Source organism: Capsicum annuum, chromosome 5 (genome assembly GCF_002878395.1).
Source record: "Capsicum annuum cultivar UCD-10X-F1 chromosome 5, UCD10Xv1.1, whole genome shotgun sequence".
In the NCBI taxonomy this organism is placed as follows: Eukaryota; Viridiplantae; Streptophyta; class Magnoliopsida; order Solanales; family Solanaceae; genus Capsicum; species Capsicum annuum.
In genome coordinates this window covers 203,717,723-203,781,660 of record NC_061115.1, presented here as the reverse complement: position 1 = coordinate 203,781,660, position 63,938 = coordinate 203,717,723, and the positions used below count along the sequence as shown (strand labels likewise).

The following is a 63,938-nucleotide window of genomic DNA, read 5'->3' as shown; positions in this document are numbered from 1 at the left end:
TGGCTTCAGGATAGTGCTTTATCCAAGAGCTATTAGCAACACACCTATCTAGTCTTTCCAAAATGAGATAATTCCTATTTCTATGACGTTTGTTAGTCCAAGTGAACTTATTGCCTCTGTAACCTAAATCTATCATGTTGCAAGTATTGAGGCAATTTCTAAAGAGCCCCATTCTATTAGGGCTACCATTGTTGCCCCCAGGTTTCTCACTAGCCATTAGAATTTCATTAAAATCTCCACCCATTAACCATTCGCCATTACGGGTTTGTGCCAGATGGAATAGCTCCCCCCAGAGAAAAAGTCTATTAGTGGGATCAGGGTTAGCATAAATAGCAGATAAAAGTTAGGGTTTAGGATTATCTCTTACCTTAACCATGACATGGACCCCTTGGGGAGAGACAAAGATGTTATCAAGTTTACAGCATTCTTCCTTCCACATAACCACAATTTCACCACTACACCCCACAACAACAGATTGGACATGGGCATTAAATTTAAGAGCATTGGTGAGAGCTTGATGGTCAGCCATTTTTATTTCTAGCAGGACTAGCATGGAGGGGTGGTGATTTTGAAAAATAGCATCGCAATGTCTGCGAAAATTGGCGTTGTTTGTGCCTCTAGTGTTCCAAATTACAATCTTTATCAATTCATTTGGTATGGATGAAGAGAGTAGTGGTTCTTTCCCTTGTCCCTTGGGAGGACTTGGGGTTAACCTCTGTATGGACTCACAGTGACTGCAGGAGCAGTTGAGTCCTCCTGGTTCCTCAGAATCAGTGAGATGACTCTCATTTCCATCGGACAATGTACTATAATAGCTGCACTGAAGGGCCCTTTGAACTCTTTGAGAAGAGGCTTTTCGAGAAGAAAGAAGTCTATGTTTGGTTCCCAAAGGTCCTCTAATAGTTGTTCCATCTCTGCATTGCTCGACTTTAAGGCTTCTAGAGTTGAAAACTCTTCTAGATTTTGGTTTCCTTACTCTTGGACAAGGGCTATCCAGGGGATGAAGCTTAGAGTCTGAGTACTGGGAGGTAAGGGATGATGGGGTAGAGTGGCAAGCTTCTGAACGTGTGATCCATGAGGCAGTTGATTTCCCCCATGTCCGTGAAGTTCAGTGTCCTCATTGCCTTTACGTAGTGCAGTGTCTATGCCCAAACTTGAGTTCCCAGGCCTGATATTATACCGTTCACTCCCTCCCTGATTATCTAAGCCATCCAAGCTGGATCTTGGATCCTCAGAATGATTGGTTAGTCTTCCACCACCACACAGTGTGTGATTGACTTGCCATGAAGAGCTAGTTCTGCCCAGGATGTTGGTATCCAAGTCGGTGGGTGCAGAGCTGTGGTGAACCACAGGGGTTCCCTAAGGGGTATGTTCGATTAGGATGGATTTGCCATTGGTTTTAGTTATAGCAGCAGTAAGAGTTAGTTGAGAGACAGAGTTCTCCGGCCATGGTATATAGCTAGAGGGGTTAGTGTAGTTAATTGATGCAATGGCATCGATCACCTCAAGCGTCTAAGGGGAATGCTTGCCTTTTTCAGGCTTCGAAGAATTAATAGGAGAAAATACAGAGACGGGGGGAGTTACTTCTGGATTCTTCGAGAAAATGGTGTACTACGTGTGGGGTGGGCCCCTGGGCCTCTCTTAGCATTAATGGGAATGGTAGCGGTATTAGAGAAACTAATGTCAAAATTGTTATTAATGCCAAAGTTGACTTTAGTAGTGGTACTGTTAGAGGGGAAGGGGGTATGTAAGGATTTCCTTTCTTTTTTAAAGTAGGAACTGTTTTTATTAGTGGGTCGGCTGGATCGATTGCTGGTCGGGTAAATTTATTTACCTGGAACCGGATTATTCAAGGAAGATGAGTTGGGTTGAGGAAACGTACCTGTTGGTGGGCTACTCCTATTTACCTGGTTGGGATTTGGGCCCAAAACTTCGTGGCCTTCTTTTTTGTCTTTCTTTGGGCTTTTCGATTGGCTTCATCTTCACGGGAAGGACACGATTTGCCATCCTTCGTCGGAGCTGTGCTGAATGGCCGGTGCTGGGGCTGAAGTGGATGGATCAGGATTTGATGTAGTGTGTTGTCTTAGAGCACATGCTATAAGGGTATGTCCAATTCTTCCGCAATCAGTACATAGGATTCTTTCACCTTCATAGACAACTCTTTGAATATGGTTGCCAATGGTAATTATGGTTGACACCGGTGTTTCAATTAGGCTTGAATGCAGAGTCTAGCGTATCTGCCATAGAGGGTCGCTGAAGTGCATGTGTCTATTTTGAGTAGAGTTCATAATTCTGACCCTATCTTTTCAAGAATCAGACGGTCGTAGAACTCGGTGGGTAAGCTTGTAAGTCTTACCCAGATAGCAGTGTGGGTGAGAGTGGAATCTCCGGGACGAAGTTTGGTTCCCATTTCTTGATGGTTAGAAAGCTACCCGTGATGAACCATGGTCCCTCATGTAGCACTCTGTGTAGACTTGTGGGTTGGGAAAATTTTGGGATAAAGAAATCCATACCCAGTTCTATTAACGTTAGTGGTTCCGAGAGTCTCCATAAGTCCATCAACTTATTTTTGAGGTAGTTATGGGCTAGTTTCTTCCCATAGAGTTTTATAATGACTGAGTGTTGCCACGGTTGGTAGATCCGCAGTTTTTCTTCAGCAGTTAGGGGGATCGCTTTGGCGTTTCTGCATTCTATCAAAGTGGAGTCATTTGCAGGATGTAGGTAATCTCCGTTCAGATTTGAGTCCTTGTTTAGGAGGACGGCTTTGAAGGATTGCGAATCCGTCATCCCCGTCTTGATTAGAACGTCCTCATGCATGTTGGTTGAGGAGTCTGGAGGTTCCGGTGGATCCGATATTGTTGAAGGTGGAGGTTCCGTGTATGGAGGGGAAGAAATGTCCATAGACTTGTTTTTCACTGCCAGTTACTTTTTTGCTAAAGTGCTATATGTTGTGCAATAGTTGTACACTGTTATATGATGTTTTTAGACTTACAACTTCAAAATTATTATCGAACATTGCAGGCTGAATTTATTCGATAATTCATGACTCTTTCGATTAATTAGAGATCCTATTCTGAAAGGCCATCAGGCTGACTATTAGATTCAAAATTGTATACCCTTGTATGATGTCTATAGATTCACTATTTTAGCACTGTTATCAAACATTGTAGACTGGATATGTGCAATAATTCATGATTCTTTTGATGAACTAAAGATTTTGAGATTGATTTTTAAAATAAAATTTTATAATTCATAGCTCTTTCATTAATTAGAGATCTTGAGGCTGAAATTTTGAGATAAAATTCTTTTTATCAAGAGTATAGCTCACTCTTAGAAACGAGTTTCTAACACGTGAGCTCAAAGCCTCAAACTGTTAAATCAATGAATTATTGAATTGAATTTTAACATATCAATAAAGTGACTTGAAAGTGTTGGGTGAATTGAATTTTAGCGCATTGGTAAAGTGTCATATAGGATTGAGCAGAATTGAGCAAGTTAAAATTCATTGAATTAACAATAATATCGTTCAAAAATTATTTTGGACTTAAATAAGTTAAAATACGGATTAACTCAGTGTACAATTTTTATTAAATTTATTTTTTTTTTAAATAACTTCTAGTACCCAAGTTAAAATTCATTGAATTAATAATAATATCGTTCAAAAATTATTTTGGACTGTAATAAGTTAAAATATGGATTAATTCAATGTACAATTTTTATTAAATTTACTTATTTTTAATAATTTTTGATACTTTATAAAATTTTTAATTATTTTTATTATGACTATATGTATTTTGACAAGATTTCTTATTTGTGAATTTAAATTACGGATCAGCTTAATTTCTAATGGACTGATGAATCATCCAATAATCATTCTAAACTTAAATTAGATTTTTAATTGTATGATTCAACAAAGTTTCACCAGTGCATCTAAAACATATTGTCACCTTGTTGCCACGTCTCATTCCATTGCTGAGTTGTTGTGATAATGGACATACGTAATAATTAAGGGTCGTTTGGTTGGGAAAAAAGTTATCTCGAGATAATTAATTTCGAAATTAGTTATTCCGAAATAATTCGAAATTAGTTATTTCATCATATGTATGGGATAACTTATCCCATACTATGGTGTAAATGGTGGGATAAGTAATCCCGGTACTAACTAATCCTTTAAATCAAACATGAGATAAAATAATACTTCATTTTATCTTGAGATTATTTATCCTTATACCTCACACCAAACGACCCATACCCCTCTGTAAATTAGCAACTACAGCCAAATATCATATGGAAAACATATATTTGTCAACTGAAATTTTTATTTTTACTAAAAGAAAATTAAAGAAGAATAAAAAAAAATTATGTCAAGAGAAGAGCAAGAAAGAGGAGCTGGATCGCAAGGCAAGGGAAGGAGTTGCGGTGGTTCCTGGAGGAACAGGTGGCAAAAGTCTTGAAGCCCAGGAACACCTTGCTGAAGGTAACTTCACATTTTATATTGTTTGAAATTTTTAACAATATAAGAAAAAAAAAATATAAATATAGATCTTAATTTATTATATTTATATAAATTTTCATTCTTAAAAAGTAATTATAAATTTTTTAATTAATTATATATCTTCGTTGGATATTGAAAGTTAATTAGTATCTCGGTAGATTTAAAATTATTGAGAGTTAAATTACGTATCGATAGATTCAAAATTTTAAAAAGTTATATCAAAAGCTGATTATTTTTATAAAAAACTTAAACTTATTTTTATTTTATGTATTATCTATCTCGACAGATTCAAAATTGAAAAAAATATATTGAGAGTTGATTATGTATCTTTACAAAAGAAACACATGTATTTTTATTGAATGTATCAGAAACTAATTATGTATTTTGACAGATTTAAAATTAAAATTTTAGTAATTATGCGAAATGTCGAGGTTTTCTGTAATCAAGTTTCAAACTATTTGAGATTTATGTTGTTTGTCCATATAATTAATTGAGTCGAACTTTCAGAAATAGTATACTTTTAAAGGATTAGATGTTGGATAAGGTACGAGCATATTTTGGAGGATTTAACGTGAATATGTTAGCATTTTTTGAGACTTTGACCAACATAGCCTGAATCAGAGTCTTGAGCCAAAAGGGCTTTTTTTTAGCAAAAAATTTAAAGGGACATTTGATTTGGAAAAAAATCTAAGGAGACAAAATGTTGTGGGTCCAACGACTTGCAAGTCGCTTAGGGCTTGCAACTTGTAAGTCGCCTGACACCAGCAACTTGCACGGCGTGATTTTTGTCTGCATATGAAACTTTGTTGCAATATGCGAAGGCATGTATAAATCCTAATTCTCAAGTGTAGAAACATCTTTATTCTTAAATACAGAAACATTATAAATAAAAAGAAAATCTTATAGAAATATTCTATCACAATACAAGTTAAGGTATTCTCATTAGTAAGGTATGTTAATGTATATTTTTTATGTTATCTTGTATTTTGAAGTACATACTATAAAAAAGGGGTCAAATTGCGCAAATTTTTATTTCGGGGGGTTTCCAAAATCCCCCACAATACGAGCCGTCACAATTAATTTACGGCATTTTTTTCTGACCGTCATAATTAATTTGCGGCAGTTATTTTGCGGCGATCGACCCCAAGTACTCTAAATTTAATTCTTTTTGTAATAAATTTTTATTTAAAAATTGCGGGGGTTTAAAATCTCCGCAATTTTTTTTTAAAATTTAATGGAGCTCATCAATTTTCAATAACTAATTATAAATTCTAATTTAGCTCAAATTTAATTGCTTCAATATTTGTTCAATTCATATATCATTAACACAATATGCCTAATTAAACATTGTAATTGACAAGTATATCAAAAATACATTGAACATTACACTTTAAAATTAAATTTTCAACAATAGCATCTTCAAACTCTAAATTTTCAACATTAACTAGTATCTTCAATCTCTATAATCAAATTGAAACACAACCTTCAATATTTTAAGATTCACTCCAACCACACAATTAAATCATTATAATCTAATATTTAAGACAATTTGCAATGAAATCAACGACTGTCATTAGGATCACTATCATCACGTGATCTCCTTGCATTCATGGGTGAAATGGGTCCACTAGCCGCATCACTTGGCTACATAAAAATGCAAAGTATAAAAATCAATTAGATAAACTTTCAGTCTTTATTATAAACAACAAGTTAAACTAATTATCTACCTTATGAATGATAAAAACCAAAGATAAAAAGAACACATTATAGAAGTACAAAATTTAGAACTGAATTTGTAACGTTACAACAATTATTATATATTTTTAATTTAAATTATAAGATTTCAAAGATCTTTTTATTTTTCTTCAATTCAATGCACAGGAAAAATAATTAAACTAGGACATGTGATCATAAACCTAATTATATATTCAAGAACATTATTACAGACACACAAAGCCAAGACACAGAAAAAGTCAATTCAACAAACAAAACTAGAGAACAAACAAAATTCAAGCTTCTTAATTTACATATCAGCTTTGGTATCCTTAATATCTTCACCACCAGTAGATTTGTTTTCCTCTGCAATATTAATCACCCTATTGTGTTTCTTCTTCTCGTCAACCAACTTTGGCACAGTAATTCTACTTCACTTGTAAAACCACCCCATGTAGAAGCCAATTAAACCAGATTGAGAATAATGAAACCCAAGAAACAGTTTCAGGGTCTGAGATTAGTGAAACATCTCATACTGAGAAACCATTGCTGAATATGAAGAGCTCCAGCTCTAACCTTGATGATGATGATGCATCAGTAGTGACAAGCAAGAAAAACTCTGCTTTCTCTTCATTCAAATCAGCAGTCTACTCCAAAATATAGTAACTACTAACAGAAGTACATTGATTTCTCCTCAGAAAAGAACCAACCATCTTCAGCTTTATAAGCAGCTTTCGATCGATCTCAATTACAGGGAGGCCTAGTGTCTAGTAAGAAGAGCCATTGTCTAGGAACTTACTTGTCCAGTTAACTCTATATCTCATCTCACATGAAAAGTTACTTCTTTCTAAAAAATATCATACAAAATTCAAATAATTATTTCCTCAATCCAATCTGATTACTAGTTGCTGCATCTCTCATTAGACGAAAAATTTCAACTGCTATAACCACTGATCCTAGGTTAAACAAACACATCTCTATAATCTATTAATCCTTTTATCCGAGCTGCATAATGGTCCTTATATCATTCAAAGGAAAAAAAGGCACAACCAAAGTAGTAAAGCTTAGCTAACGTCTTATATAACACATCAAAAAGAGATATGTGTGTGTACACAATTATACCAGTAAAATTATAATGATGATGCATCAGTTGTGATAAGTAAGAACAAGTATGCTTTCTCTTCATTCAAATCAGCATTCTACCCCAAAATGCAGTAACTACACTTGGTTGGAACTTTATAAGCAAATATGTTAGTAGGTAAGTATTCACCACCACCTGCCAAGATTTACACATCCCATCCGAGCCCTAACTATGTCACAGAAACTCAAACCACCATTGCAGAGAATACTTAAAATTCAAAATCAATTAAGTAAAATGAGATTCAATTGTAAAAAAAAAGTAAAGAGAACTTTACTTACTGCTGTGGGAGAAATCATTGAAGAATAATGAAAGAGACTCACAAATTTTGGTATCGTTCCTTCTTTCATTATCATATATTCCTTCAAAACACTTATTATCTGATTGTGAGAATTCATCATTTGATTGTAGTTTTCTCGACATTGGAACGAACAAGAACCTCCACTACTTGAAGCACTTGTACCACCAAAATGAGGTCTATCTTGTTTAAAAACTCTACTAGGAACATCTCCTATACCCTTCCAGAGTGCTTTTACCCTAGCACCTTACCAACGGCACCATTTGGCGAAACTTGAGACTCATCTATGGTGCTTTGGTTCAAAGCTGACTCAATTTTTTCTTACATATAGAAAATTTGTTGTCACAGTAAATTAATAATAGAAATTCATTTGTATATCGTGGTTGATTGCTCGATAAGAGTTTATGGCACATAAGTATAACTCACACATATTTCTTTTGCCGCTTCATTAACATATATTGCATCTTGATTCTTATGAGTAGCAATGTACATTTGTGCTCATCCAGGCCATCATCCAGTCTCAAGCATCTATAAATTAAAAAAACACAGTCAAAATAATTTACTACTTTGAAATAATTACACTCGCGGTTAATTCACTCACTATTTCAGCCCTTCTTGTTGCATTTGCTTTAGAGCCACCAATGTGGAAATTGTCTATTTCTTTCGATTTTCATAGTTTCTTTGGCGCATTTTCTTATAAGAATATATTTAAACGTCAATTAGAAAAAGATAATTATACAACTATAAAGACATTCATTTACATAAATACCTTTGTTGATTCTTTAAAATTGTATTCAATAAAAGAAATTCATTGATCCGGTGGGATCCCATCCGACACCTTATCCATAATCTGAGCTTTACTTTTAGGTGGTCATCAACTTCGTTCCGCATGTTAAGCTTATTTGAAGCCTACTTTTTTCAATAAATAAAGAAACATGTCATCGACCAACTGATTCGACTGTGTCAAAGAAGAATTTGGGCTTCAAAATGAAAATATTTGTTAGCTTTTCCATTACATGTAAATATAAAATTCAAAGACAATTAACCAGTGGTATATTCGTCAAAATTTAGAGCTTATATCTTTATAATATGATCGAAGACGCGGTTGAAGTATGTCATAGGTAAACTCGACCATTTCTCAAAGTTGATTGAAAATAAAGAGCAATCACAAGCTAAAATTCCACAAAAATACGAAAGTAGGTTGCATACTTCCCCAAATGGTTCATCATAAACATCAAAATCAAGCACGATGAGTTCTTCACCTGTTAAATTTAGTACTTCCTTAGCTTTCGCTTTGATTTTCTTGTAATTATTTCTTGAAGAGATTGGGTGAAGCTATGAGAGACATTACACTGGCTTAGAAATGTATGTTGAATATGTGTTGATAGTCTAAAGTATTTTCCTATTGCGTCTATGACCCAATTCGTATTTGATTCACGTCTAGAATGGTTTTTGGGTGCAACCTGATCCGTTGGAGTTGGTTGTGATTAGTCCTGATTTGTCGGAGTCGAATGTGATGTAAATAAATTGATCGATATGACTGTGATAAATCTTGATTAGTTAGACCCAGTCGTGATGAAGAGTGAACTGATCAATATAGCTGGGATGAGTCCCGACCAATCGAATATATATGTGATGAGTCCCAACCAACAGGCGATGGCTGTGATGAGTCTCTACCAATAGGAGATGTCTTGGATGAGTCTCGCCCAATCGGAGATGTATGTGATGTCAAGTGAATTTAAAGAGATGGTTGTGATTCAGGGAAAACTATCGGACCCGGATGTGGAGTGTCCTGATCTATAGAAAATGGACGGGATACTGAATAAGCTGGTTGAGATGGTTGTGGTGCATGCTAAATTGTCGGGAGCCAGATTTATTTTGTCCAACAAAGAAGGTGCTAATTCAGTACCTTGTGATGTAGATACGAACATATCTATTTTTTGCTTTTTCTGCAAGCGCTTGAACCTTGGCATATCTGCAGTAAACAATGTAGCATTTAGTAAGATGACATCTAGGAAGTTACACCTCACAGTAGTAACACTATAACATAATTATAGTAGACTTTACTAAAGTACATTAATCAAATAATTATAAGTAACAGTCATGTAACTGCAGAATAAAATTTAGATTTTGACTAGAATTATATCTGGTCTGTGAGAAGCTATCACATATTTTTTGTGACATTATTCCTGATGGGGCTGATAATCAATTGGAATTCTACCTTTTCAAATGGTCTCATGTTTGCAGAAGTGGTACCTTCAAAACATAGAACCATGATTTATGCATTTGATTGCGCCTTTGAGGTTTCATTTTCTTCCTTTGCAGCGACCAGTTGTAGGAATTCTCATGGAGAAACTATATGGTTATGATACCAAGTCTGTTGATCCAGTGTTAGGATCAACAAAAGAGGCCCTAACATTATCAAAAGGCCTTTTTTCAATGATGGCCCTGCCTTTTGGTTTATGTTGCTAATTTTATACCCCCTTGTATTGGACATTCAAGAAGGACAGAGAGAATGCAAGATTAGCCAGCATAAAAAAATAGAGATGACCAGTAATACATGAACAAAATCTTTCTGAAAACAAATCGCTAGATTTTTTAACTCAAATATTATAGTAGGTATCACATAACCAAAAAAACTACACTCGGACGGAAAAACTATCCAGATACCACATAACCAGAAAAACTACCAACGTCATAAAAACAAACATATTGTAGAAGGTAACAATTCAAAATAGACACCATCACTTGGACTTAAATTAGAAGACACAAAACAGTGGAAAACTACACTCATAATAAAGAGAACCCTCATTCAAGTTATGAATGAAAACTTTTCCAGAAATAATACTATCACCAGTTTCAAGTACCATCCTGCAGCATATATTTCAAGCACCAGAAAATTTCATAAAATATTTGACTGTAAAAGTTGGAACTAAAAGATAACAATACAAAGTGGTTAATAGGATGAATATGGTACTTTAAATGCAATAGTAATATTAAATGTTAACAATCTATCTTGTAAAAGCAAGATATCTAGACAAGAGAGCTAGATCACAATCAATATACCAGAGAAATGAACATTTGAATAAAAATTCTTCCAGTGCACTCGTGAAGTAAAAAAAAAAACCCAAGATATTAAACTTGTTATTTCATTCCTGTAAAAAATAAGAGAATCAAAAAAGGAAAACTAACTCTTGGAGCATGGCACAATAGAGCACATTTTCCTGGTCACAACAGCATAGAATGAATCTATCCTAATGTGCAGAACTAAGTGTTTACACCATCTAACTGGTAGTCATGGGTTGAACAAAGGTGCTAAGCAATCCCTACTCAAGATTTGTAGTGATTATATCCTTTGTATCTTTCCCAAATACAAGGTCAACATACACCAAAAGCACCAAACAACAAAGATATGAATGCCATTGCCAAAAGATGAAATTTAATGTCAAATGAGAAATTTTCTTGAAACTTACTGTTCTCTAGTTATGCCGGAAAAGCAATAATCAACATCAGGTATCACTGTACACTCTTTTTCACTAAGAACTGCAAAGAGCAAAAATCTGAAATTTTATGAAAGACGATAGATTGACCAGAAACACAACACATCTGATGATTCACCAAAAACATTAAAGGACAACTTTGTCAATCTGTGAAGAAGCAACTTACCTATCTACAAGAGGACATGGGATATTCTACATCTACAAGGACATTATATACATGTTGAAAACTAAATGGCCATATGGTTAAGATCCATAATTATCCTCTAGTTCTAAATGAGAAATATCAAGAATTATATAAATAACAAAGATAACTTTCTCAGCCAAAAGATAGAAAGTCTTGGAAAAAAACACTAATCAAGTAAGAAAAACAAAGTGCCAAAGGAAACTAAAAACTAATGATATATCTATTCACTCGTATGCTCCTCTATTACAATTTGGACATTCTCGTAATCAATATAAAAAAATTGTCCAAATTCTTGTTGTTGGTATGGCTCATTCTCATATATTTTCTCTTCATCAACCTCTCCCATGCCAAACAAATCTCTTGATTTTAGATGTACAGCCACACTCCATTCTTTGTCATTTTCATCATCAACATAGTAGACCATATTTTCTTGTGATGCTTCAATATATGGGTTATCATCCGCATGATCACTGGTATGAATCAATTTGAAAAAATTGACACAATTATTCTTTCAAGTATCTATTTTGAACCCTCTGTTCCGAGTAGTGTCACCCCACTAGTATTTAAAAAGAACAATCCTAAATTGACCATAATAATTAAGCTCAATAATATCTTTCAACTTTCCATAATATGAAAGGTCTGCTTGCGTTGCATGCCTATCTTCACTAGATGCGACACAAAAAGTGTTAGAGACAAGAAAAACTCCACTATTTTGAGTTTTTAATCCTTGTTCTCTAGACAAAGTTCAGAATTTGAATCCATTGATGTTATAAGCGCTGAATATTCTTGCATCTCGGGCTGGACCTTGTGCTAAGAACTTATCTTATCAGAGATAGTATCAGTATCTGCTATATCTGGATTCATAATATAAATATACAAGACACTTATATCAAAAATTATAAATATGAAAGTTATATGAAAAAAAAAATTCTAATATCATTCACTCACTCGTTTAGGAAACCAATCAGGGAACTCTTTACTAACTCTTCTCTCTACCTCTGTTACTGAAACTCTTCGGCCTCTTGTATTTCTTTTGATGAAATCTCTAAATTCACTATAAAGGCACTCTAATTAGCAATTTTCATCCAATTACTCAAAACATATCTTACAAATCAAATCAATGTAGATTTCTTACTTAATAAATGGCTTCACGGTCGCACAATTAAGTAACACATATCTATGAACTTGTTTTTTCTCTATATGAGTCAGTGATTTTGTTATGAAGCCTCTAACATGCTTACTTTGTTGAGGGGACATAGTTGACAGTTCAGAAGCGTCATTTTAACTTGGTTCATCCTTTACACATTTAGGTCAATTTAACCTTGACTCAATTTCCTCAAAATAACGAGAATAAAGAGTAAAAGCTTCTTCAACTATGTAACCTTCAGCTATGGAACCTTCTGCTTGTGATTTGTTCCTACAAGGAACTAGAAATGGCCTAACAATCTATACCCAATAATATTAATATGTAAGATGAAGCATCTATGTTGAAATACAACTGCAAAATCAACTAAAATGATTTTGAATAACGAATATTTTACCTTTCAACAGAATACATCCAACGATAATGTACCGGGCTACTTTTTTTTTACCTTATCAACTAAATGAATAGTTAGATGAATCATTACAGTAAAAAATGATGGAGGAAACAAAATCTCTAAATGGAAAAGTGTTTCCACAATTCAATTTTGTAGCTTGTCTAAGTCTGTAAGACTTAAACTTTTCAAACAAAGCTGCCTAAAAAAGGAAGACAACTCAACCAAAGTTGCAACAACCTGTCTTGGAAGCACATTGCAAATTGCTATGGGTAACAACTACTGTAACACCTCGAGTTTGCACCCTGGACACCACATGGTGCCCATAATCCCGAAGGACCACAAGCTAAACCATGACTGGTACCTTCTGCAATCACTAAATGATAATACTAAAAAAACACAAAAATTAGGCTAAATCTACCATAAGGTTCATAACTAAAATCCAGTACTAATAAATAAATAAATAAAATTGAATATCTGTTTGAAATAATCTAGTTTGAAAGGCCTCTATCTGAACTGTCTGAAGGTAGAGTTGATAGGACAAGCCCCCAACTAACTCCGACTACTTGAATACCGATAAACTAAAAATACTGAAATGTAAGCATATCCTCGATAGATGAGGAATCACTACTGTAATCTGATACTGCTGAATGGATTTGGCTAAGCGCGGTCAGGAACCTGAGAGTCCGAACCTATGATATGAGACACCATAAGGTAAAGAGAAAGTATGCATTAGTACGTGGAATGTACTGGTATACTAGATGAGGTAAGGTTAAATGCAGGGGTTCATATGCATGAATAGTAACTAACAGAATGATAAAGAATAACTGAATATGATAGTACATGGATAACTGAAACTACTATAAATACTAAGTATGCAATACTGTGCATATGCGTGTATAGTATACTGTATCTAAGCTTTTACTGAAACTGAGTACTGAGTTCTAAAACTGATTAACTAATATCTGAGATTACTGATAACTGAGTTATTAATACTGATTGACTGTGTCTGACAGTCCTAATTCTGTAGAAATGAACTGAGTTCTATACTGAGACTGAAACTAAAATCATGGAAGGTAATCATCTAATTGACATGCCTCTCTCTGAACTGATTGGGGTCCAACCTGTAACCCTAGTTGGAAGGGTGTTAGTACCATGTCATGAGTAAAGACAAGCTGAAGAGTCATCCTCAATCTGGCAGGTGCTCTAGATGAGAACGGTGGTACCATCAATCTGGCAGGTAAGACATCTCATCAACCCTCAATCTGGCAAGTTTATGTCTCAACCTGGGCTGGCTACGTAGTTTTGGAACACAAGAACTGCTTCTAAAGAGAACACCCTCTGCTGACAGGTAAGTTTCCATCCTTGGGTTCACTCGGTGCTGAATCCTACTCCTAACTGAAACAGACACTGAACTGATTTCTAAACCGTACTAGGATGGACTGAACTGTTACTGATCGTGTTAACTGACTGAAATGGATTGAGTTGACTGAGTTCTTATTTCTGACTGAATACGCTGAGTTCTGTACTAACTGGATATTATGAATCATGATATTTCTAAGACTATTCTGTAACTACTAGCTTTAGGTCAACAACTAGATTTTTGGGTATTGAATACCCCCAGGACTCGATAGCATGAAAAGTGAAGCGTAGCATGACCTTAAAAGCATAATAGTACTTGCTTACTAACAATTGCATTTATGTAGACGTTTTATCAAAATACTTGATATACATGAACTTGTGCATGAATGGAATCACATAATAGCATGTCATGCTTTCACTAGTTAATTCTCCTAAGTATTTTAATAAACACTTTGGGAACATGGTTGTTTCATATAACAATAAACATGTAATTATATCATGACTACTACACTCAACCTGTAGTTCAAGAGTTTAACATTAAGATCACATAATTCAATCCACAATCATCTAGTTTTCATGAAACTCGTAATAAATCATGGAATTAAACCCCAAACATCAAATTTATATAAGAACACAATTCAATTCTAACATGTAAATCATGAAATCATGAACTTGTAGTTTTAAAAAAAGATTCTTGGACTCTATGAGTGAGAGGAACCCATAGATGAACACCTAACATACCTTGGTAATTAAATTCGTCAAGATCGATGGTGCGTTCTTGAAGCTTGAATTTGAAATTGAATCCCTTAGGATTTGATCTTGAGAAATTTTGAGAAAGAATGATGGATTTTGCCTTTAGAGAGGCTTAATCTCGTATTTTGGAGGCTAATATAAGGTGGAAACAAGACCCATTTACCCCTCTGAATGCGAAATTAAAAGAGCAGAAATTATGCCCAGTAATGCCAGACCGACGCCGCATTGAGTTTGCATTGGTTAACTGGAATCTGCACTCTGAGGCTGGGAAAAATATTTGTCAACGCGATGGTCAATACGACACATCCAGATCATGTCGACCCACTATTTTGGTCCTCCAAACTTGATTCAAATGAGGTCCGAAAAATTCAAAAACCACCCAAAATGACCTATTGACATACCTGATCATGATTCCATCTAAGGATCGATATTTTAAGGTCATAAGGGTCGTGAAATAAGATCGCCAACTTATGAAGGCTAAAAATAATTCTAAGTGTGAACACGTAGCTTAAATTTCTAAGTCCGGGAACTCTCTTCATGCTCCAAAGGATTGAGTTAAGTTTAGAATTTTACGGGGTCTTACAATTGTTGCATAAGAATATGACAATCGTGGCTTTATAATCCAATTTTTTTTTATCCAAATCAATATGAAGGAGAAGGAGGATAACATTTTAGTCCAGTAACTATGGCAAACCCCTTCCAACCAAAACAAACAGGCATGCCACAGTAATTTATCCATACCTCATCCATCATATCTTTATTTTCATACATAAACCTACGCTTGAGAAGCTCATATGCCAGGGACATTTGGAAATGAGTACCGTTGTCCTCCGACAAATCAAGATATTGCCCAAAGCAGCTGTCCTTGAAATAAGTATTCAATTTTTGGTGTCGAAGTATTTTTCTAAAGGCATCAAAAGATTTTCGATAGCTGACTTAACCACCAAATCACCAGTTAAATCTGTGGTACCATCGCACTACATTCTTGTATGATAACTATCAATGCTGAAGGTTTTGACCAAATCTTCAGTGGAAGAGCTATTAGCATTTGGATCATCTCTTTTGAAACATTTCTCATCCCATGTTCATTATTTTTTGCTTCTGCTTGAGATAACGCGTGTAAAGCAAGCTCATAGAGTGATAAATGTAGCCTAGCTTCTTTACTTGCTCCTTTACTTGGACTAAATTCGGTTTCTTTTCTTTTGGGAGCTATATTATCTAAAAATAACAGGAAAAAAAAATTATAATTGATTAATGCATTGTTAAAAAAAGGATAACAGTAAATCTAACATGTACAACACAATAAAATAACAATTCCAACAGATCACACATCTGTTGTAATAAGTGGATTATCTGTTGCAACATATAACTAACCGATTGCAATGGATGAGTAATATGTTAGAAATAATAAAAATAGATCACTCATTTGTTGAAACAGATGACTGGTCTGTGCAATAGATCATTCATCTGTTGCAACATATGAGTGATCTGATGGAACTGTTGTCAACCGTTAATATTGTTTAGATTTCTTCCAACAGAAGGGTCATATGTCGCAACAGATAAACGGTCTGTTAGAAGAAATCAAAGTCTTGGACTTGTCGTCTTGTTGGAATAGTTGATAGAATTTCATCCAACAGATTGTTCATCTGTTGTATCAGATGGTTTATCTGTTGCATCAGATTGTTAATCTGTTGTAGAAAAAACTGGTAGCAAGATGTTGTAGAAAAAAGTCAGTAGCAAGATTTTTTTCAATAGAACAACAACAATATCACCATTTAATATCAAATATACCATTTTGACCAAGAACAACAACAATAAATCAACCCACCAACACCAACACAACACAACACACACACACCAAGAACATCAGTAGTGACCAAAAACACCAACACTATTGTTTTGTTTATACAAACACAAACAACAAAAATCAAACTTCAAAAAATTCAACATACACCAATAAACTGAATCAACAGTTCGACAACAAGAACTACAATAACAACAAAAACTTATATTTCACTCTGAAAAGAAAAGAGAAGAAATACCAAAAATTAAATTTTCTTTAGTCCCCATTTTGAATTTAAGCAAATATTGAAATTGTTAACCAATACTAGAAAATAAGTTGACTCATGTTCCTCTTTTTCTTCATAATAAAAAATCATAATTCAGAAAAGGGATGATGAAGAACTCAAAGTTGTTGTCGCTGGAGAGCAATGCTATCACGTCGATTGACGGTTGAAAGTCGAAAAGGAACTGAAACCCAATTATTTATCACTGGAGGTTGAAGTCGCCAGGAATTGAAGGGAGAAATTTGCAGAACTATTGGTTGGGAGAAGTTAAGAGAAATTGTCTCGAGAGAGAGGAGTGTGGAGAGAGACGATTGATTTGGAGAGGAGATGGGTGTGAATTGATTTGTATTTTTGAAAAAATTAAAAAGTTTTAAAAATATTAATCAAGTCCATAATTAACTTAATTAAGTTTCCTAATTATGTTTGACCATTTAAGTTGGTCAATGTCACCAAATTCACAATGAAGACTTAAAAGAATCTTTTCCTTCAATTTTCTCTAGTTACTTCGAATTAAAAAGGACTAATAATAATAATAATAATATATGCCTCATAAATAGAGCTTTATCTTGAATATTAACTCACCATATATATAAATATATGTACCTGTCATAAAAGATCCTCAAAATTTTATATTAACTCACCATATATATAAATATATTAACTCACCTAAAATTTTCTCTTTATTACAAAGTTTATATAATCATGTCTTCAAGAAATCATTTTATGTTTGCCTTTTACCTTCTGATTTTATTTGCAAATGCAGCTTCAATTGATTATGAAATAGCACTTAAAAAATCTTTATTATATTATGAAGCTCAAAGATCTGGAAAATTGCCTTATGATCAACGTGTGCAATGGAGGGGAGATTCAGCCCTTAAAGATGGCAAACATGAAGGGGTAAATAAATATCATACATGGATTTTAGAATTTAAACTTTATTGATTTGATTTTAAAATTCTAGAATCGAGCATCTATTTGTACTGTGTAATTTTTTTTAACCATATATTGACTATTTGATAACACAACATTATTAAATTTAGATAAACTCGTAAGTTATAGTTCTAAGCAAGGTCATGCAAGAATGTTCTTTTCAAAGTGGAATCTAAAATCTATACCTAGTAGATTCAACATAGATACGCATAAACCACACAAGAAAGTTTTTATGTTTTTTTTGCATAAGTACACATAATTGGAATTTATTATTTTTTGACTCGATTCATCGGTACATTATCAAAGAAAAAATAATTATGCTTGTATGTGTTTCTTTTTACGGACTAATCCATAAGTACAAACAACAATAACTATTATATGTTGCATTTCCTAACAAATTAGAGTTTGTTATGCTAGACAAATCTAAAATTTTAATTTTATGAGTTCAATAGTTATTACTCTTATTTATTAGTATACTTTTGATTTTTAATGTATTTCTAGATTGTGTGGAGGAGTCTAGATTCATATGAATTCATAAATTATTGTCCTTTTAATTTTACTTATCTCTATACTAAAAATAGTTATTTTAATTTAATTGTCTAACTTATAAAATAGAAAGATTTTTGTTATATTTTTTCTTTTCTATCTTTAGTATTAATAATTATATAAAGTAATAATAATCAAATTTAAAGTTTCAAAAAATCATTAATAAGATTAATTTGGTAAATACATTTCTAATTAAAGTTTTCTTTAATGATATGTCAAGTCAACAATGACCAAATAAAATAAAACAGAGTGTATGATACTAATTTTTTAGATATTCCTAGATTGTATCGAATTGTCTAGATTCATATGAACTCATAAATATATAGTTGTCCATCTTTCACAATAGATTATATGAATTTTCACTACTCACGCAATCTTATGCTTTAACCTCTTTTTTCAAATAGATCGACTTAACAGGGGGATACTATGATGCTGGAGACAACGTGAAATTCGGATTTCCAATGGCATTCACGATAACAATGCTAGCATGGAGTGTAACTGAATTTAGACACTATCTAAATTCACAAAATGAATTGAAAAATGTCCTGAATACAATCAAATGGGGCACTGATTATTTTATAAAAGCGCATAAAGAGCCTTACGTTTTATATGGCGAAATCGGAGAGGGAAATTCAGATCATCAGTGCTGGCAGAGGCCAGAAGATATGACAACACCGAGAACTGCTTATAAAATTGATGAGCGACAGCCAGGTGCTGACCTGGCCGGAGAAACAGCTGCAGCTCTGGCTGCTGCAGCCATTGCTTTTAAGGGATTGAATTCGCATTACTCGAATCAACTTCTTACACATGCCAAAAAGGTGACAACTAAGTTCTTACTAGTTTTCATATTTAAGTTATATACATTGATTATTTAATAAAATAATAACTTTATGTTTTATGCATTGACAATAAGAAAAAAAAGATATTTTTATAATTAAATCATGTACAATAATCTTTGATAGAAAGTGTTCTACTTTTAAAAATAAAATTTTTCAAAATGAATTTAAATTGGCCAGTTTTAAATGAGTACTTAGAGTAACCTAATAAAATTAATAATTAATCCTCTATAAATGTGAAGATATATTCATCTTAGCTTTTTGCAAGGGTAAAATAATAACTCATGAACATTTTTCTGAAAAAAAAAATGGAAGAATTAATCTGAACAACGATCTATATAATTAATTAAATAAAAGATAGTCAGCAGATATTTAATATATATATAGTTTATATATAATTATGTATAATCTAATAATATAATTAAAAAAATTAACCGTAAATATGTGTGGCTATTTTTGTGAGGATCCCTTTTTCTATTTCTAAGAAAACAATTGTAAATATTAATTAATTATATAATTTATATGCATTATTTTGCAGTTATTTGATTTTGCTATAAAGTTCCCAGGCGTGTACCAAACTAGCATGCCAGTGGCCGGTAAATTCTATGGTAGCTCAGGCTACGAGGTAAATTAATGCATTTTACTTTCTTAATCCTAATTTATATGACAATATTTGACTTGATATAAAATTTAATGTGTAAAATTTTTTTTTTAAAGATATATAATTTAAAATAAATTATAATATTTATGTGATCATAAATTATTTTTATTAAAGGTCAAATAAAAATTCTAATTTTTTTCTTTTAAAAAAGCATTACTCTTATTGGAGAAAGATTTAAAATAAAAATCATGTCACACATAAACTTTTTTTGGAGAAAGATTTAAAATAAAAATCATATCACATAAATTGAGATGACGAGTTGTGTTTTCTCATTGATGATATTAAACAATTACTTTCTCCGTTTCAAAATAGTTGGCCTTTTATGACTTGACACTCCTCTTAAGAAAATATTTATTAAGGGTTTATTTTACCAAATTAGCCTTATTAATTATGCTTTGAACATATAAATTTGAGTAAATATATTTTGTTTAGTCATTTAATGTTGAAGGTAATATTGGAAGAACGTAACAAAATATTTTTGATTTTACCAACAGAGACAACTAAATTGAAACAAATATTTTTAGAAAGAGGGTCAACTAAAACAAAACAGAAGGAGTAAATTGTAAAGCTGATACTCCCTCCATTCCAAAATAATTGAATTGTTGGGTATGACACATTCCTTAAGAAAAATCTTTTAGGATATAAATTATAGGTTACTTTTCACTATTATCCTTTTTAATTGTTTTTAAATTACTTTTCTAGAAAATATTAAGTACTTAAAAAACTCATTAAATGAAAGGGTAAAATTGAAAGAAATTTCTAACATGTCTCTTAATGAGTGAACAATTCATTTATTTTGAACATTAATAAATAACTCAACAATTCATTTATTTTGAAATAGAGGGAGTAATAACTAATGCTTTCATCTAGATTAATGTAGCACATTTGGTAAAGATAATCTAAGTGTCTTTGAAGCATAAATTAGATTAAATCAACTTAATATTTGACTTCCTAGATAGCGAAACTTTCAAATAAAATGTGACGCAGTAAATACTATTTGAAGTGATCTACTTTTAAAAAGTTTATGAGATATCTAAGGTCACAACTCTTCATAACATACAACATGTCAATATAGCAGTCGAGTTTTTCTTTAGAAATTGATTTTCACAATATGTTATATTATACGTTTTTATAACAATATCTCACCATAGTATTCTTAAAATATCTAATAAATGATGTCAAAGTAGAGATGTGACTATCGGTTTATATAAGAAAAATTACGTGGAGTGGTATCAAGTCATAATAATCAGATGTAGCTAATGTTTAAAATATAATTATTGCTTACAGTTAAAATTTAGATTAAATAGCTAAATATATATTTCTGTGGTATTCGTATATTTATATATTTTAGGATTCATATACAAATATCTAATATCAAGATGGGGGAGGGGAGGTGCTCTAATTTCAGGACTCATGTATATTTTGTATTTATATACAAGAGAATTTCAAGGCTCATAATGTCGAAAGACTTGTAGTTATCTATAAAGAGAATTTTTATGTATATAAAATCTCATATTTAGATATTTAGCAATATCCTCTAATTAGTTTAACTACGTCTACTTATTTATTGTTTGCCCTTCTTATTTGGGATTCAAACAGGATGAACTATTGTGGGCTGCTGTTTGGTTGCTCAAAGCCACCAAAAACCAAAAATACCGCAATTACATCAATGCTAAAGCCACTAGTTCTGGAGGCACCGGAGGCACCAGACCCACTTTATCATGGGATGACAAATATGTTGGTGCTCAACTACTCATTGCAAAGGTAACCAATTCATTGAATAGGGTCATGGTGTCGTTGTTACGTAAATTAAATTATTTCAAAATGATAGTTCTGGAACTATAATTTTTAAACTAATTTATACCCCATAAAAGTAATATAAAATAATTTCACATTGGGTGAAATAAGATGGAATATCTCAAGACTAAGTTTGATATCAAATCTATACTATGTTTGATTGATGGTAGAAATTAGTTTCGGAATAAATTTATACCATCAATTAATATGGTATAAATTTAGTACGAAACTTAACCATGAGATATTTCACCTTATCTTGCGCACCAAACACTTGAGACACAAGAATTTATCTTTTTGGCTCAAAGCCTGAATCCAAGTCTTATTGACTATATATACATTTTTCGATGAAGAAAATTCAATTGAACTATCTTCAAAATCATTGGTAATTAATACACATTATTAATCGTTTGCAGATGTTGCTGAAGAAGAAATTTGCAGGGAATGGAAGTATTTCTCTGAATGAATACAAGAAAAATGCAGAGGCATTTATATGCAATTGTATCCAAAAGGGAAATAACAACATAAAGAAGACAAACGGAGGACTTTTATGGTGGCAACCATGGAATAATCTCCAATATGTCACAACTGCAACATTTGTCATTGCAAGTTATGCTGATACATTATCTGCCACTAAAAATTATCTGCAATGTACTAGTGGAAATGTAAAACCCTGGGAACTAATCACCTTCGTCAAATCTCAGGTATCCTATTTTTTAGATTACAAATTCAATTTCTTAAAAAGATTTATCCGTAGATATCCTTCTGATAACCTGAAAATATGAAAAGAAAATCTTACATTGATTATGTATGTACTTTTAACTTGATAAGATTACAACCATGAGAAAATCTTACATTGATAATGTTTGTACTATCCGAGCGAATGTCATTTTCTATGGAAAAGATTCCGGAATATGATTACCATGACGTATAATTTGCTAGAATATATTTTTCTATATTTGACTGGTGAGCACAAAATATTGTTATATGCTCCATATTAAAGATTAATAGTAATATTAGGAAATTGAGTATTTTAATATAAATTGAATAGTTATAATGTGAGTGTTGATTATGAAATAAAGCTAAAAATATCTATATTGTCAGTGCTTTCTTTCTTCATATCTTTTATCATAATTTTTACTTGCATTTCTTCAAAGCATTTTTCCTGAAAGTTAATTTTCTTGAATTGAAGATTTATTTAAAACAACCTCTGTTCGTACTCTTCAATGGTAGAACCAAAGTCTACGTAGATTCATTCTTCTCACATCTCATTTGTGAAAATATACTAAACATGTTATTGTTGTTGTTATTGTTTTACTAACTCATTTCCCATTTCTTTTTTAATTATTATCAGGTGGATTATATACTTGGTAAAAACCCAAAAAAAATGAGTTACATGGTTGGATTTGGGACAAATTACCCACAAAAGGTTCATCACAGAGGAGCATCAATTGTGTCAATAAAAAAAGACAAAACTCCAGTGAGGTGCCAAGAAGGTTTTACCCTATGGTTCAATAAAAATGCACCAAATCCAAATGTTATAGATGGTGCAATTGTTGGAGGACCTGATATTAATGATTATTATAATGATACAAGAGGTAATTTCCAGCAAGGTGAGGCAGCCACTGCTAATACAGCACCATTAGTTGGAGTTTTAGCAAGATTAGCAGCTATCAGCTAGCTGAACAAATTAAATCCTCTTAGATAGTTTTATTAATATGGGAGTAGAAGGTTAGTAAAGAATTGAACATTATCTATCTTCTCTTTATCATTATAATCATTTGTGCTTTCCCTTTATCTAGAATTGAACATTATCTATCTTCTCTTTATCAGTATTATCATTATTATCATTTCTGCTTTCCCTTTATCTTGTTCTTTTATTTTCTCTATTACCTGTTAATCTTTTACTTCGACTATCATCTTATTTATTGTTGTTATTTTTTCTTTTCTTGGCAATTAAAATTTTCTTATTAATCACTAGGGACGTTACAAAGTCAAGGGGGCAAGCCTATACCTCACTTCTCAGATTATCAGACTTTAAAAACAAAGAAACTCCTATGAAAAATAAGATTTCTCCATTCCAATTTTGTGACCTTAACAATGTATAAGCCTTAGATATCTCCAAAGCACCATCATGCAGTAGTTGAGCAGTAGGATCATCTTGAGTAAACCATTGTTTCCTCATATCTCAGAATTTTCAAAACCTTGAAATCCACAACTTCCCACTTTTAAGACTCAATGCCCACAATAACTTGCATATAGCAGTAGTATTCCAATTTTGCAGATCAAGAAGATTAAGATCACCAGTCCCTCTTGGCAAATAGACAGTATTCCAAGAAGCCATTGCCCTCTTGGTGATATTAGTCAATAAATAGCTTCTACACGACACATGCAGTTTCTATCACCTTGACAATCTTCTTTGCTATAGTAAAAATAGCTGAGCCCAATAGGCTTATACACCAAACAAGACTGCCTTTATATATATGAGTTAGATTCTTCCTGCATATATGAGAGGCTTTTGGCCATCCAACAAGTAATTTTATCAATAATCTTGTTAACTTATGGTCGGCATTGCAGAACAATCAATTTCTTTGTCGAGAAAGGCACGCCTAGGTACTTGAATTCTTGAAAGGTTCCCCCGGCTCATCATACTTTAGTAGGCTCAATATTTTTCGTTGTATAAACCTTCACTCCTCCAAAATATATCTAACTCTTACTTTAAGTCTGCTTTTAAGCCTGAGGCAGCAGAAAATAAGCAGAAGTTTTGTTTTAACTGTTGTAAAGATCTCTCATCCCCTCTGCCAAGCTGCATGAGAAGATCATCTTCAAAGCATAAATGTGTAATCCCAATTATATTTAAGTATCTTGCGTGAGAGTTAAAGTTGGGATTTAAGGATTTTAATGTAGTGTCCCTAAGCATCTGTCAAGGTACTACTCTATAAATATGACAAAAATGTAAGGGAACGTGAGGTCTCCTTGTGGCTCAATTCCCTCTTTGCTTTGATAGCTTCTGAGAGTGTACCATTGATGGAGAAAGTATGACTCACTATTTTAATATACGTCATTAATCCAATCATTGCACTCTCTTTTAGTATTTGTTCAATAGAAACCATTCAACTCAAACTTCATGAGGTGAGGTAACATGCCCTTTCAAATTGTTAATATTTCTTCTAATATTACACATACGAAATTATAAGCACAGAGCAAGTGCTGGAAAGAAGATGTTTATTAATGAAGCAAAAAGCATACTAGACGAGTCCTAAACTAACTAAACTTGACCAGTCCTAAATAAACAGAACTGCTAAAACATAAATTGCGATTACACTTTTAATTACTAACTAACTTAACACGTGATGTTTCAATAAGCCCCCTCTAGTTAGGCGATGATTCACTAAGCCTAACTTGAATAAATTCTTCTCAAAAATAGGTTTAGGCAGTACCTTGGTAAGGGTGTCAGCGATTTGATCGGCAGCATGGACGTGGACAACTCGAACCTTTTTGATGTCGACATGGTGGCGAACAAAGTGAAAGGCCATTGCAGCATGCTTCACTTTGCTATGGAGGACTGGATTTTTACTCAGGAATGTGGCTCTAAGATTGTCAGAATAAATGGTAGGCATCTGATGTACTGGAACGCGCAACTCAGCAAGAAGATTGGTAACCCACATGGTTTCAGAAAGAGCATTAGACACTGCCCTATATTCAGACTCAGTAGAGGAGTAAGAGACAATATTTTGCTTATTTGAGGACTATACAGGATATACCCGGATGTGGAAACTCTGTCAGCAATTTCCCCACTCCAATCCGCATCAGAGTACATGTGCATATTGAAGTCCTCAATGGGGATTACACGTAGGCCTAATTGGATGGTGCCACGCAGGTAACGAAGAACACATTTCACTGCTTTCCAATGGAGATATGATGGTGCTTGCATAGATTGGAACAACTTATTTACTGCATATGCGATGTCCGATCTAGTGAAAGATAGGTATTGAAGCATGCCTAAGACCCAACGATAGCGTGTTGCATCAGTCAAGTGAGTACCATTAGATAGTGTGATTTGCTCAGATGCACTCATTGGCGTCTGGACACTTTTGCAATTGGTCATTAATTCATCATTCAGGATCTCATTCACATAGTTTGCTTGGGCGAGGATTAAACCGTCAGAGCTGTGTATCACTTCAACACCAAGAAAGTAGTGAAGATTATCCAAATCTTTAATAGAAAGCTAAGAATCAAGGGAAGAAATAACCTGATCAACATAAAAATTATTGGTCCCTGTAGCAGTGATGTCATCCACATAGACAAGGACAAACATTGTATCACCTAGACCCTGTCTCACGAGTAGAGAGAGATCTAATTTCATCTTAATAAATTCTATGGATGAAACATAACTCATGAGGGTATTGTACCATGCCTGAGGGGCTTGTTTCAAGCCATAGATTGCCTTGCGTAACTGGCATATGTGAGTGGGTTTGTCATCACTAGTGAAAATCGAAGGTTGTGCCATGTACACCTCCACGTCGAGGTTGCCCTGGAGAAATGCATTGTTGACATCAAGATGGCGGAGATTCCAGCTATGGTGAAGTTCCACAGAAAGGATTATTCGGACCGTGGTAGGCTTGACGATTAGGCTAAAATTTGCGTGGAGGTCAATGCCTGGCCTTTGAGTGAAGCCTTTCACAACTAGTTGCGCCTTATATATCAATGGACCCATCCACTTTTCTTTTTATATTGAAAACCCACTTGCAGAAAATAATATTTTTTGTTGGGTCAGGAGGAGCACGTTCCCAAGTTTGGTTTTTAATTAAAGCATCAAGTTTCTGTTTAATCGCTTTACGCCACTCGGGATATTTGTTATGCTTGTTTGACAATGGTGGGTGTGGTGGTGGAGTTCAATTTAGCCAAGTAATAAAAAAATTATTTGGTTTGGTGATATTGTTTTAGGAGCGAGTAACAACACGGGTAGGGGAGACAAACAGTGAGGTGACAAGGGAGCGAGTTTTAACTCGGGGAAAGAGCAGGTTGGCCGAGGAGCCGCTTGAGTAGGAAACGTGGTTTTCCTTCGTTGATAAACAAAGAGATGAGGTAGGCTATTATGTGTGTTTATGAGGATAGGTGTTCGTGAACTTGTTGTGGGATGTAGTGGTGGGAGACATAGGTTAGTAGTTTGGAAAGAGGAGTCAGGTATATTAGCAATTGTAGAAGAAAAGAGAGATAGAGATTTACTTGGAGAAGTTGCAGGATCTGAATCTACGTCCACTAGTGATGCACTGTTCGAGGAGGATTATGAGTGTGAGTTAATGCAGGATTTTTCCTGAGAGAAAACAAATATGGATGAGGAATTTGCAATTATGCATGCATGTATTTCTAAGGAAGGAGGTTAATCTAGAAGTAGGGGAAGGTTGAGTGTGGGCTATGAAGACTCTAGGAGCATTTAGTTAAAAGTGAGAAAAGAGTTTCAAAATGAGGTATAGGTGACTCAAGCCTTAATAATTGAGTGTTGGTGACAATTACTTTATTATGGATTAAGAAAGTTGGAAAAGTTTGAGAATAACCCAGAAAATCTTAAATTTATACTTTGATCCAAGTGTTAACCTAATATAATAGGAAATGGAGGGAAAAAGTGTGTTTTTTCTCTCTTCTCATCTATTGTTGTTTTCTCTCTCTTAGCGATTTTTTATTGTTCATTGTTGTTGTTGCTTTATTTACCATCTTCTGCTTCATTATCATCATCTTCTACTTCATTATCATCATCTTCTTTTTCTTGTTGACTATTGTTGTTGTTGTTGTTGTTGTTACCGCTACTGCTGCTACTTGACCAATTTCTTACGTCAAATTTTATTTCGTACATCACTTTCCACTTTGGTATTACTTCATAGGAGATTTTGGTAAGTCAAATTATGATTTTTAGTTGAATTTGTCATCTGGGTAACTACTATTGTGCTATTTTTTCAACAATAGATAACAAGCAAACATGAATGCAACATAATAGCTATATGTTTAAATAGACCACTCATCTATTGTGACAGATGAGCCATCTGTTGCAACATAAGACTTATATGTTGGATTCATGTTTATGGTTCTATAGTGCCGTAGCATGAATAAAAAAGATGGGTCATGTATTGCAACATATGACCCCTCTGTTGCAACAGACTAGTTATTTATTGCAATAGGGTAAATATCTATTGCAACAGATTAATAACCTACTGCAATGGAACTTGAACTCGATTCCAACAGATGTGTCGTCTATTGCAACAGGTAAGTCAACTTTCGTAACAGGTTAGTTATCTATTGCAATAAAACCTGAACTTGATTCCAACAGACGTGTCGTCTGTTGCAACAGGTAAGTCATATGTCGCAACAGGTTAGTTATCTGTTGCAATATGTCACTCATCTGTTGAAATTAGCTTCAAAGGTTCTTTAGTACTGTAACATCTATCCCAACAGGCACTTCATCTATTGCAATAGATATATAGTCTATTGCAATATATGATTCACCTATTACTATAGATGACTCATCTATTGAAATCAACTTCAGGAGCGTTACATGAATCCCAATATGTAAGTAATCTATTGCAACTGATCACTTACTTATTTCAAAATATTTTTCACTTGTTACAATAGATTACGCATCTGTTAGGGTTCATGTTACGGCAGTATGAAATCATTATTAATTTTATTAGGATATCATTATTAACTTTTTTTAACAAATGACTATATTTAGGTACCACTAATAGAGGGATCAATAATAATGGGGGTGGATTGTCATGGTCAATAGATTGAGAGGAGCAATCAATATGTATGATGTTGGAAGGAGGGTGAAATGCTAGATACGATAGCAATGACAGTCCAAAGTGATATTTCCTATGATAATTTTGTGAACTTAATAATCAGTTATTGTGGACTAAATTTGAACAGAGTATCTTTAGTACTCAAGATCTTCAAGGTTAAAGAAAAAGAAGAAGAAGAAGAAGAAGAGAATGAGTTGGGAGCTTAGAGAAAAGATAATATTGATCATTGATAGAGAGAGAATAATGAATGAAAATAACTTAATGGTTGTGCGTTACAATAGTTATATTTATACTGTATTACTACAACTAACTTGACTTAACGCTAATTGACCCTTTCTTAGCTTAATAAGCTAGCTTAGTATGCCATTAGTATTTTCTTTCTTCTTGTTCAACAACCCCCCTCAATCTAGGGTGGTAAAGATATTGATCACTCCTAGATTGGATGTAAGAAGTTCATGTTAAGGTCTGTTCAGGCTTTTTTGTAAGGAGATCAGGAGGTTGATCCTTGGTAGAGATGTACTCAGTTTTTACTAACCCTTTTTAACCTTTTCCCTTATAAAGTATCAGTCAATTTCGATATGCTTGGTCCTCTCATGATACACTGGGTTTGCAGCTATTTGAATAGATGATTTTCTATCACTATATATACTTACTGGTAGGTGTATCTGCACTCTAAGATCTTTCATTGCACTAGTTAACCAGGCTAACTCAGAGACAGTTGTGGCCATATTTCTGTATTCAGCCTCTGCTGAATTTCTTGACATAGTATTCTGTTTCTTTGACGTTCAGGACACTAGGGAGTTTTCTAATTTTATAATAAAACCTATCACTGACCTTCTTATGACTGTACATGATGTCCAGTCAGCCTCACAAAATTATGATAAATTGTCTTCTCTGTTACTGGATAGTAGGATTCCTAGACCAGGTTGTTGTTTTATGTACTTGACTATTCTAAGAGCAACCTCAATATGAGATTTTTTTGGTTGATGAAGGTATTGACTAAGTGTTTGTACACTGTTTGATATGTCAGACCTAGATACTACCAGGTAAAGAAATTTTCCAATTAGCCTTTGATAGCCTGCTTGATCTTCTATAAGCTCATCTATTAGTTCTGATTTCTGATGCTTGACATTTTCCAATAGCTGATCATATTCTCTGGTAGTGAACTTAGTATTGTTGTCCATGGGTGTAGTTGATGGTTTGGAAGCACTAAGTCCAGTTTCTGATATTAATTCTAGCGCATATTTTCTCTGATGCATTACAATTCCTGACTTGAACCTTACAAACTCAATCCCCAAGAAGTATTTTAGTTCTTCCAAGTCCTTCATTTTGAATGCCTTTTGTAGTGAAGTTTTTATCTCTAATTAGTTTCAAGCTGTTCCCAGTTATGAGCATATCATCTAAATAGACCAATACTGCAGTAAATCCTTTTTCAGTCTTCTTAGTGTACAGAGAGTGATTATACTAACTGTGAAAAAATCTGTCCTTTTGTAGTGCTTCAGTTAACTTTGCATTCTATTGTCTTGGAGCTTGTTTTAATCCACATAAGGATTTATTAAGTCTGCATACTTGGTTCATTCCCCTCTGACTTTGAAATCCTTGAGGGAGGTCTATGTAGATTTCATCATATAAGTCACCTTGTCGGAAGACATTATACATATCCATTTGATGTATATGCTAGCCTCTAGCAACAATGGCTATGACAGACCTAATAGTTACCATTTTCACTACTGGACTGAAGGTTTCTTAGTAATCAATTCCTTCTTGCTGACTATACCCCTTTGCCACAAGTCTAGCCTTGTACCTCTCTATTTCTCCAATTTCTTTGTATTTGACTTTATAAATCCATTTGCAGCCAATTATAGATTTGTTCTGAGGAAGTTGACCTACATCCCAGGTTTGATTCTGTTGCAGCACATCTATTTCAGTTTTTATGGCTTCAACCCATTTTTTTTATCTTTAACAACTTTTACATAAGTATTTGGTTCAGTAACAACAAACATAGCAGTTATGAATATAGTATATTTAGGGTGAAGATAATCATAAGTTAGGTATTTTGATAGTGTATAAGGTGTATTTTTATCCATGGTTAGAGATACAAACTCTTTCATCCAACAAGGTGGATGAGTCCCTCTGGTAGACATTCTAGGTGCTGGAGGTACAATCTCATTATGAGTTCTTCTGGTAGATCTTCTAGGTGCTGAAGATATAGGCTCATTAGTCCCTATGGTAGACCTTCTAGGTGCTGGAGGTACATTCTCATTATGAGTTCTTCTGGTAGATCTTCTAGGTGCTGAAGATATAAGATCATTATGTACAGAGTCATTCTGTACTTCTGCAAGCTACTCAGGCATAGCATCCCGTGAGTCAGCTGGTTCAGCTGTAGTTTGTGAGATGTTGTTGATTGAACCTGTCATATGCACACTTGGACTTACAGTTATAGGCATAGAATAATTGTCACACATAATGTCGGGACTATAAAATAAGGTAGAACTCTTTGTATTCTGATGGGCAAAAAGGAAGATATTTTCCTTAAATTCTACTTCTCTACTTACGAAGAATGTTTTATTGTTGAGCTCATAAAGAATGTACCCTTTTTGAGTGTCAGAGTACCCTAGATGAACAGGTTCCCTAGATGTAGATTGTAACTTGTCTATTTCTTGTAAATTTTTAGCAAAGCTCAAACAACCAAGTACTCTCAGATGTATAAGAGAAGACAATCTATTGTTTAATTTTTCAAAAGGAGAAATGTAATTAGTAACTAGTGAGGTCAATCTATTTATAATATAAACTACAACTTGTACAAAATACCCCCAGAATTTAATGGGAATAGAACCCTGGAACCTTATGGCTCTAGTTACTTCAAGGATATGTCTTTGCTTTCTCTCAGCAACTCCATTTTGCTGAGGATTATAAGGGCTAGACTTTTGATGAATTATACCCAAACTAGTAAATAAATCATGACATACAAAGTTCACAAATTTTGTTCCATTGTCACTTCTTATTATTTTCACAATAGAATCGTACTAAGTTTTGACATATGCTAGGAAGTTTTTGATATGCAGAAATACATCAAACTTAAGCTTTAGTAAGAACACCCAAGTAAACCTAGTAAAATCATCAACAATAGTAAAAAATAACTTAAAATCATCAGAAGTAGTAGTCCTATATAGACCCCAGACATCCATATGAATCAGTTCAAAAGGTATGATTGTAGTAGTAGTACTTGTAGGAAATGGTAACCTAGCTTGTTTTGCACAAGGACATATAGTGCATTTATTTACAGACTCAATTATACTAGAAATCTTATTGGGCAGTAATTTGGTTAAGATGCTAGAAGAAACATGTCCCATTCTCTTATGCCAGAGACTAATATCCTTCTTGATCACCAGGTTGGCATAAAATGTCTTTTGTTCTTTAGTAGTGTTGTATCCAACAATATAATAGATACCTTCATGTTGTTTACTAATCTCCTTCACCTTACCAGTAAAGAGATCCTGAAATATACAAAAATCAGGATAAAACTTAACTAAATAATTCAACTGTTTGGTTAGTTTTGCTACAGATAATAGGTTGAATTTAAAATCAGGAACATAAAATACATTGTGCACTTTGGTTCTTGAAGAAATACTATTAGAACCAATGTGATACACCTTACTTAGTTTACCATTTGGTAATACCACCTGTTTCAATTTTCTTGTGTGTGCTAGTGTGTTTGTGTCAAGTATTGATTTGTCATATGTCATATGATTCGTAGCCCCTGAGTCAATAATCCATTTTTGAGGATTAGTGGTGACAGTCAAAGCACTATAGATACATGTCATGTGAGCAAAATGAGTAGCTATGTGGCCTGATTCTTGATCATTGATAGTGTCTTTCTCAAGTAGTTGACATATATGCTCATACTGTGTTTGAGTAAACCTTAGTCCATCATTGTATCTAAGTTGGTTCCTTTGTGTAGTTTCACCATGATGAGTTTTATGAATAACCAACTCCAGCAATGGTAGTAGTCACGTAAATGTTCCCTTGATTAGGATATTGGCTATATTCACTTGATTGAGGCCAATCTTGTATAACAACATTGTGTGTAGCGGGACCTCTTCTAAATTTATATCTGTTGTCAGTGTTGTTTCTTGGCTCATGTTTTTCTTTTTGTCCAAACTTTGGGTGATCTGGTGAATATCCTATTAATTGATAACACTCCATTTTATAGTGTCCCTTAAACTTGCAATGATCACAGAAAGCATTGGGATTGTAGTTAGGATTGAGTTTCCTTTTGAACCTTGTTTTTCCACTTCCAGATTTAGCATACATGGCTATAGCATCTTCTTCTCCTTGTTTTTTGTTAGCCATAGATCCAAACAAGCCTACTACAGTAGAGGTAACAGACACAACCCTTTGATTTTCATCACTCATTACCATTGCATATGCCTGATTAACACTTGGTACAGGACACAACAACAGAATGTGACTCCTAACTTGAGATTATAACTCATTTAGTCCCATTAGAAATTGATATAATTTTTGTCTCTATAGGTATTGAATGAACTCTTTGGACTTTTCACAATTACAACTAGGAGTTGGAATCATAGACTCAAATTCATCCCAAAGGTCTTTAAGCCTTGTGTAGTACACAGAAATTGATTGTGTTCCTTGATTACATGTTGCAATTTCTTAATGGATGTTATGCTTGATATCCATCAATTTTTTCAAAACTTTCTCTTAAGTCTTCCCATACAGCCTATGCGTTTGTGGCATACACAACACCTCCTATGAGATTGCTTGCTACAGAGTTCATCAACCATGATAACACAATGACATTTACACGTTCCCACTGATAACCTAGATTATTTGGTACAAATTCTTTTCTGCATGAGCCATCAACTAACCCTAATTTGTTTCTTCCCAACAGTGCTATTTATATTGATTTACTCCACACAGTATCGTTCTCACTTCCTTTTAGTTGAAATCAAATAATTGATGTTCCACTAACATCAGTTGACTGTAGATATACCAGATGATTGTAATCTATTCTTAGGCTTGTTGTTGTAGTACTAGCATTTCCTATAGTTTTACTATCTATAGTTCCAGTATGTGCTATTTCACTCGATTGTCTACTACAATTTTCCTTCAAATATTCACAGTACTTCCAATTGCACATATGTAAGTAAATTGACGAGAAACTCACAATGTAAAATTTTCTGATGTTGCAGTAATTGAATTTAGTAATTCTGTAGAAGTGTAATCTTGTGACTCAATTGAATTTAGTAATTGTAATTGACTGAAATCCCCAATTTTCAATCGACTGAAATCCCCAATTTCTGTAGCTTTCAAATTGCGTAACCAAGAACTAGAGAAGAAAATAGATGTAACTTTCTCCGACCATTGATCATTGCTTTGATACCATGAACAGAGTATCTTTAGTACTCAAGATCTTCAAGGTTGAAGAAAAATAAAAAATAAGAGAAAGAGCTGTGAGCTTAGAGAGAAGATAACATTGATCATTGATAGAGAGAAATAATGAATAAAAATGACTTAACAGTTATGTGTTACAAATAGTTGTATTTATACTGTATTACTACAACTAACTTGAATTAACACTAATTGACTCTTTCTTAGCTTAATAAGCTAGCTTAGTATGCTATCAACATTTTTTCTTTTATTATTCAATAGAATTATCAACCGAAAGAACTCGTCATCAACTACATGCACAACTCCTTTGAAAATTAGAGGGTACTATCTTTCAAGATAATCAATTAGGTTTAGTTGAATACTTATCTTAGTAATTCAGCCAGGCCGGTGTTAAGGGTCTATGTGGTTGAAAAGATGAGAGAGAATGAGTTCGTCAAGATGACGAGATCGGATTTTACAAGGGAATGTCATTCAAGGATAAGAAATAACTTTCTACTTCTTTGTTTATTGCTTGCTTGAAAAAAGATTTCAGAATAATGAAGGTAATTAATTCGAGCAAAGTCTTTTGCTTCAGATGTACTAATCCGAACTACAAGTGGTGGTGATAGTGGTGAAGTAGTTAAGTTCTGACAAATTTGTCATTCATAAACATGAAAAGTATCATACATCTGGTTCGGAGCATATTTTGGTCCCAAATCCTTATGCCACGACAAATATCCTCGGTGAATATTTCAAGAATAGATTCTCCAATTACAAAGGCCCTTCTACATGGGATATAGCCAATCAACTCCTTACGAAATTGGGTTTCATGGTTAGTTATTAGAAGATATATACGGCTATGGGGATTGCCATGGACTTGATTAGGGGGACACACGAGCATGGGTATGTAGTCCTAGATGCCTACCATTACATGCTTGAGTCCTTAAATCCCAAAAGTAAGACGACATTGCATGTTAATGAAAATGGAAGGTTCATGTAATTTTTTTGTATCCTATGGTGCTTAGATTCAAGGTTTTCAATATTTGAGAAAAGTCATAGCTGTCGACGGGACCTTCTTGAGGAGGAGGTATAATGGAGTTTTTCTAGTGGTGGTGGCGCAGGATGAGGAGAATCACATATTTCCTGTCACTTTTTATGTAGCGAACAAGGAATGGGATGCCTCTTATGGATATGTTTTTGAACAAATGTGAAGCTGCGTCAAATGTACTGAAGAGTTATATTTTATTTCGGATAGGCATCCAAGTATTCCAAAGATGGGTTCAATTTTCTACACTTCAGCTCACTTTGGTTGTTGCATGAAGTATCTTGGAGATAATATTTGGAACAACTTTCATAACAAAAGGACCGTGACCCTTTTTTATAGAGCAGCTAAATATAGTAGAGAGGAGTTTTTAGATCATTTCAATCAAATAACGAATATGCATCCCAAGGTAGCAGAACATCTCGTACGTGTCAGTTTTAAGAGATAGTGTCGGGCATTCTGTCCGATAAATAGGTACATTCTTATGAATTTAATCTCTTGTTTGAGTTACAAGTTTAGTATTATGTTGTACTAAGTGATTATTTTGTATAGGAATAATATTATGACGTCAAACATAGTTGAATCGGTGTATTCATTGTTTGGTGATGAGAGAGAATTTTTCCTTGTGGTTTTGTTTGATAAAATATTCTAGAAGTATGGCAATTTTTTTTCACAAAAGGTGTGTGAAGTTCGAGAACGCAGGAACCAAATTTGTTCTAAAATCGGAAAAAATAATATCAATCAGCATCAGTCTGGGGAATAGGTTATTTTCTCATCAAATAGTAGATTACAAGTTCAGTATCGATGGTCATGGTGATGTTTTCACGGTTGATCTTCAAACTAGATCTTGTACGTGTAGAGTTTTTGACTTGGACAAAATACCCTATCCACATGCTATGGCAGCGCTTTGAGCTCAATACTGTGCAAAATATGGAACTAAAATTTATGAGTACTCCTCTCCATATTATTCAGTCTAAAAATATACAATGACATATGGTGAGCATATTACCCCGGTGCCTCCCGAAGAATCTTGGGTTGTTCCTGCAGAGCTTTTGGGAGATTAATACCTCCTTCATATATTGGCCCAAGCACTATCAAACCAGGAAGAAGGTCATATAAGAGGAGGCATGGAATCGGAGAATCATTTACATAAAAAAAACAAGTGCTCCGTATGTAAGAACGTTGGTCACAAAAAAACTACATGCTCGGATCGTAATCCACCATGATAGTTGAAATAGCAAAAACTTGTCTTGTTATTTGTTATGGACTTTTATATATTTAAGTCATTGTTGTGAATATAAATGTTATCATTTATTATATAAAATATCTTTTTTAATAACTTGTGCATCAATAAAAAGAGGCAAAACAGGAACTAAATACAACAGATCACAAAATTATTTTCAACAGATTACCCATATGTTGCAATAGATGGATATTAGCTGGAAGAACACAATACAGTTCATCAAACTGGAATATTTTCCTTCAATAGATGGCAGATCTGTTGCAATAGATTTATAATCTGTTGACAGAAACCTAATTGATGACCAATCTGTTTCAATAGATGGTCCATCTATTGAAAGAAATCAAAACTCTTGCTATTGCTACTGGATTCAAAATTGCTCCTTACATCCAACCTTCGATATTTTTTTGAGAAGAAGAAATAGGCAGAATGAAAATTAAATAAGAATTAAAAAGCCAAAGTGGACCAAAAATAAATTTTTTATTAAACAAAAATTAAAATACGAATTTGATAGAGAAAAATTAAAATGCATACGCTAAAAGAAAACATATTCTAATTATCATTATTATTATTATTATCAGCCGACCAATCTTCAACCGGCAGCAGCAGGGCCCTTCTCAGCCTATGAATCTCTCGAAGCATCCTTTCTCTCATGGCCCCCAACTCCCACTGCAGGTCACTAACCTGCCTCTGAAGTTCCCGCACGGTGTCACGCAGAATAGCAATGTCCCAAACAGGATCATCCATATCTAGAATACGCATGAACTGACAAAAAACGTAAACACAAAAGTAAAGAAAAGAGTTCGACTATAATACAACATATACTAACAATTGGTAGATTTACACAGAAAAACATACCTCAATGAGAAAGGAATATGCTCTCGGTTGAAGATGTAATACGAAAAGATAAAATACAAAAAATAAATAAAGTAGAGTAGAATGAAAATTAGGGAGGGACCTATTTATAAAGGATTGAATCTGAATGATTTAGGATAAAAGGCATGAGTGTTTAGCTCAATTGTATTAATTACATTCAAACTGTTGACTTTTTATTTTCTGTAAAAAGTCGTGACTTTTTATTTTACATTCAAACTTCTCTTCTTTTCAAAACGGTTTCTCTCTTAATAACAACCGTTATTATTGAGATATTGCAATAGATCGTCCATCTATTGCAAAAAATAACCTACTATCACAACAGATCTACCATCTGTTGCAGTAGATGGTCTGTATATGAAATAGATGAGACATTTGTTGCAACATAAGGATTATCTATTGCGACAAATAGACCATCTGTTGGAGGAGATGTTTTGATTTTTCCTAACAGCTGATTCATCAGTAGCAATAGATGGGGAATTTGGTTTATCAATTATTTGAATATGTTAGACAAAAAGTCACGACTGTTCACTTCTTTTTTAATAGTCATCACATACCTTAATTAATCTAAATTGGTGACTGTTTTATTATATAATATAAAAAAATAAATTTAAAAAAAGGGTGAAAAATTTATGACTTATAGCACTTATTTTTTCTTGACGGGCATGTAGTCCTCTGACATTGAAGATAGTTATCCTCTGATCCTCCGCAGTCTTGTACAGTACTTAATGATGGGGTTGGAAGAATAAGGTGCATGCAGATAAATGGATCCACTTTTATGCGCGAGAGTTATGTATTATTGATCAGGCTTTCATGACAGACAAATATAAAGTATAATAATTTTGTGAATGCAATTTTTTACCAACTACACATTGCTCCTTTAAACAAGATCCTGCATTTTACAATTTAATGAAGGCTTTGCCCAAGTTTATGCATCAATTTTGGAGAAGGGTTCAAGTGTTTGGTGGTAGTGTAGACATTCAAATAGTGATTGGACTAATTTTAAGGGTTCAATGGACTTTTGAAAGTCCTCTGAAGCCTCGCAGTGTTGTAAACAAGAATGGAAAACTAATAGTTATTGCCCCGGTCCAAATTTATATGGATGGGTTTCTCATGGAGACTATTATATAGTAGAAGGTGCTTGTGAGAATACTTGTGCAAGAAAAGGGAGTTGGAGAAGACCATATATCATCCCAGACCTTGTTTAAGAGGAAATACAGGGAAGCAAGTAAGGAACTTCTAGCCAATCTGGCCAATGAAATTGACTTGAAAGATGAAAAAATTAAATGAGCTACAAATGTAAAAGTGTATCCAAATATTAAAATTCGTCAATCGTCCTTGAAAAAGAAAAATACTAAAGAGGACTGGAGCTGGACACTTTGCTAGGGACTGTGACTAGTGAGTGTGGTCTCAATGAAGATCCACAAAGAGCAGGATCAGAACTCTAAGGAAGCAGCTTGGCGAGCACAACAAATTGGTAAGATTTTCAGTCAAGAAAGAAACTTAAACCAACACTCTAGAAGTAAAAAATACTGAAATTCAAGACATCAATTTCTGAAGTCTAGCTTGCATCCCATGCCTTCTGGTTGTGGTTCTGATCTGGTCAATGTCAGTAGAAATAAAAAGGTCTAAAGTTTGGCAGAAATCACATGCCTTGTTGTTTCCACTGTCGTTGACTAGACCAGAACCACAAAAAGAAGGCCTGGGATGCAAGTTTAACTTAAAAAATTGCCACATTGGCTTAATCCCTTATTTTTACTTCAGGAATTGTTGGTTCAGGTTTCATTCCTAACCGATAATCTTACCACCATTGTTGCTCGCAAATATGCAATCTTAGAGTTCTGGTCCTGCATTTTATGGGTCTTCAATCAAGCCATGCTAGCTAGTTGCAGTCCCCTAACGAAGTGCAGAGCTCTGGTCCACTTCAGCATTTTTATTTTCAAAATGGGCTAATGGATTTTAATTTTTTGATACACTTTCACATTTGTAGCTCATTCAATTTTTTCATTTTCATGTCAACTTCATCAGCCAGATTCGCTACACGTTCCTTCCTACCCTGTGTTTCTTCTTTAATAAGGTTTGAGTTAATATATGATCTTCTCCACCTCTCCCTTCCTGCACAGGTATTCTCCCAAGCATTTTTTGCAGTCTGTTCGAGCAACCCATCCATATAAATTTGGATCAGAGCAATAACCATTAGTTTTCTATTATTTTTTACATCATTACGAGGCTTTAGAGGCCTTTTAAAAGTCCATTGAACCCTTAAAATCAGTCCAAGCACTATTTGAATATGTACACCGCCACCAAAAACATGAACCATTCTCCAAACTTGACACATAAACATTAGCAAAATCTATATTAAATTGTAACAGGCTATCAACACCACTTACTTGGTCCCTCGGCCTTACCAGTTCAAACCTAAAAATCTTAATTGTAAAATATCATATCTTATTTAAAATATTAATGTCTAATAGGTAAATAACCAACATTCACAAAATCAGTGTACTAGATGTGTGTTTTCACGATAGGTTGATCAATAATACACACCTCCCAAATATCAAGTGGTTACATCTGCAAGCAGCTTATTACTCTGAACCCATCTTTACTCTATCCTTTAATGTTGGCCAGGCAAAAGTTGATCCACTTTCACTTCCTTTTATTTGCAAATAGGAGAAAAATATTTAATGTCAAACAAGAAAAAAACAAAAAGAATATTACAAAAGGGTAACACAAAATTGAATGAATACAACCTATTACAACAAGTATTGCAAAAAATGACCCATCTGGTGCAACAGATTCCCTATCTATTCAATAGATGAGTCATCTGTTACAACAAGTGATGGATTTGTGGCAACAGATGGATGAAATATTTCAACAAATGGGTCATTTTTCGTAATAAATCAAACCACCCTTGCTACTGGTTTGATTTATTTCAACGGTTGCTCCTTTGTTTCCAACAGCTAATTTATCAGTTGCAACAGTTAAGGAAGCTGTTGCAACACCACCAACAACAAAGAAACAGAACCATATGTTCTAACACTATCAACAACACAAATACCACATGTTCTAAAAACAGCACTACCCCCAAAAAACAACAACAACAAAGTAACAAACAAAAGACATTAAAAAAATGATACTGAAAACAAGGTTTTTTATGTTCTCCCAACAGATTACTTTTTTTTCATATTTTAATAAAAACAACGGTTCATTAATTAAAGACTTAAAAGTCACCTTTCCTTCAATTTTCTCAATAAATAGGATACTGGTAATGGGTAAATCAATAAAAATAACAGATGTAAATATTTAATTTAAATAACTTACAAAGAAGAAGATGAGAAGAAAAAAGCGATAGTGAACCATACCTGTAATATCAAAAAAGCAAAGGAATCAGAAAACCCATTTCAGTCGAGAAAATATATTGATTGGTTGATTTCAAAAAGATACTCGTGAGAAAGAGGAGAGAAAAGAGAGAAAAATAGGAGATGATTGTGATTACCCAAAAAAGGAGAAAACGAGAATTCTGAAAGAAAAAAGAGAAATAAGTTAAGTTAATTTATGGACGAAGGAGAGAGAATTCTACAGATGGGTATTAAATATTCATTAACACCTTAGAGTGGCACAAGGAGACGGTGACATTAAAAAGCAAGATAAGACTACTCAAGAAGGAGATATTTGAGTTATTCAAGTAATATTTTTTACCGCCTTAGTATTTTATTTTTATTTTTTCTTGGACAAAAAATTGCTTTAAAATAAAAAAAGATCTTAAAACATATAAGTCATCTGTTGCAATAGATAATAATTTCTGTTTGAAAATTTCCAATTGCTCAATTATCTGTTGCAACAGATGCTAACATCCATTTGATAATTTACAACAGATAGGTTATCTGTTGCAATAGATTCAATAATCTATTTGATAAATTCCAACAGATAGACCATCTATTGCAACAGGTTGAACATTTGATTGTATACGATTTCAATTGAGTTCACATAATTAACTACAACTTCAATTGATTTAGCTACAACTATGGATGAGTTGCTAGGGTTAACTATATTGCATGATGTTGGTATTGTGCTCCTTCTGACCTATGTCATCAATCGATTAATTTGAGTTGAAATAATTTATATTAGCGTAGTATTTAAAATACCTCAATTGATTTAGCTACAACTAGGGATGAGTTGATAGGGTCAACTATATTGTATGATGTTGGTAATGCGCTCCTCCTGACCTGAGTCACCAATCGATCAATCTAAGTTGAAATGATTCATATTAGCTTATTATTTGAAATACCTGAATTGATTTAGCTACAACTAGGGATGAGTTGATAGGGTCTAGTAAATTGCATGATATTTGTATATTGAGATCCTCCAGGCCCGAGTCATCAATCGATCAATCTGAGTTGAAATAATTCATATTAACTTATTTTTGAAATATCGAAATTGATTTAGATACAACTAGGGATGAGTTGATAGGGTCAACCATATTGTGTGATGTTTATATTCTGTTCCTCCTGACTCGAGTCGTCAATCGACCAATCTGAGTTGAAATAATTCAGATTAGCTTATTATTTGAAATACCTAAATGATTTAGCTACAACTAGGGATAATTTGAGAGGGTCAACTATATTGCATAATTTTGGTTTTGTGCTCCTCCCGACCCAAGTTGTCAATCGATCAATCTAAGTTGAAATAATTCATATTAGCTTATTTGAAATTCCTAAGTTGATTTAGCTACAGCTAGGGATGAGTTGAAAGGGTCAACTATATTGCATGATTGGTATTGCGTTCCTCCTGACCCGAGTCGTCAATCGACCAATCTGAGTTGAAATGATTCATAATAGCTTATTTTTGAAATACCTAAATTGGTTTAGCTACAACTAGGGATGAGTAGATAGGGTCAATTATATTGCATGATATTGGTAGTGCGCTCCTTCTGACTTGAGTCATCAATTGATTGATCTGAGTTGAAATGATTCATATTAGCTTATTATTAGAAATAACTAAATTAATTTAGCTACAACTAGGGATGAATTGATAGGGTCAACTATATTGCATGATGTTGGTATTGCACTCCTCCTGGATTCATATTAGCTTATTTTTAAAATATCTAAATTGATTTAGCTACAACTAGGGATAAGTTGATAGGGTCAACTATATTATGTGATGTTGGTATTGTACTCTTCCTAACCCGAGTCATTAATCAATCAATCTGAGTTGAAACAATTCATATTAGCTTATTTTTGAAATACCTCAGTTTTTTAGCTATAACTAGGGATGAGTTGATAGGGTCAACTATATTATGTGATATTGGTATTGCTCTCCTCATGACTTAAGTCATCAATTAATCAATCTGAGTTAAAATGATTCATATTAGCTTATTTTTGAAATACCTCAATTGATTTAGCTAAAACTAGGGATAAGTTGATAGGGTCAACTATATTGTGTGATGTTGGTATTGCGTTCCTCCTGACTCGAGTCGTCAATTGACCAATCTGATTTGAAATAGTTCATATTATCTTATTTTTGAAATACCTAAATTGATTTAGCTACAACTAGGAATGAGCAAATTATTTGAACCAAATTAACATTTTCAAACTTGTCATTCTTTTCCAAAATACAAATCAACCCATAAAAACCATACATTTGTGAGAAAAATATTTTATCATTTCAATCTTGAGTTCTCATTTTTTTCTTTCTCTCTTAATAATACAGAAAACAACTACTCAAAATATTGCTCAACCCTTCACAACAGATCAATTTTTCTCCCATTTCCGATCACATAGTTGTTATTTTGGACTTCATTCTTGCTTGTATCCATTATTTTCTCTGTCTTTTTAGGTAATAGAGTTCGAGAAGAGTTCTACATTTGTTATTTTTTTTTCTAAAATTAGGGATTTTAGTTAATGATGAAAAATAAGACTTGTAGTTGTATTATCTTCAAGAATAGGCTAACAATTTTGAGTTTTGATGCTAAAATCATTGAAAAAATCCAAGAAAATCTTTATTTTTGTCGTAGTGTTCAATTGACTATCGTGGTATTATTAGATAGTGTTTGTGGTATTATTGGTGGTTGTTAGTGTTAGTGGTGGTGGCATTGTTGTTGATTTTGGTGGTTTTGGTGTCTGTTGGTAGTGGTGTTGGTGTCACTGGTGGTGTTTTAGTGGCTGGTGGTGGTGTCATTAGTTGGTGGTGTTTGTGGTGTTGGTATTGGTGGAGTTTGTGGTGCCTGTTGGTGGTGTCGGTATTGGTGGTGTTTGTAATGTATTTTTTAAAATTTATGCATACATCAATTGTAATGTATTTTTTGTTTTTCTATTATTTGTAGGTAAAACATGTCTTCCAAAAGAAAAGAAAGTGAAGTTGGATCAACTTCTGATCACACAACAACAAAGGTTATCCCCAAAGCCGATCACATTATACGACTTTCTTTGGAATTTCATGGTAAATTTATTCACTATTTGTTTACTCATCCATTAATTTATATTGAATAATTATAGTGAATTTTTTTTCTTGCTTCCTATTTATATTTTTTAGGCTTGGGCATTTGAAGCCATTTCTCCCTCCGAAAGCAGGTCAAGGATTACCTGGATGAGGTTTCGCATCCTAGGATCCTTAGCTGGTTAGCTGGAAAGAGAAATACAAGAATTAAGGAGACTGATCTTTTTAACCCTTCAGATGATGCAGTAACTCTCCTTTCAAGTAAAATAAATTTACTAAAAGAAATATATTGAAACACATATGTCATCTATTGCGACAGAACGGTCATCTGTTGCAACAGATTACCCATTTACTGCAACTGGTACAACACATAGGTAATCTATTGTGACAAAAGATTCATATTTTGTAATGGATTACGCATTTATTACTTTGGTTCTTTGAACCAAACTTAACAGATTACCACTCTACTGAAATTATACAACAGATGGATATCTGATGCAACATATTATTAATCTATTACGATAGATAAATCAGTAGTTATGAGAAAAAGATTATCTGTTGCATAAGTTACTTTGTGTTAACATGTAACCCAACTGACTATAAATTATTATATGATTTAAATGTATCTGTCTTTTTTATAGGTTGTGCATCCATGGATCGTGCCTAGTGAGTAGGAGTTGATGACTTCTTTTATTACTCTTAGTCTTGTTGATACAATAGTAGATCCAACAGTTTAGTTAATAAAGAAGGAATTGGCAGGAGCAACAACCATAAGAAGAGTAGTTAGGAAAGGTCAGCCTAATGTTGAGGCTCTTCATAACCAACCTACTGCAACAGATTTGGGTGCTTCTTCTGGGGGTGTTGCTGGTGGAGTTGTTGATGTTGGTGGCAGGTATGTTGATGCTGATGCTGATGCTGATGCAATGATGATGAGTATGTTGATGCTCAAGAAAAAATAAATATATTTGAAAACACCCCTTTCACAGGTCCCTCTCACCCTTACACATGTCGCTCTCACCCTTACACCGATCCCTCTCACCCTAATAGGGGTTATAAGTGGTGAGTTTACAACTCATTTGCACTCATTATGCATGCACATTACCTTGTTTGGAATGAATAAATGAGACAATATCTATGAATAGATGCACTAATAACCACTCTTTGTAGGTATAAAGTTGAGGAGACTAGAAGATGTAGGTTGGAGCTGAAAATAATGAAAAGGGAGCAAAGAAGATTGCAGCTGAAGACCTGGACTGCAATCCTCTCTCTACGGTCATGGTTAGTCAAGACAGTTAGAGCAACGCGGTCGCGGCACATAACTCGTAAAGTCATGGTCGTAGACAGCCATGCGCAACGCGGTTAAGCGAGAATATCCCAGGGGCAGATCTGTAAAAGAATTTAGACGCCTCCCAAGCCATATTCAAGAGAAAGTCCCTTCCTCTTTAGGTTATCTTAGCTCATAAGATAGTTTGTAATTAAAGACTTGAAATCCTAATCTTGGGTAAGTGTGTAATCAACTTTTAAGGCTAAATTTCTTAGATTCTTTGTGAAGAATGAATGCTTTGGATAATCCTTATGGTATATCTCTCTTTACTTTCTTCATGAGTAGCTAAGCAATTTAGTATTGAGATTATGTTGAACTAGAGTGTAATTTTGTGTGGGTATTGTTGTGTTTGCATTGATTTTAGTTGTTGAGTATGGATTTCATCATTGCTTGAGCTTATGTGTTGGAATTTGATGGGTGAAAACCCCAAATCTCCAAATGGGTTTGATGGGTTAAAGCCCCAAACTCTAGAAAACCTTTATCATCCTCGAAAGAGGGATGAATGTGAACATTAGGTAACCCATAACATCCTTGAAAGAGGGTTATAGAGGGATAAAACAATGGTGGATAATTGAGCCTATGGTTTACTACCTTTTGCAATGTTAGACATAAGTATATTAGGAGTGTAAATTATGTCAAGAGCATTATCCTAGAAATAAGGATGATTGATTGAGATTTTGGGTGATTGTGAAAATGTGTACACTTGTTAGGTCCTCAAAAGAGCCAACGGGTGAAATCGTTGTGGTTTTATTGAAAAATTGACCCCAACAAACTTTGAACTAGCCTATACTTTAGTTAACAACTAAATTTCATGATGAACCAACATTAACCCACATGCATTACTTCTAGGTAGACACAATCCCAATATTTCCCCCAAATCTTGAATTCTAGTAAAAGTTTCATTCACCAAGTGCTTGTTAAAGTGTGTTGCGAAAAGTTTCCAAAATAATCCCCCCATTTCATTTCACATGTTATTTTGATTAGCATTTCGGGTAATTTGTTAGTAAGTTGAACATCCATAAAGTTTTAAGTCTATAATTTCACTCCTTGAGATTTGACCCCAATTCAAATTGAGTTAGTTAAGAACTACCTCCTCACCCCTAATTATGAGAGTGAGTTAAGCATTATTAAGGGGTCCCTCTCATCCCTCTTCACCATCATGTTCTCGTTGAAAATGTGAAGAGTGTAAGAATATACAGGATGAACTCTTTGAAAAAGTAGAGGCTATGGCTAAAGCTATTAAGGAATTGAAATCTAAGAGGGGTTTCATACCATCCAAAAAGGTGAGGGAGCCATACACTCTTACCAAAGAGGTTAGGAGGAAGAAAAGAGCAATTAGCCAAGTACTCTCCAATTGAAAATAAAACAAAATTAAACTCCTCCCTCTCCAAAAGTTGTTGAAGTTCAGGGGCCATTGAAGAAGGTGAACATATACACAGAACTTGGTGCCAAAGATAAGAGGGATCTACAATGGGCCAAGAATGCCAAGAAAGGTGCACAAGATTACCCCATGCATACCTTTTCTGCCCAAGACTTCAAGAGTATGATAGATATGTATACGTGGTACGTGGACAAGGTAAGTTTACTTTTCCTAACCTAGATTTCTAATCTACTCAATGAAGAAGAAGATATGCAACAGATGTGTCATCTGTCGCAATAGCTGGATTTTCTGGTGCAACTAGTGGTGGTTCTGCTGCAACACATTATCCATCTACTACATAAGTTGCATTAGATGGGTAATCTATGAACAGACCTCTGCAATAAATGGACCATCTATTGTATCTTTCCGCTGTTTTCTTCTTTACAATTACTAACCTATTTAAAAATTGACTTCTTATATCATAGTATGTTGAAGAAATTCTCTGCCTCATGAGGGGCAGGCAATTAGCATACTGAAAAGCTTATGATAATGCTGATAGGATAATGGACCTCAACTTTTACAAGTATTTCAAGGATAGGTACGATGATCTCACTAAGCTAGCGTCAACTCCCGGTGGCCCAGGATTTGTTTCGTTAGTTTTTGGGTTCCAGTAAGATGAAGAAATGATTATTATGTTAGATGGGAGAGGTTATATCCACAGGACAAGAGATGAACCAAGGAAAAAAGAATTTTTGCAGTCATAAACGTGGACGTCATACATTATTTGGTTGTTGAGATACTACTCAAGGAGGGAAAGATCAAGGTTTATGACTGCAACTTACCTGTCTTGGATGACGGTAATTTGTTTTACCCACATGTAGCCACTGTTGGAGTTTTTCCCCAACTTGTTGAGGCAGAGAAAATTGATGGAACATTTGCTAGCGGAAGTGTTGAGGAAGCAAACATGGAATTTTAAAGGTCTAAACAAGGACATGAACCTTCCAAATAATAAAACTGTTGCCGTGTGCGGGCCGTACGCTCTTGCACACATCGAATTGCAAGATGTGTTAAGGACAATATCTTGAAATAAACAAATAACATCATTATGCACAAGTTTCTCGTGGCATGAGGGTTAGGGTTAGTACAACAAATAACATCACCATGCCAAGGTGGTACATACTTAAGATATAACCATGAATCCTTTGTCTTAGTCATGAAAAGTTTAGTAAGAATGTTACAAAGGAAATGGCTATGACAAGTATCAAGAGATAAAGAAACTACAAAGGTATTAATGGTATCACTAAGTCCAAAAGGTAAGGCTCCCCTTGTCTTAGGAACCATAAAGCATAATTGTTTCATTACCTCTTTAAGTGGCCTCATCAAACGTAGTACCACTATTGGTCTCGAAGTCCACCAATCCCACATAGCATTGTCATTCAAACAAGTGGACAAACCAACAAGACCCCAAACTCTATTTAATACAAACCCAAAACTAGCATGGATGTCATCATAGGCAAAGAGGTAGTGTAGGAAAGAATCAAGTATTAAGTCATGCACGGGTGAAGAAAAAAAAATTTAAGCACATACACGCTCTTTCCTTCAAACAAATAGACAACTTGGCATCCACAAGTTGGGATTCATTCAACTTAAGCACAAGTGTGTCAAGCAAGGATGAACATTTAGAAGCATTACCCCAAGGAGACAATGACACTTTTCCTCTCGAGTTTTCAAGAATGACAATTTTCTTGTAATGTAGACCAAGCAACAAGTTGGGTGTACCAACATCACCATTTCCATATTTGGCACCGTGGTTAAATGGAGAGAGTAGACATAGACACGGATCTTGACAACACTCCCTTTTCCCATAGGCTTCACCCAAATTACAAGATATACTCTCTACAATTGCATATATATCATTAAAAGCAAATAGAGAGTGGAGAAAGGTATCACTCAAGTTAACTTCAACTAAGGTGTCCTTATGTATGTAGTCACTACTAGTTTCAGTATCATAACTATGAGTACTCTCAACAGTAAGTCACACATAGTAGAAGAAGTAATTTCCAAACATTGAACACTTTCCCTTTCTATGGAATACCCTCAAGTAGACATATACCACCACCAAAGTACAAGGAATTATTACTTAAGTCTTTACAAGAAGCAAGAAATTCATCCTCATAGTCATCAAACATGGGTGGGGTGTCATACAAAGGATCACAACCACAATCAATTTTCAAGAAACAATCACTTATTGGGTTTCTTAAGAATTCAAGCAAGTCAAAATTATCATCACCTAATTGATCATTCCTTTCCAAGACCTCACATTCCCTTCCATTATGAGTACTCTCATCTTCCAAGAAGAGATTTCCATCTTTAGAAGGAATGTTGTCACACCATAGTGGGTTGGCATATAGGCTATAGCTTTCAAGACAAGATATACCTTCAATTTTATTCTCATCACTAGGTTCATTAGGAGTGAACTCATCATCTTCAAACAAGATATTGTCCTTAAAGAGTGAAGGATCTATCCATGAAGAGGATATAAAACATCCAAATCCATTCTCTAAAATATCATTATCAAGTATCAAAGATGTTTTAAGCACATGATTATCCCTATGAGCAAAATCAAGATTAGAACATTCACTAGAGGTCATGCTAAAGGGATCACTCCTATTTATTTGATAAATATTTTCAACATCATCACTCACTTGAGATCCATTAAACATATCACACATATTCTCAAGTGGTGGAAAAATTTTTGCACATAAGTTGATCAACACAATTCCCACAAGATGATGTACTATCTTTCAACACATTGGCTTCAACACTAGGTGGACATAAATTGATCTTACAAAAAGAGTCAATTCGGTCATCGATAGGATCAACTAATGTATCCACATTCATAACATGTACATCATCATCAAGGGGAAAAGAATTAATAAATGGTGTATTATCATTCCACACAATGGCTTTAACACTAGGTGGACTTAAATTGATCTTAGATGAAGAGTCAATTCGGTCATCAATAGGATCAACTAGTGTATCCATACTCACAACAAGTACATCATCAAAAAGAGGTAAAGAATCAATAGACTCACAAATAGGTAAGCTTCTACTCACACTTAATGGGCTACTAGCCACACAATTATCATTCACATGCACAAAAGTGTAAGAGTTAGCTATTTTACCTCGAAGTTCTTAAGTAGATTCTTCTTTGCCATGGTGTGAAGGTTTCCCACATGCTTCGGCAGCAACTTCTCCTTGGACTTGTGCTCCTCCTCTTGCCATGTTAGTACCTACATAAATGTCCTTAGAAATAGAAAGACAAATATAGTTAGCACAGTTTGGTGGCAACCCCCTTACTTTACTCCACACAACCTCTCCTTTTTCTACTTTTGGATTTCCAACTTGCACACCCTTACTCCTCTCAATCTTTTATCTCTCAAATTATTCGGCTTCGAGTAAGTGATAGCATCTCCTTGCAGTTTGGGAGTAATTGAGGTAAAGAGATAATTTCCCCAACGGTCCATATAACCTTAGGCTAATTTATCATATTTGGAACTCTATATTGTGCAAACCAATTGGCACCCAAGCATACATGACCTGGTGTCAAGGGGAAGATATCACACCATACCTCCTCATAGTATTTAAATTAGGTGAAGACAATCCTCACTCTCTCGGTAAACTTATACCCATCCAAGGAATATGGAACAACTAAAGGTTCTCAAAACAACCCCAAATGGTCAACCATGGGTGGCATAATGTAGTCCTTATGACGCTAATCATCTAGCACAAGAAGGCATCCCGGTACCCCATAAATGCTTACCTTTCTAGAGTGAACACTTCTCCTAGGATCAACATTGTAGATTTTGGGACAACCCATGGGCACCTGAGTACCCCTCGGCCTTTGAGATGTATTCTCTCTTCTTCTCATGGGACAACCTACACTATAGGTAGTATACCCATTCACACCACTTCGACCTTGATAAGATGTACTATATGGTAAAGAATATGAATCTTCATGCTCCACACGTGCACTTTCACCATGGCTCTCATAAGCTTTGTGAAGGAAGGGATTATACCTTACACCAATTCTAGGTTTGGAGTGGGAAGTGTCAAACTCCTTATATGCCCCAACTTCATCATAAGAACGATTACAAAGCCCTACATCATATCCATATTCACCATAAGCACTAGGAACTTCATTCACCTTATTTTCTCCCTCATAACCATAACTCTCAATTCTACCCATGTCTTGATCATTGCTAATTCATAGCCCCCATAATCTCTAACATCATCATAGCCATAAAATCCCTTACTATTATCATAGTCTCCCATGTTGTAGTCACAATAGTCCGAGGCTACCATTATATGTTCTCCTTATATCACCTTGTACCTACAAAATGAACAAACAACATAAATAGTAAAAGCTCCTCACTAACACTCATATACACTCACCTTTGTGATCTTCACAATTAGAGCGACGAATATTGAAAGTTGCTTATACTCTAATAGTTAATAAAGTGTTAGTCACTACTTAGCGGCCAGAATAGATTCTTGTTTCATCAACTCAAGACACAAAATAAAATCTACTTACGAACTTGAAACAAAGAAATTCAACGAATCAAAACGAGAAAAGCACACAAAGAACGAAAACACGAAGAAAACAGACTTGAACAAGTAATTCACAACTAAGTAGTGATTACTAGTTGTTAATTAGTTCTAGAATCAAGAAATGAAACTAAAGAAACAAAGAAAAGAAACTTAGAACCTAAATTTGAGCTTCAAGGTATTTTGGAAGTTGATGACGTGGCACTTTGATGATGTGTCAGTCTTGGTCAAAATTGGTCAACATTTTGGAGTTGACTTGTTTCCAATTTAAAATTCAACAATCTTCTTCTTGATAGTGTAGTAATCGGTTTTGGTGAAGAAAACACAAAGAATGGACCGTTTTTCAATCTCAAAAGAGTTTGAATTTGTCGTGGTCCCCCCTTGTACTTTCCCTTCTCCTCTTCTTTGAGAATATTCCTTTTTTGATGCTTTTGGACTCTTTCTTCCTTTGGAAGACTTGGAATATGTTTGGAATATTTTTTGTACAAACAAGGGCCACACTCTCTTTCTTCTTCTTTTTGGATCAAACCACCACTTTTTGAATGTTCTTCTTCAACAACATATGAAGAACATGAAGAACACCAAGAACATTCAAAAATGGAACCTAACCTAAATGAACTTCAAATTGAATGATTTTTTGAACATTCAAGCACACTTTGAACTCCTAAACACCAATATCACATTTTCAAGCCACAAATCGCACAAAAACCCTTCCAATTTCGAGATCCACCTTTCAAGTTTCTTCAACTTCAAGTTCAACACAGGTGGATGGCTCAAAACAATTCGAAAATAGCTCAAATTTAAGATATAGACTCCTATAGTGTTAGAGAACACAAATCTAACACTAAAAATACAAGAAAACACAAAATCAAAAACTAAAATTTTAACCTAGGGTAAAATGGGAATAGTACTTTTTTGGGAATTTTTGATTTTTGACACTTTTTTTTTTTGTGATTTTTAATTTTTAGACTCTAATAGCGTTAGGGAACAAGAATCTAACACTAGAAACACAAAAAGACACAAAAATCTAGGACCTAAAATTTTGGCCTAGGGATAAAAACTGGATAACAACTTTTTTTTTTGCAATTTTCAGATTTGACACTTTTTTTTGTTGATTTTCTAGATAGAAATTCCAAGATTGATTTTATTGGAATAAAATTAAATCTTTCTCTTGATACCAAATGATACAAGAATGACCTAAAGAGATGAAGACTAAGAGAAACAAGATAACAAACAAATTCAATAAAGTAAGATAGATAGCTTGACATATGAGATTACAAGAAAAAGGAACCAAATCGTGTATCAAACGATAAGACCCCTAAGACCTGCAATAAAAATACCAAACTCTTATGGTGATTGCTAAGGGAATCAACTCCGCCTTATAACCACCGTTTCTAAGCAAAGATCAATAATGGCTTTTCTAAGACCTACACTACTTGGCTTTTCCAAGCCCTACACTATACTCTTAAAGAGAGAAGAAGAAGACTTTCAATGTCTTTCAAATATCCATAATAAACTAAAGAGAAAATGACCTAATAGAAGACTATTTATAGGCTAGCTTATTACATAGCAAAATGGCCAAAATACCCTTAATGAAAGGGGTGGCCATGGAGTATCTTTCTAACAAGTGTAATCCCCAAAATACCCTTAATAAACTTCAATTCTTCAAAACCATGGGGTCATGCTTCAACACTTGTGAACTCGGGTTGGCATCGAAGGTAAGCCCCCATGCAATCTTCCACACACGGGTTTGCTTTATGTCATGCTCAAAATGGATCCACTATGCATGTTCTTGTGTCCTTGAGGTGACCAAGTCTTGAGTCTTTATGCATTAGCCTCCAATGATATCTTCAAAATAATAGATGGCCATTTGGCTCGTATCAACTGTGACATTAAATAGACCTAATTCTTCATTCTGAGATGTGCAACAACAAAATCGAACATATCAAAATCAAGACCCGATTGGTTCACTTTATAGTGATCATTATTTTGTTTTCTACATGATTTATATATGTTAAATATCATATTTTTACAAAATAAATTGTATAAATCAATATCCTCAAAAATAATTTATGTACCTACCGACATGAAGCTTTAACAACCCATCGGCAATGAATAGCCGTTGATCAACTTTGTTAGTTTTTTTGTACCCTCATCCGAGATGTTGAACCCTTCAAACGAGTAATTCTTCCATTTTTCTAGACTGACAAGCTTCATTTTTTCTTCATCTTTGGAAGTAGTTGATTGATTATCAAATGTGATATTATGTTGTTCAACAATAGCTTCTACTCTGAGCCACTTGGATAGCCAGAATTATCAATGCTAATCACGGAGATACAAAAAAATTATGATCCTTTGACTTTTCTTTATCATTTAACAAAGTGTATATAACATTGTCAAATACATTATTTTCAATATGCATCAAATCTAAATTATGGGGCAATAGATTAAACTCCCAAAATCAAAGATCAAAGAATATGTTTTTCTTCTTCCATTGTTAAGTTGCATCTTCCCCAACATTTTTTTCTTTTTCGCAACTCTGATTGTCTTTCATATGTGACATTGATATGAATCTATGTTATTCTCTACTGTACGTGGACCTGTAATGATCATTGAGAAGATAAAATTTAATTGCTTCATACACAACCAAGGAGGAAGATTGTATGGAAACAAAATCACTGGCCAAATGCTATAGTTAGTACTCATTGCTCCAAAAGTATTGAAATCATTACTAGCCAATCCTAATCGAACATTTTGAGGATCAGAAGAAAATTCAGGATAATTTATATCAAGCCTTTTCCATGCTTCACCATCTCGAGAGTACCTTAAGATCCCATCTTTGTTAACATCCTCTGCATGCCATCTCATATGCTTTGTAATTTTAGAGCATATAAAAAATCTTTGTAATCTTGGTTTTAGTGAAAAGTAGTGCAAAACTTTTGTAGGCTTCTTTTGCTTTTTTTTTTGTTTCTTACTTGTACTAGGAGCATGATCAAGATTGCTATCCTTCTCAGGCTTTCATCTAGAAGTGTGACAATGCTTGCATGGTTATGCATTAACATCATCTTCCCAGTACAACATGCAATCATTTGGGCAAACATCTATCTTAATAAAATTAAGACACAACTTGTTGATGGTTTTCTTAGCCTCATAAAAAGATATAGGGATCTTTGAAAATTTTAATGCATCCCTGAGTAGATCTAGCAGCATAGTTATTCCCTTATCACTTAACCCAGAGAAACACTTTATATGATAAAGCTTTAATAAAAATTCCAACTTTGAGTACTTGGATCCTTCATACAAATCTTCACTTCTATCTTTAAGCAATTCAAAATAATCTTTGTTATTCGAATCAGGAAAATCAAGTAAAGTTTCTTCTTCTCCCACTACTTGTGATGGACCTGCATCAACACCCTCATGCCTTAAACCCCTGAATGCTTCATTAATCAATAATTCAATAGAATTTTCAAAAGGTTGTGCATCTTCAGTGAACTCTATGTTTCTAGAATTAGCCAAAACATTTATTTCCCCATGAATAATCCAAGTGATGTAATATTTAGGAAAATCCTTCTTCATCAAATGGTGAAACACCACATTTCTTGTTTTCCACTTTTTAAAACCACATATAGGACATGGATACTTTATTTTATCTCATATAGCTCCATTGGTAAGTGCAAAATCTAGAAACTGATCCAAACTAAGGAAATACTCTGGTGTGTTTCTTGGTATTCCAATCCAAGATCTATCCATTGAAGAATTTGATGAATATGCTAAATATCACCTATAAGATTTTATAAAGAAGAAAAGTGAACGTAATAGAAAATAAATAAATTTTTGAACTCTAACATAGAACATAGTTAACAAAATATCATACGACCAGTAAATAATCCACAAAAACAGATCCACTTTCTAACTAACAAAAACTAAAATGGGATCTAAAGCAAACCAGTACAGCAAATAGTTAAAACTGTGAAAGCATATATTACAAGAAACTGTGCTCATTGCAATTTTATATAAATCACCATACATGTACATAGAAAGCTTCGATAGACTAATGCACTTGAAATTCAACCACATTATATGTACAACAAAAGATTTAACGACTAGCCTACTACCTCTTCTTTTGTCCAGCCGGCGCCTGAGAAGAACAGTTCGTTTGACCTGAGCTCCTTAGACAACTGGAACTGAAATAGGATTAAACAATTAAAGTTAAATTTAAAACTCCATTAATGAACCATCTTTTTCAAAGGCCTTATTTGAGTCCCAATTTTATACCACTGAAATAAATTAAAGTTTTCAACTTAACAGAAGGGGAAAAAGAAAGAACGAGAAGCTGTTTAGGGGAATGGCCCGTCGGAGATTTAGAAATGAAGGGCATACAATACACTACCTAACAACCATTCAAACAAAAGTATTTAATTAGTAGGTAGTCGGCTGAAGCTGATTCAATGGTGGAACAAAATAACTACGTGCTAACAATCAACGTAATTATCCAACAGCATATAGTACTAGCTAGTATTGAGAAGTACTCACATTTTTCTCCAATCTTCTTATTTACTCTTTTCATTGATCTATATATATTCATGTTTTTGGTTAAAACACAAAGTTGAAGAAAATCAAGACTAGAGATGGACTCATGAATATCTATTTGCACCATATATGCCCAATTTCATTCCCAAAATAACTGCACTTAATCAATTTCTTGGTAAACAAATCAATTTATACACTTTTTCAACTCCCGTGACTTCAACACTCAACATAATTGTTAGAAGTGAAGAGCACTATACTACATTTGCAAAGTTCAATCTTACAAAGTTGAGATGAAACAAGTAAAGTTATCTCCATACCACATAGTTGAACTGGTAAAAGTGTAGCACCTACACTGTCTTTTAGCTCCGACAACAAGTTCCCTTAGTATAATCATTCTATAAAAAAACAAGACTTGACCTAATTGCCTAATTTCTAAACAGTTTCAGAAAGCACAAACAATTGTAACACAACAGGACTGAAATAAAAATCAAGGCACAAACCATACAAGGCCCAATCAACAAGTCTACCATTCCACAACTATCCAAAATAGCATCCAATCAAAAACACAGACAAATTGGTAAACAAACACCAAAACATACATGTAAATCTCCTTCCAAAAGATAAGCCATCGTGTAGAACATACTTATCCTAATAAGTTTAAGCGTTGGATAGATTAAAACACCAATATAGCCTAGCTCTTAGTTTCTAGAACTAACAACACAACAAAAAAGTGTAATTCATAAATGTGGTCTGGAAGGGTAGTGTGTACACAAACCTTAGCTTACCCTTGATTCTTGGCTCAAAAAAATGTTGTAAAAAAAGTTATTAGAAACAACTAGAAACAACAACATGATAAAAGAGCAATCGAAGCTAACGAAACAACAGGTAGTAATAAAAATCTAAGATTACATAATCAATTTCATTCCCAAAATAACTGCAAATAATCAATTTCTTGATAAACAAAGCTATAATAATAAAATTAACACAGTAAACCTGGAAACCAAGCCAAAAATTTCTGCAATACCAGTGACCGCAGGGACCTCGACAAGGAACAACAAAATTTTCAAAGAAAGAAGGGAAAAATCATCAGTAGGTTCTTCAAAGATGCCTCATTTGGGGGGGGGGGGGGGGGAATGAGAGAGGGTCAGTCCTAAAGCTGTTTTGGCCAATTAACAATTAAAAAAAAAGAGGAAAAATATTTGGCCAATTAAAAAAAAAGAGGAATTTTTTTTTTTTTATATATCATAAGCGTTATTTTTTTGGATTGATAGTGGGGGTTTAAAACCCCCACAATACCGCAAATTTATAAATTTTAGCGACAAATTTTTAACTTCCGCATTTTGATATAATTTTGCAGAGGTTAAAATAACCCCTGCAAATAAACCTCCACAATTTTACCCATTTTTTGTAGTGATAAAAATATTACATCAAATTCTTAAGCTTAAATATTACATTCTTTATATAATTTTTGTTAATATTACTTTTGATCATAATAAACTATTTTTTTTATAAAGATATGAATCATTTCCTAAAATTATAAGATAAACACCAATCTCAAATAGTTTGAAATAACTAAATATAATAAATGTGTTTAAGTACACATCGTATCAATACTAAATTTTGACAGAGTATAAAGCAATGTCCATTGCATTATCGAATTCTTTAATATTTATGTTTGTGTGGATTTAGAGGAATAGTAAAAGTAGGATACAAACAAGATTCTTGAGATTTTTTTTCTCCTACGATTCCTCTAAGCCCATACAAACTTAAACATTGAAGGATTAGATAATGCAATGAACATTGTTTTATGTGTTGTCAAAATTCAGTATCGACAACGTATCCTTAAATATATTTTTTGTCCCTCATTGTCTCAAACTATTTGAGATCGATGTTTATCTTATAATTTAACAAAGAATTCATATCTATATAAAAAAACCAGTTTGTTATGATTAAAAGTAATATTAATAAAAATTATTTAAAGAATGTAATTTAAGCTTAAGAATTGGATGTAATATTTTTGTACTTCAAAATAAAAGATAACATAAAAAATGTACATTAATATACTTTACTACTGAGAATATTTTAACTTGTATTTTGAGAATCAAGATGTTTCTACACTTGCGAATTGAGGATTTATATAGGTCTTCCCATGTTGAAATATAATTTCAGATGCAGACAAAAATCACATCATGCAGATTTATATAGGTCTTCCCATGTTGAAATATAATTTCAGATGCAGACAGAAATCACATCATGCAAGTCACTGGACCAACAGGGTTTTGTCCCCTTTGGTTTCTTTTTAAATCAAATGTCTCCTTTAAAATTTTTGATAAAAAAAAGAACCCTTATTGGCGCCGTACTCGTCTAGATCACATCAGATGATAGTACTTCCATAGGTTTAATCAATCTTTGCAAAACATATATTTTTAAAACTAATAAACAATTTAACTGTTAAGTTGCCACTTAATAATGAATTTCTATTGTCGCAAAATACTTTTGATACTTGTACATCATTGTGAAGGGTTTAATTTAAATAGAAATGGATTCTTTATGGTTTAAAAAAAAACTGTGTAGTGATTTGTTGTGCTACTTAGGTGGAGATGAGATCCTTTTTTTGTCACTTTTAAAAAAAATCGGCGTAGGAAGAAGGGTTATGAGTTCATCGACAACTTAAAAAATTTAAGAAAAACTAAGCAATCAATCAGTTGAGCTATCAAAATATTTATAAGTCAGTAGTTTTCTATAAAATTTGCACAAAGTTTGAGTGAAGTCCTAGTGTTTAACAAATCTGGCGTAATAAAATATAAACGGAGTGATCATTTGTGAAATTACTCCCATTTTTCAAGATAAGCTTGTGTTATAACATTTATAATTACATACATGCAAATATGATACACATCATAATAACAAAAAATTTGTGTCCTATAAATAGCTTCACGTAAGTTTTATGTTAAAATCGCACATATGACGATTTTTGTTTAGATTTTTTTTTTTTTTTTTTGTAAATTAGGAAGACGGCGATGGGGGCAGACCAGGATGGAGCAAATTGGAGCAGAAGGGTTCCAAAAGATGGGCCGCTAAGGCGGTTCAGTTCAAGCGGGGCCTCAGGCAAGTAGCGCGCCCAAGAGGAGGGTGCTCCCATCGACGAATCTAAGTATAGAAGCCAAACTTGATCATGGTCGTGGTTACGGTCATGAACAATTACGTTTAATATATTGAAATACTTGTAGTGTTTTTGAGTTTCTTAAAACTATATATAGTTTTATGTTAAGTGTTTTGTTTGTTGTTTCGTCTGTGAGTGTAGTGTACATTATGGTTGTGGATGGAAATGTAAGTGTATTGGAGAGTGGAGTGGATGTAAGTACACTTGTGTGATTTGTTTCGTTGCTATCTATATGTAATAGAGTGCTTGATTAGTAGCATGGAGATCTTCAATTTTTAATTTTATGAGTTTTAATAGTAGTTCGGCCAAGTCAGTTCAAAGATTTTTTTTATGTGGTACGATATTTTATTTGATTTGATTTTTTTTTTTATAACAACTGTGAAATATTATTACCAAGAACCAACAAAAGAGATATAATCTAAGAGCACCGGACCACCTAACCACCTCCTAGGGAGGGTGCTAGCAGGATCAGGCCTCACTCAACAGTTAAACAAGCCACACTAATTCTGTAAGCTATACAAAAAGTTCCTACTACTATTAGCTTTCTTTGAACCTACAAATGATTCTAATCCAATAAGAAAATCACTTTTGTTATATCGTGTGATATTGGATGTTTTGATGTAGCTTCTCAATTCTAGATAATTATTTTATGAGTTTTATCGGAAGTGTGTATAAGCACACTTGTGGGATTTGTTTCGTATATATATGTAATAGAGTGTTTGATTAGTGGCTTGGAGATCTTCAATTTTTAATTTTATGAGTGCGTACTTGATTTGTGGCTTGGAGATCTTCAGTTTTTAATTTTATGAGTTTTATAGTAATTCGGCGAAATCTGTCGAAAGATTTTTTTGAAGATTTTTTTATGTAGTGTGATATCTGATTTTCTTATATTGTGTGATATTGTATGTTTTGGGTTAGAAGTATGTATGATTTTCTTCAAAATATTGTGATTTTTGTTCATTATTCGATAATTATTTATCAGTTTTATCGAAAGTTCGAGTGTATTTTAGGTGAAGATATTGTTGAGATAGCATTATGAGTTAAGTTAATTACTATGAATATTATATAAACTTTATTTCTATTGAAACATCACGTGTCAAGTTAGTTAGTAATTAGAAGTGTAATTAGAATTATGTTTCAGCAGTTCTGTTTATTTAGGACTGGTCTAGTTTAGTTAGTGTAGGACTCGACTTAGTTTATCTGTAACTTTATTTAATATGCTTTCTGCATCATTAATAAATATTTTCTTTCCAGCACTTGCTCTGTGCTTATGCGGTACCAGAGATTTATATGCTCTAAGAGAATGATTCAATTTTTTCTTCATGCCCACTCCTCATGCAGATCAGAAAAAAACGGCCAACAACAATGATAACAACCTTAGAGTTGTTAATGCTCTAACACAACGGGTGCTAACATTATAATCCAATTCAACCTTGCATCTCAATTACCCATCAAACTCAGCGGTGGTCACAACTTTGCCACCTGAAAAGCTCAGTTTTTCATGCTTATGTATAACTACAACCTCTTTGGCTATCTCGACGGGACCACTCCAGCCCCAAGTCGCACCCTCACAGTTTGAACAAACATATCTCCCAATCCTATATTTTTAACTTGGTTTCGTCAGAATCAACTCATCCAAAATATCCTTATGACCTCTGTTGAACCCATAATTGCCTCTAATGTTGCTGCAGCCAACTCGTCCAAATTTGCGTGGGATATTCTGCACACAACTTGTGCAAACAAATCACAAACTCGAGTCTTCAATCTGCGTGATCAACTTGCTTGTACCACGAAGGACTCTCGTTCCATTACTTAATATCTTCATTCTATTCGATTTCTTTCGGATGAGTTCACTACTGCTGGTGCTCCTGTATCTAATCCTGAACTCATCGTCAAAATAATCAGTGGCCTAGGTCCTGAGTTTCGTGAAATCTCTATTGCCATTCGTGCACGTGATAAGATTGTCTCTTATGATTACATCCCCAAGCTCACCTGACCTCCACATCCATTCTGTTCACTACTTGGCATCAACATTTGGGACATCCTCACTCTAGAGTTCTTAGGTTTATTTTAAATAAATTCTCGCTCCCGTTTCATGAGCGTGCCATATATTTTTATTGTAATTCTTTCTTATCTAATAAAGCCCACAGACATTTTCTTACCCAATTATCTTTGTGTAGCTCTAAACCGCTTTAAATTATTTTTAGTGATTTATGAGGGCCGTCACCGATTTTATCTGCTGACAAAAAATTGTACTATTATATTTTTGTTGATCATTATACGAAGTACACTTGGATTTACACATTAAAGACTAAATGTGAAGTCAAAGAGATGTTTCAAAAATTTCATCCTATGATGAAAAACATTTTGACACCAAAATTATGTCACTTTACATTGATCGTGGAGGAGAGTATAAAGGTCTTGACCCTTATCTCTACTTCACAGCATTGAACATCTCTCAACCCCAACTTGTACGCCTCAACGTGTTACCCTTGCAGAACGACGCCATCCTCATATTGTCAAAACTGCAAGAACTCTCTTACACGAGGCATCCCTTCCACCTCAGCTTTGGCCTTTTGCGTGTCATCGTTCTATCTACCTCATCAGCCATCTACCCACCTCTCAATTGGATAGTCAATCCCCATTCTAATGATTACTGGGTAAATCACCAGATTATAGCTCCCTACGGATTTTTAGTTGTTTATACTAGTTTTGGCTTAAATCATAGTCCAAAAATAAACTTGAACCTAAATCCACCCCGTATGTCTATCTTGGATTTTTCTTATCCCATCACTGTCATCAGTGTTTTGATTCAATAGCCTCAAAGGTATATTTAGGCCCTATTTATTGCACTTAATGGAGGTCTGAATCTGAATGGTTCAGTCTTCAGCTCATTAAGTGAATCTATTTTTCTTTAAAGCCTCTTATTATATCTGAGAATCTCTGAATCGGTCAGATGATATTTTTCTTCTCTAAATACGTTGTGCTCTCACCCTCTCTCTTCATGTTGCTCTCTCTCCCTCTTTTCACGTTGCTCACTCTCTCTCTTTCTCTTCCTCTTCAATATTGTTTTCCTTCTCTTTTAGGTATGATTCATTAAAATTTTTTTATAAATATATCATTTATGCATTCACTATTTGCTGCTCAAAAACTCTAAATTTTTTCTTGTAATTTTTTATTATAAAATTTGTAGTTCTTTGGATAATAGTTGTAGTTGAATAATAAAATCTTAAAATTTCTTTATTTACTAGACATATGAATTATTTAACTATTAATTTTCAAATTATCCATCCAAAACATGCTACTTTACCAAGAACTTTGTCTTCCATAGCATCTTCCAAGGCCATTAGACTCATCGTTGGACTGTGTGATTTACTAGGTTACCATATTAACTTGCTGAATCATGCAGTGGCACAACATGATTTCTCATGGAGACCTGGATTGTTAGAATGTTAATTTTTAAATCAAATCGAACTAGTGTATAGTTCTATCTTGATTATTTTTCATTCTCAAGGAACAAAATCAAATTGAACTATATGCTATAGACAAGGAGCTAGAAGCTAAGGCCTAATTGAATTGTCAGAGGGTTTCACTTTTGAATAAATTATCTATTATGCAGAGTGTTGTGCTGCCATTTGTCAAATGAGTAAATGTTTAACTGAAGTTAAATGGAAACCTTTTTGTTTATGGGTAAAATTGATTTTGGTTTAGTATTCCACATTATTCTCGGTGATAGTTTGTTGAAGTATTTTATGTGAATCTATTGATATTTTAGGGTAATCTTCCTCGTTGCTTGGTCTTTACTGGTTGTCCCGAAAAGCCACAACTAATTTTTCTATCTTCCTTCGTGGCTTTATAATAAACTAGTTTGACATCTAGAATTGCTAGCTTTGATTTTCTTATCATCTTCAGATTTTTTTATTAGTAGATAAATAATTAAAATCGTTTATTATCCTCTTTTTTCAGTAAGAGCCTTTTATTCTTACTTTTTTTATTTTATTTTATTAATTTTATATTTGATAATGAAATTAGAATTTTATATTTCAGTTATGGAACAAACTAGTGACAGATTGATTTGGAGAATGGATGTTCTAATTTTTTTTTTTTAGAATCTTGTATTCAAGAAGGATCATTGAACAGGAGATGCGGAAGTAGTTTAAAAGATGAATCACGGGATAACATTAAAGATGTCTTGGTGACTACACATAACTTTGTAGCTACACAAAACAAGATGAAGAACCAATACGATTATATGAAAGATTATATCAAGTTTGGTTGTCACTAACTAAAAAGACAGGCAATATTTATGATCCAACAAACAATACTCTTCAAATGTCTAATAGTGAGTGGGATGAATATATAAAGATTAGTTTATTATATAGTAGTTTTTTCTCCTTTTATTTTACTATAAAGAGAACAGTTTAAGGTGTGTATAAAAAGTATGGCTTCTTATATTTGAATATAGGCTCATTCAAAAGCAAAGGTATTGAAGAGATTACCACTACCCTTTTCAGAACTTTGTACAACACTCTTTGAGGGTTTTACTGCAATAGACGTTCATGGTTGGAGTTCAAGTTGTACAACTCCACGGCGTGGTTCCCCTTCTGCATCTACTACTATAGATCTTGATGTTTTAAAAGATCTAGTTGATGAAAAAAATAATGAAGCTTTTAAGAATTTCCCATCTCAATCTTCAATTTCAATTGAAAAAAAGAATTTGAGAAAGAAAAGCAAAAAATGCATCATCCTGATTGAAAATTGATGAGACAATAAGTACCGCATTGAAATTATTGATTAATAAAAATAGTGCACCTAAAGTTGAGGAATGTATGAAAAAGTTAGAGGGACTTGAATGGGGAGATCCGTTGTACTCTACAACTGTTAGTATACTTTGTGAAGGTGAATAGCTATTGAAAAGCATGAATGCAACTAAAAGAGACTGATAAATTAGATAATTGGGTTAAAATAATAGAAAAATGGATATTCTTTAATTTTGTGAATTACTATAATATTTATTAGATGCAGATTTCAAGAAATGTAGTTTTTATTTTTTATTTAATTTTTATAATAATTTTTGAAACTTTGTAATGCTATACGTGATGCTTATGAAACATATTGTTGGTGAATTACATTGTTTTTATGCTTTTCTTTGTCTGAGGAGTATACAATTTTTATAATCACTTTGTTATTGTTATATGTAATTTCTAATCTTGCAAAATATGTAGCTAGTTGTACGTATTATTGTGCATTATTTTTTCATTTGTAAAACAGATTCGACATAGATATTGATGATCAAATATTATGGTTGATGAGCTTCTATTGGCAAAGAAAATATTATAGATTCACATATGATCGAAGAAATAAAGA

The 63,938-nt window shown here is 33.7% G+C and overlaps 1 protein-coding gene and 1 pseudogene across 1 annotated transcript; both read left to right on the top strand.

Moving 5' to 3' along the window:
* Positions 1-4,223: 4,223 nt before the first annotated feature.
* LOC107872060 lies at positions 4,224-58,581 on the top strand (annotated as a pseudogene).
* LOC107872624 (endoglucanase 12) lies at positions 17,696-23,650 on the top strand. Its single transcript, XM_016719260.2, has 6 exons — positions 17,696-17,941; positions 18,925-19,338; positions 19,895-19,981; positions 21,617-21,781; positions 22,228-22,515; positions 23,166-23,650. Exons 1-6 carry the CDS (start codon positions 17,747-17,749, stop codon positions 23,490-23,492), a joined length of 1,476 nt encoding a protein of 491 aa, XP_016574746.1. The 5' UTR covers positions 17,696-17,746; the 3' UTR covers positions 23,493-23,650.
* Positions 58,582-63,938: the final 5,357 nt, after the last annotated feature.

Coding starts and splice junctions, on each gene's coding strand:
- LOC107872624 (XM_016719260.2), top strand. CDS start 17,747: ATGTCTTCAAGAAATCATTTTATGTTTGCCTTTTACCTTCTGATTTTA. Junction 17,942..18,924: donor AAGATGGCAAACATGAAGGG/GTAAATAAATAT, acceptor TTTTTCAAATAG/ATCGACTTAACAGGGGGATA. Junction 19,982..21,616: donor ATGGTAGCTCAGGCTACGAG/GTAAATTAATGC, acceptor GGATTCAAACAG/GATGAACTATTGTGGGCTGC.